The 72,089-nt window shown below is 37.9% G+C and overlaps 1 non-coding gene and 1 pseudogene across 1 annotated transcript; both read right to left on the bottom strand.

Moving 5' to 3' along the window:
- Positions 1 to 28,075: 28,075 nt before the first annotated feature.
- On the bottom strand, positions 28,076 to 42,207 carry LOC117978574 (putative ankyrin repeat domain-containing protein 30B-like; annotated as a pseudogene).
- LOC129393752 (U6 spliceosomal RNA) lies at positions 32,658 to 32,764 on the bottom strand. Its single transcript, XR_010110186.1, has one exon. It is a non-coding gene; the product is annotated as a U6 spliceosomal RNA (small nuclear RNA).
- Positions 42,208 to 72,089: the final 29,882 nt, after the last annotated feature.

The raw sequence follows: 72,089 nt of genomic DNA, 5'->3' as shown, positions 1-72,089 counted from the left end.
TGAAATAAACCCCAGTCTCCCATAGTGCTCCCAGGCTTATTAGGAAGAGGAAATTCCTGCCTAATAAATTTTGGTTAGACCGGTTGCTCTCAAACCCTGTCTCCTGATAAGATGTTATCAATAACAATGGTGCCTGAAACTACATTAGCAATTATAATTTTGCCCTGGTCCTGTGGTCCTGTGATCTTGCCCTGTCTCCGTTTGCCTTGTGATATTCTATTACCTTGTGAAGTACGTGATCTTTGTGACCCACACCCTATTTGTACACTCCCTCCCCTTTTGAAAGTCCCTAATAAAAACTTGCTGGTTTTGTGTCTTGGGGGGCATCATGGAACCTACTGACATGTGATGTCTTCCCTGGATGCTCAGCTTTAAAATTTCTCTCTTTTGTACTCTCTCCCTTTATTTCTCAAACTGGCGGACACTTAGGGAAAATAGAAAACAACCTACTTGACTATCGGGGCAGGATCCCCCATATTTATTGGCATAATAGACTAAGGGTTTCTATATTGACTTTGGTAATTTTTACAAATGGTTTTTGCCTGGTACTGTTGAAGTTAGGCTGAATTTTGAACCAGTAGATTTGTTGTTTACCTTATGTGGTTTTGGGTTCATTTGTTCTATATGTATAATGCGTATCCTTTTGGGGGTAATTTGGCTTTATTTGTGCTTTCTTATTTTTACATCTGGGACTGGAGAAATTGCTAGAATTTCAATAAGGTTGATTTGAAATCAGGCAACAGAAAATCCCAGAAAACACTGAAGGTTGTATGTACTGGATAATGCCTTTAGGTGAGGCTTATACATAAAACACAATTCAGTAAAATTTATATAATCATTACAAGTTTGTTAAATTTGATAACAAAATGCCTATGACATATTAGGCACTTGTCTTAGTTTGTCTTTGACATCCCTATCTTGGAGAAGCTGATATTACATGAAAGGATATTACTAATATAATATAATAAGAAGTGGAACAAATACTTATGTGCTAGAAACATTCCCCTTAATAACCCTTAAATACATTTTATTCTGGCTCAATTCTTTTTTTTTTTAATTGATGGAGTTTCTCTCTTGTTGCCCAGGCTTGAGTGCAATGGCATGACCTCGGCTCACTTCAACCTTCACCTCTTGGGTTGAAACTATTCTCCTGCCTCAGCCTCCCAAGTAGCTGGGATTACAGCACCTGCCACCATGCCTGGCTAATTTTTTGTATTTTTAGTAGAGATGGGGCTTCACTATATTGGCCAGGCTGTTCTTGAACTCCTGATCTCAGGTGATCTGCCCACCTTGGCCTCCCAAACTCCTGGGATTACAGGCGTGAGCTACCACACCCAGCTGGCTCAATTCTTTTGGCACAACTATTTTTTGTCCCACAGGCTTCTTCCCACCAAATTTAAGCCATGGTGTTTTCAAGTTTGTATTTTTAGTTTTATTTGCTTGTTTTGTTTTTTACTTTTTTGGAAAGGGGAGTGTGGGCTTACCTCTGTGAAATGAGATCAGCCTATTTGTAGTTTTACCTAGTAAGCTTCATAGTTGACATCATTATATTGAGTTTCCCTAGGCCACCCTGAGCTTCAGAGCTGACCATCCTACCTCATTCCTCTTGGTTTTTCAGGCTCTGATGTTAAGTCCCTCTGACTTCAAATTTGAGCTTTCATAATGCCTCAGTTCGAAAGAAGCAGAAGAAAGTGTTGCCTTATTTATCTGGGTGAGGATCAAGACTTTACATCCATCATTCATAGTAAAAAGCAACACTTTTAATAATGTGGACATGTTTCACTCAAATTAAATATAAGCAGTTTTAGCAACATGCCAGTATAGTCAAAATAAATAACTATCAAGTTAAACAAAATGTTCTGCTTTAGATTTTCCCAGCACAAAGATCAATATGTATGCATTGGTGGATGTTAGGGTTTTTTTGGTGTAGGTTTTTGTTTGTTTCTTTGTTTTTATTTTTTACAGATTTTCATCCTACTTTACACTGATGTAAATCTAACTACCCAAGGCTTACCAGAAGCTTTATTTTACATTATTTCTACCAAAAATTCATATCCTCACATATTAAAAGTGGCATTCTGTATTACCATTTTTCAAGTAATGTAGTCTGCATTTATTAGTACATTTCAATATATGTTTTTAACATGGGGTAAGGTTATAAAAATGCCATGCAGTTGATTTTCTAGGTAACAACAGAATCTGTTTTCTCAAACAGTAGCATGAGAATTCTTGATATACCACCTTCAGAGGTACTGAAAACAACTATATAATTTTGCTGAAATTTGGATTTTTTCATAATTTCTTCAGAGGCTGAGTCATGGCAACATATGACAGCTGAATTTATTCTTCTTGTCTAAATGTTGTGGAGCCACATCCACTTGTGTAAATAACACTAACTGGGTAAAATATTTTTTATACTAAGCCAGAAATCATTATACCTGGTGGTTTTATTTTAAATATATGAACAGTATTCTATAACATTCAAATAAGTAATAGAAATTTAATTCTATATATATGGAAAGAAAATTTATACAGGCACACTGAGAATAAATTGGAATCTGGAACTGAATGCTGATTAGCATGGCCTATAAAATCATAAGCAAGTTAATTACTTCTAAGATACAATGAGGGTACAGGCATTGGATGAGGATGCTCCTATTCCAAATAGGAGAACTGGACAAAACAAAGGGGCTAAAGGCCCCATGCAAGTCCAGAATCCAGCAGGGTAGTCATTGAATTTTAAAGCTCCAAAATAATCTCCTTTGACTCTATGTCTCACATTCAGGTCACACTGGTGCAAGAAGTAGGCTCCCATGTTCTTGGGCAGTTCTGCCCCTGTGCCTTTGCAGGGTACAGCCCCATTCCAAGCTGCTTTCATGGGCTGGCATTGAATGTCTGCAGCTTTTCCAGATGTACAGTGCAAGCTGTTGGTTAATCTACCATTCTGGGATCTGGAGAACAGTGGCTCTCTTCTCACAGCTCCACTAGGCAGTGCCCCATTGGGTACTGTGTGTGAAGGCTCTGACCTCACATTTCTTTTCTGCACTGCCCTAACAGAGGTTCTCCATGAGGGCTCCACCCCTGCAGCAAACTTCTGCCTGTATATCCAGGCTTTTCCTTCTGAAATCTAGGTGGAGGTTCCCAAACCCCAATTCTTGACTTCTGTGCACTCACAGGCTCAAGGCCTGGACCCTGCACACAAAGCCATTTTTTCCTCTTAGGCCTCCTGGTCTGTGATGGGAAAGGCTTCTGTGAAGGTCTCTGACATGCCCTGGAGACATTTTCCCCATTGTCTTGGGATTAACATTAGGCTTCCTGTCGCTTATGCAAATTTTTGCAGCTGGCTTGAATTTTTCCCCAAATAATGGGTTTATCTTTTCTATAGCATTATCAGGCTGCAAATTTTTCCAAACTTTTATGCTCTGCTTCGCTTTTAAATGTAAGTTTCAATTTCAGATCATCTAAATTCAAAGTTCCACAGCTCTTTAGGGCAGGGTGAAAATGCTGCCAGTCTCTGCTTAAGCATAGCAAGAGTGACCTTTGCTCTAGTTCCTAATAGGTTTCTCATCTCCATCTCCAGACCCAAAGTCGCTTTTACATTGCTGGGTATCTTTATAGCAGTACCCAACTCTACCAGTATGAATTTACTGTATTAGTCCATTCTCACACTGCAATAAAAATCTTCCCAAGACTGGGTAATTTATAAAGCAAAAAGGTTAAATTGACTCACAGTTACTCATAGCCTGGGAGGCCTCAGGAAACTTACAATCATGGCAAAAGGCAAAGGAGAAGCAAACTGGACCTTCTTACATGACAGCAGGAGAAAGAACATGTGTGTGTGTGCAGAAAAAACTACCATTTATAAAACCATCAGAATTCATGAGAATTTACTCAGTATCACAAGAACAGCATGGGGGAAACCACCCCCCATGATCCAGTCACTTCCCACCAGATGTCTCCCTTAACACCTGGGGATTACAATTCAAGATGAGATGGGGGTACACAAAGCCTAACCATATCTATCATAAAGACATAGTCCCAATTCCCTGATATCCCTGCTTCCTGACCCCTGTGTGAGACAGGCTATGTGTGTCCCAGAATGGCCTGTTTCTCTTGATTTGGGGGGCAGTGTATTAAGCACGCTTCAGCAGAATTCACCTTCTCTTTATGAATTAAGTCCTAGGCACCATTCACAATGCCAGCTCTCAATAAATTTGTTACTGTAATTTTTTTCCAGAAATGATATCGGAGCGGAAACACAAAGCAAAAGAAACCTAAAGATAGGTAATGCTGAATGGTTGGAAAGTATATTTATGAAAGAGCTATGCTTCACAAAAGCATCTTTGCTATGATTCAAGGGAGAAATCGTTAAACACCAACCCCATCATATCCACATAAATCCAGCAATCTAGAGACTGTTGGTCTTTTTTCTTTTCTGCATTATGTTTCTGCTCTCAGTACAGCAAGGTTTTAATTGTAATATTGAAGCATTGGAAATTTAACACTAAGATACTTTCAAAACTTAGTGCTTTTTTTGTTTTGTTTTTGTTTTTGTTTTTTTTGACAGAGTCTCACTCTGTCACCCAGGCTAGAGTGCAGTGGCGTGATCTCGGCTCGCTGCAATCTCTGCCTCCCAGGTTCATGCCATTCTCCTGCCTCAGCCTCCTGAATAGCTGGGACTACAGGCGACTGCCACCACACCTGGCTAATTTTTTTTTTTTTTTGTATTTTTAGTAGAGAAGGGGTTTCACCATGTTAGCCAGGATGGTCTCAACCTCCTGGCCCCGTGATCTGCCAGGTTTGGCCTCCCACAGTGCTGGGATTACAGACGTGAGCCACCGCGCCTGGCCAAAACTAAGTTTTACTTATAGTAGGGAAACTAATGCAAGGCCAGAAATTATTGACTTTGTTCACAGAATGCTAATTTTCCCCACACAAAATATGCAGAGCTATGTTTCATTAATATGCAGAGCTATGTTTTATTACCAAAACACACTATTCCAAATGCTCAAAAGGAAAAAAGATATCTGTACTCTGTGCTAAAACAGATTCATCTGTGGTATTTAAATGACAAAACTGGAATTGTTTCAACCTGGAAATCATTGGTTAAAATTTCCGTGGTTAAAGGTTTGCTCAAGCAAATCTTAAAACACAGGTATGTATTTCAGAAGATCAACCAAATTCAAGAGTTTGGATCCCATTTTGGGTACCTTATAAGTAGAAATTTCAAAATCTTCCTCAAAAACATCTGCATCTGTCTTCCAGATTCTTGCAACCCAAAACAAAACTTCACAGAAACTCTCCACAAGAGTTGGTAGACAGCTAAACCTTCTCCAAATTGAGTTATGGACAATAAGGTCTTGATTATAGCAGAACTGGAAGGTCTATTTACAAGCCTGCACACAGTGCTATGTAAGTTGGCTGCTGGGGCACATAGATTGGCAGGGAAAGGCCAGGGAGGCAGTTGAATTCCTGGCATTTTTCAAAGCTTTGTTTCCTAGTTTCATTATTCCTAGAATTTTGAAGCTTATTAAGACATTCCCTATCCTATGTCATACTCTAGAGCACTCTAGTCAGAATCCTGATAGAATAAACTCTTTTTTTAGTTTTTTAAAGTGTACATTTCAATGACTTTTAATAATTTTTTTATACTTTAGGTTCTAGGGTACATGGGCACAACGTGCATGTTTGTTACATATGTATACATAGGCCATGTTGGTGTGCTGGACCCGTTAACTCGTCATTTACATTAGGTATATCTCCTATTGCTATCCCTCCCCCCTTCCGCCACCCCACAACAGGGCCTGGTATGTGATGTTCCCCTTCCTGTGTCCAAGTGTTCTCATTGTTCAATTCCCACCTATGAGTGAGAACATATGGTGTTTGGTGTTTTATTCTTGCGATAGTTTGCTGAGAATGATGGTTTCCAGCTTCATCTGTGTCCCTACAAAGGACATGAACTCATCATTTTTCATGGCTGCATAGCATTCCATTGTGTATATGTGCCACATTTTCTTAATCCAGTTTATCATTGATGGACATTTTTGTTGGTTCCAAGTCTTTGCTATTGTGTAATAGTGCCCCAGTAAACATACATGTGCATGTGCCTTTATAGCATCATGATTTGTAATCCTTTGGGTATATACCCAGTAATGGGATGGCTGGATCAAATGGTATTTCTAGTTCTAGATCCTTGAGGAATCACTGCACTCTCTTCCACAATGGTTGAACTAGTTTACAGTCCCACCAACAGTGTAAGTGTTCCTATTTCTCCACATCCTCTCCAGCACCTGCTGTTTCCTGACTTTTTAATGACCGCCATTCTAACTGGTGTGAGATGGTATCTCATTGTGGTTTTGACTCGCATTTCTCTGATGACCAGTGATGATGAGCACTTTTTCATGTGTCTGTTGGCTGCATAAATGTCTTCTTTTGAAAAGCGTCTGTTCATATTGTTCACCCACTTTGTGATGGGGTTGTTTGTTTTTTTCTTGTAAATTTGTTTGAGTCATTTGTAGATTCTGGATATTAGCCTTTTGTCAGATGAGTGGATTGCAAAAATCTTCTCCCATTCTGTAGGTTGCCTGCTCACTCTGATGGTAGTTTCTTTTGCTGTGCAGAAGCTCCTTAGTTTAATTAGATCCCATTTGTCAATTTTGGCTTTTAATGCCATTGCTTTTGGTATTTTAGACATGAAGTCCTCGCCCATGCCTATATCCTGAATGGTACTGCCTAAGTTTTCTTCTAGGGTTTTTATGGTTTTAGGTCTAACATTTAAGTCTTTAATCCATCTTGAATTAATTTTTGTATAAGGTGTAAGAAAGTGATTCAGTTTCAGCTTTCTACATATGGCTAGCCAGTTTTCCCAGCACCATTTATTAAATAGGGAATCCTTTCCCCATTGCTTGTTGTTGTCAGGTTTTTCAAAGATCAGATGGTTGTAGGTGTGTGTTATTATTTCTGAGGGCTCTGTTCTGTTCCATTGGTCTATATCTCTGTTTTGGTACCAGTACCATGCTCTTTCGGTTACTGTAGCCTTGTAGTATAGTTTGAAGTCAGGTAGCGTGATGCCTCCAGCTTTGTTCTTTTGGCTTAGGATTGTCTTGGAAATGTGGGCTCTTTTTTGTTTCCATATGAACTTTAAAGTAGTTTTCTCCCAATTCAGTGAAGAATGTCATTGGTAGCTTGATGGGGATGGCATTGAATCTATAAATTACCTTGGGCAGTATGGCCATTTTCATGATATTGATTCTTCCTATCCATGAGCATGGAATGTTCTTCCATTTGTTTGTATCCTCTTTTATTTCATTGAGCAGTGGTTTGTAGTTCTCCTTGAAGAGGTCCTTCACATCCCTTGTAGGTTGGATTCCTAGGTATTTTATTCTCTTTGAAGCAATTGTGAATGGGAGTTCACTCATGATTTGGCTCTCTGTTTGTCTGTTATTGGTGTATAAGAATGCTTGTGATTTTTACACATTGATTTTGTCTCCTGAGACTTTGCTGAAGTTGCTTATCAGCTTAAGAAGATTTTGGGCTGAGACGATGGGGTTTTTTAAATATACAATCATGTCATCTTCAAACAGGGACAATTTGACTTCCTCTTTTCCTAATTGAATAATTTTTATTTCTTTCTCCTGCCTGATTGCCCTGGCCAGAACTTCCAACACTATGTTGAATAGGAGTGGTGAGAGAGGGCATCCCTGTCTTGTGCCAGATTTCAAAGGGAATGCTTCCGGTTTTTGCCCATTCAGTATGATATTGGCTGTTGTTTGTCATAAATAGCTCTTATTATTTTGAGATACGTCCCATCAATACCTAATTTATTGAGGTTTTTAGCATGAAGCGTTGTTGAATTTTGTCAAAGGCCTTTTCTGCATCTATTGAGATAATCATGTGGTTTTTATCATTGGTTCTGTTTATATGCTGGATTACATTTATTGATTTGCGTATGTTGAACCAGACTTGGATCCCAGGGATGAAGCCCACTTGATCATTGTGGATAAGCTTTTTGAGGTGCTGCTGGATTCTGTTTGCCAGTATTTTATTGAGGATTTTTGCATCGATGTTCATCAGGGATATTGGTCTAAAAATCTTTTTTTGTTGTTGTTGTGTCTCTGCCAGGCTTTGGTATCAGGATGATGCTGGCCTCATAAAATGAGTTAGGGAGGATTCCCTCTTTTTCTATTGATTGGAATAGTTTCAGAAGGAATGGTACCAGCTCTTCTTTGTACTTCTGGTAGAATTCGGCTGTGAATCCGTCTGGTCCTGGACTTTTTTTGGTTTATGTCCAATCAAAAATTTTTATCCAGAATATATGAAAATTTGTAGGAGATTTTTATATATTCTGGATATAAATTTTTGATTGGACATAAACATTGCAGATATCTTCTCCCACTTTAACTTGTCTTTTCTTTCTCTTAATGGTGAATTCGTTAATACCAATTTCTTAATTTTAATGTAGTTCAAGTTATCAGACTATTTTTGTGTAGTTAATGCTTATGTAGTCTTGCTTAAGAAATTTTTGTCTACCCCATTGTCATAAAGGCATTCTTCTATGTTACAGAAGCTTTTCTTTTTGAATTTTTAAGGTTTCAGATTGAGCTTTATAACCCACCTACGATTGACTTTTGTTTGTGAAGTAAGATAAGGGCTAAATTCTTTTATTCCCCAATTTTGATATCCAAATTATCTACCACCATTTATTGAGATTATTATTTCCTCACTGCACTGCAGTTTCACCTTTGTCATAAATCAGGTGATGGTATAAGTATGAGTTTGTTTTTGGTTTCTCTATTTGTATGTCCTGCTAATACCATCTTATTTTAATTGTAATAAAGTTGGAAACATCTGATGGTATACATTCTTGAGCTCTGTTCTTCTTCAGAACTTTCTTGGTTCTTCTTGTCCTTTTAAATTTTCAAAAAAGTTTTAAATTAGCTTGCAATTTTCAAATTACCTGATAGGATTTTGAGTAGGATTGCATTCAACCATAATTTAATGAGTAGAAATTACTTATTCACAATATAAAATCTTTCTATTCATAAACATTGTGTGTCTTTTTTATGTATACAATATTTATATCTGTTTTAAAAATTTTACTTTAAGTTCTGGGATACATGTGCAGAATGTACAGGTTTGTTACATAGGTATACATGTGCTGTGGTGGTTCACTCCATCTATCAACCTGTAATCTAAGTTTTAAGCCCCACATGCATGAGGTATTTGTCCTAATGCTCTCCCTCCTCTTCCCCTCCAACCCCTGACAGGTCTCTGTGTGTGAGGTTCCCCTTCATTTGTCCATGTGTTCTCATTATTCAACTCCCATTTATGAGTGAGAACATGCACTGTTTCGTTTTCTGCTGCTGTGTTAGTTTGCTGAGAATGATGGCTTCTAGTTTCATCCATGTCCCTGCAAAGAACATGAACTCATGCTTTTTTTATGGCTGCATAATATTCCATGGTGTACTCTAATTTGTACATGTACAAATTAGAACTCAGGATTAAGAAACTCACTCAAAACCACACAATTACATGGAAATTGAACAACCTGCCCCTGAATGACTACTGGGTAAGTAATGAAATTAAGGCAGAAATAAAAGTTGTTTGAAACCAGTGAGAACAAAGAGACAACGTACCAGAATCTCTGAGACGCAGCTGAAGTAGTGTTAAGAGGGAAATTTGTAGCACTAAATGCCCACAACAGAAAGCTGGAAAGATCTAAAATCGACCCCCTAATATCACAATTAAAAAACCTAGAGAAGAGTAAACAAATTCAGAAGCTACCAGAAGACAAGCAATAACTAAGATCAGAGTAGAACTGAAAGAGATAGAGACATGAAAAACCCTTTGAAATATCAGTGAATCCAGGAGATTAATAAAATAAATGGACCACTAGCTAGACTAACAGAGGAAAAAGAGAAGAATCAAGTAGACATAATAAAAAATAATAAAGGGGGCTGGGTGCAGTGGCTCATGCCTGTAATCCCAGCACTTTGGGAGGCTGAGGCAGGTGGATCACGAGGTCAGGAGTTCGAAACCAGCCTGGCCAATATGGTGAAACCCCATCTCTAGTAAAAATACAAAAATTTGCTGCGTGTGGTGGTGTGTGCCTACTGTCCCAGCTACTGGGGAGGCTGAGGCAGAAGAATTGCTTGAACCCCAGAGGTGGAGGTTGCAGTGAGCCAAGATTACACCACTGCACTCCAGCTTGGGTGACAGAGTGAGACTCCATCTCAAAAAAAAAAAAAAAAAAAGAATGATAAAGGAGGTATCACTATTGATCCCACAGAAATACAAATTACCCTCAGAGAATACTATAAATGCCTCTCTGCAAATAAACTTGAAAATCTAGAAAATATGGATACATTCCTGGCACATACCCCCTCCTGCAACAAAATCAGGAAGAAGTAGAATCCCTGAATAGACCCATAACAAGTTCTGAAATTGAAGCAGTAATTAATAGCCTACCAACCAAAAAAAGCCCGGGACCAGATGGATTCATAGCTGAATTATACTGGAGATATAAAGAAGAGCTGGTACCATTCCTTCTGAAACTATTCCAAACAATGGTAAAAGAGGGACTCCTCCCTAACTCATTTTATGAGGCCAGCATCATCCTGATACCAAAACCTGGCAGAGACTCAACAAATACAGAAAATTTCAGGCCAATATCCCTTATGAACATTGATGTGAAAATCCTCAATAAAAGACTGGCAAAGTGAATCCAGCAGCACATACAAAAGCTTATCCACCATGTGCAAAACTTTTTTTAAAGGCATGCTTCAATAAAGAAACACTTCCATTTAGTCAGGAGACTATCTCTTTGATTCTAACATAGATTACAGCCTTAAGATGAATAAGATTCTTCTTTTATGTACTCAATAAATGTTTACTTACAGCCTATTTTATGCTGGGTAGTATTATGGGAACTGGAGAGAGAAGGTCTGTCTTTATGGAGCTTGCAGTACAGTGACAGAGATAGAACATAAATGCATAAACAGTTGCACACTAAAGTGATGGATGTACTAAGTGCTATGAAGAAATACATTAGCCAAGTGTGGTGGTGCTCACCTGTGGTCCCAGCTACTTGGGAGGCTGAGACAGGAGGTCTGCTTGAGCCCCAGAGTTTGAGGCTGCAGTGATCCATGATTGTGCCACTGCACCCCAGCCTTGGTGACAGATTGTGGCCCTGTCTAAATAAAAAGTATAATAATACAAAGAAAATAAGGTAGGGTAATCACATTCATGGTGTCAGCCACTGCTACTTTAGATAGGGAGCTCTTGAACAATCTTTTTGAGGAGATGACATTTGAGCAGGTCAGAATGGTATGACGGAGTAAGTTAAGCAAATGTCTAGAGGGTAGAGGGAAGAGACACTGTGCAGAGTCTGAATACAGACAGCACTTGATGAGCTCAAAGATCACTACAAAGTCCAGTCAGGCTGCAGGCACCGGGAGGAGGAAAGGAGAATGCACATTCTGAGGAGCAGATAAACACAGACCATAGTAAAGAGCTTGGATTTCTTTGTTAATTGTGATAGGTAGCCACTGGAGGATTCAGAGCTGGGAATGAAATGGTATAAGGTATGTTCTTACAGGAATAGTCCAGCTTTGTGGGAGAATAGATTACAGATTACCATAAATAGAATAATAATAAATGTAAAGGCAGCTTAGGAATGGTTATATCTGTCCAGGGGTTGATACTGGTGGTGTTAGAACTGTGAGGTCCAGTATGATAGCCACCAGCTGCTTTTAGTTTTTTACACTTAAATTAATTAAAATACCATAAAATTTATTCCTACCAGTGACTTGGGAGGAAAGGGAGAATGAGGAGTTGTTGCTTAATGAGTACAGAGTTTCAGTTTGGGGTGAAAATTTTTTTTGGAAATACATAGTTTTGATGATTGCACAACATTCTGAATGTAATTAATGCCTCTGACTTTTATGTTTAAAATGGCAAAGCTTATTATATGTGTTTTACCACAATAAAACATTATAAAATTAATCACAGAACCAAAACTCTAAAACCATTTTTTAAAATTGTATAAATTTAAGGATTGAAAGTGCAATTTTGTTACATGGGTATATGGGGTAGGAGTGAAGTCTGAGCTTTTAGTGTGTTTATCACTGGAACAATGTACACTGTATCCACTAAGTAATTTCTCATCACCCTTACCCCTCCCACCCTCTCACCCTTCTGAGTCTACAGTGTCTTATCATTTTACACTCTTTGTTCATGTGTACACATTATTTATTTCCCATTTTTAAGTAAGAACATGCAGTATTTGATTTTATGTTTCTGAATTGCAAAACTATAAAACTCTTAGAATAAAAAATAACAATAAATCTTTATGGCCTTTGATTTGGCAGTAGTTTCTTAGATATGGCACCAAAAGCACAGTGATAAAAGAAAATGTACTGGGCTTCATCAAAATTAGAAACATTTGTGTTTCAAAGGACGTAACAAAGAAAATAAAACGACAACCAGAAAAGTGGATAAAATGTTTGCAACTTATATATTTGATTAGAAATCTGTATCCAAAATGCACAAATAACTTTTACAACTCAACAACAAAAAGAAAAAATACATAAAAATAGACAAAATATTTAAATAGACATTTTTGTGAAGAAGATATAAGAGCATCCAATAAGGGCTTGAAGAAAAGCCTAACATCACAAGCCATCAAGAAAATGCAAATTCAAAACCATAAGCAGATATCACTTAACACCCACTAGCGTACCCACAATAAAAAATGACAAATGGTTGGGCACAGTGGCTCACGCCTGTAATCCCAGCACTTTGGGAGGCTGAGGTGGGCGGATCACAAGGTCAGGAGATCAAGACCATCCTGGCTAACATGGTGAAACCCCATCTCTACTAAAAAATACAAAAAATTAGCCGGGCGTGGTGGCAGGCGCCCGTAGTCCCAGCTTCTCGGGAGGCTGAGGCAGGAGGATGGCGTGAACCCGGGAGGTGGAGCTTGCAGTGAGCTGAGAGTGCGCCACTGCACTCCACCCTGGTGAGGCCGTAGAGAAATTAGATCTTTCATACATCGCTGGTGGGAAAGTAAAATAGTGCACATATTGGAAAACTGTGAGGTGATTGCTGAAAAGGTTATGCATAGGTACCTTATGACCCAGCAATTCCACTCCTAGGTACATACCCGAAAGAAATGAAAACTTATGAATGAAATATACAAAAGTTTGTACCTAAATATTATAGCGGCATTATCATAATTCTGAATAATACATACTAAATCGAAGGGATATTAAAAGTAATATTGATGAAATAAAGTTAGAAATATAAAATTTTTACCAGTGATTGATTGAGCTGATTCAAATTACTTCTTACAGTCTTCAATTCCATATTTTGTATATTCGGAGAGTGAGTTCAAGTTGCTTCACTTTTAACTTTTTCTTTTGTTGCTCTTCGATTTTTCCTAATTCTTCCCTAATTTTTTCATTTAATATATTGGCATTTCTTCTCTTCTCTTCTTCTTGGTTTAAAGTCAATCTGCCATTAAATATACTTATCTTAAAATTCATTTTGTTAGAAAATAGAATTCACTTTGAGATCTACTTCTTCGTATATTGGTTTATTATTCCAATAAAATTTCTATATTCTTGAATATGTTTTTTCTTTCTAGTTCTGAGGTATTTAATTTATTACTGAACTCTCTTCCAAATGATGCACATACTTGAAAAATAATGAGAAAGAACATCTTCTAGTTAGAAAGATTCTGTTACTAGTAACTTCAACAACAGTTATGGAAAAGAATACTGGAAGTTATTCAGTAAAATTATAAGTTGAAAATTATTATTTTAAAAATATAACAGTCAAAATTACTCCTCAATAAAGACAGATCATTTAGAGTTAACTAATTAAAATGACGTTACTTTTTATAAACAAGTTTACATATTCATTAGACATAAATTTTCATCTTTATAAAATAAGGCAAGTATCCTTAAAAATAATTATAATATTAAAATCTGAGACTAGGCTGAAAAATCTAATATCTGTTATCCCATATATGTTTTGTTTCTTTTTTTAGTAATACTTTAAATGTATCTTGTTGATTATTATACATTTTATCAACAAATTTTAAATCTCTTTTAGAATAACACAGAATATATTTAATTAAAATATAAAAATAATAAGTGTAACCCTGAATTAATTTTATTTATGTAGGAGAGAGAGAGATGTTGAATATACTAGTCATAAATTAATCTATATTTTTCTTTATACTCCATGCATATTAAGATTACAAGTGTATAATTAAAGGAAAATGATTATTGGGGGTAGAGGAACCTATAATTTAAGCAAATATTTTTATAGTGAAGAATTTATTCCAAGTCAATAATTAGAATGATAGAAAAAGATTTACATGCAGTTATGCCTTGCAGCACTTATTATAACACAAAAAATTAAAAATAAAAAAATTAATTTGTTAAGTAATAATGGGGTTTCCAAATAATGGCCTTCTATGAAGCCATTAAAATTGTGATTTAAATAAATATGCATTTAATTATCAGGAGATGTATTCACAGTTAAGAAATTGTATTATTTAAATGAATTTGACACTCTACAAGACAGAGATTTCTTTCTCCAGTTAAACCTCAGAAGGTATGTCAGCTAGTACAAAAAGTATCCTATATACTAGTATGTCATACCTCACACTGCAGAGCTCTTGTTCTCTTTTAAGTTTTTGATTCTCTATGATTTTATTTCTTTTGCTTCTGTTAGTTCCTTTTGTAGTACACGAAGCTTATTTTTCATTTGTTTCATTTTTGCTGTAAGTTGTTCACAGGGATTTTTTTTTCCTTTTTTTTTTTTTTGACGGAGTCTCGCTCTGTTGCCTAGGCTGGAGTGCAGTGGTGCGATCTCCACTCACTGCAAGCTCTGCCTCCCGGGTTCATGCCATTCTCCTGCCTCAGCCTCCCGAGTAGCTGGGACTACAGTCACCTGCCACCACGCCCGGCTAATTTTTTTTTTGTATTTTTAGTAGAGACGGGGTTTCACTGTGTTAGCCAGGATGGTCTTGATCTCCTGATCTCATGATCTGCCCGCCTTGGCCTCCCAAAGTGATGAGATTACAGGCGTGAGCCATGGCGCCTGGCCTACAGGGATATTTTTTAAGTTCCCTTGCTCTTTCACAAGAAAGAACTGCATCCAAGATTTTTGATAGGCTAGTTGAATCTGTCTCAAGGAGGAGATAGAAATAAAATGTATTAGTACTTTTGGGATGTAGAGAACTGCATATTTTAACAATCACTAATTCATACACTGATCAAATATATATTGAATGCCTGCCACGTGGAAGGCATTATACTAAGCTCTGCAGATTAAACAGAAAAAAACAAAAACCTCTGCATTTGTTTAACTTAAAATGTGCTAAAAGACAAAGCCCCAGAAAAGTGACAGTTATAAATTCAGATAAATACTGTTAAGAAAACAGATTGCTAAGATTTAAATCTATACTAGGCTCATGGAAAATTCCCCCGAGGGATGTATAGCTACACTGAGGAATGAAGAATGAAAAGGAAGCAGTTGAGCAAACAGGGAAGGAAAGCATTTTAGCCAGTCTGTGGCATGTGCTGAAACTCTAGTGTAGTCTTCCTCTAGCCAAGGGAGAGCAACAGGTATGATTTTTCTTCTTAGCTAAAATAACTAAAATCAAAACACACAAAATACATTAAACAATTTTTCAGATACTGGACATTAGGCAAAGAAGATAATAATCCCTGAAAAACAGAAAATAAAAAAACAAAAGAAAGCAAACCTTATGAATGTTTCAGCTTCCTGTCTTGGCAGAGATTCCGAGACATGACACAGGAAGAAAAAACTGAGGTGGGATCTACCAGACTCTCTTGGTTACACTGATGAAGCTTAGAGTCTGGTAAAACCAAAGCAGGCAGATATTACAGAACAAACACTGAGGAGGAGAGAGAGATACAGAAGCAACGGCAAGAAACCCCCTGTCAGTATTTAGCAAAATTTTGAAAATTGCATGTGAGATAGAAAACTACCTAAGAACAAACCGGGTGGGGGTGGGGGTTGGCTTATAAAATTAGAGGAAATCACACCTGGTGCTCATACAGTGCCAAGAAGAGTGTCTGTTTTTATAGATTTGCCTGGGAAAACTCAGACTTCACAGGAAAATGAATACTCAGAAAGGCCTTGTCTCAGGTATGGGGAGTTAGCTCACACCATAAAAAGAAAAATGAAAAGGATCAAGCTGTTTATAAGTAACTCAACTCTATTCTACTATAAAAATCAAGAAGATAAATAAAGCAATAGAAGATACTTTTAAAAACCAAATTGCACTTTTAGAGATACAAATTACAATGCTGGAGATGAAAGCTACACTGAGTAGATATGAGCATAGATTAATTCGCCATCATGAAAGAAAAGATTCACAAATTTGAGACACTAGTGAACTATGAGCAAACTTCCAGCAGGTAGTATATAAGTCCCCAAAGAGGTAGGAGGAGAGGCAGAATCAAAAATTTGAGGAAAAATTGGCTAAATATGTTCTAAACTTAACGAAAGCCATAATCCCACAGATCTAGGCTGGGATCTGGTTGATAGAAAAGAAATGAAAATATGATTGTAATTTCTTATACCATCTATGATATGATATAATATTACTTGAAGGTGGATTGTGATGAGGTAAATTCATACATTATAAATCCTAAAGCAACTACTAAGACAGCAAATAGTTATACCTAATACCAAATAAACTTATACCAAAAAAGATATGACTAAATTGTAAAGAAATGTAAAACTAGATTAATAACTAAAAAGTTATGCATATACAGATATGTAACTAAATCATAAAAATTACTAAACTAGTCTGAAGGAAGCAGAAAAGGAAAAAAGCAAAGCAAAGAAGATCTGAGACTAATAGAAATCAAACAGTGTGATGACAGACAACTCTAATCATATCAATAATTACATTATAAATTAAACTGGTCTAAAAACCTCTGCTCAAAGGCAGATTATCAGAATGGATAAAAGAGCAAGTCTTATCTGTATAATGAGTATAAGAAGTAAACTTTAAATATAAAGACAAAAATTGGTTAAAAGATGAAACAAGGTATATCACACTAACACTACAAAAGAAGGCTGAGGAAGAGTGGTTGTATTAATACCAAAGTACATTTCACAGCAAAAATATTACCAGCAATAAACAAGGTCATTTCATAGTGACAAATGGTTCAATTAATCAAGAAAACATAACAGTCCTAAATATTTATGTATATAATAACATAAATGCTTCAAAATATGATACAAAAATTGATAGAACTGCAAAAGAAATAGACAAATTCCCAAGTATAGCCTAAAATTTCTAAACACCTTACTCAAGTGGTATAATAAGGAGGCAGAAAATTCTGGAAAAATGTTGGCATGTGTACTCACCAGTCTAGACATTTTCCCACTACCTGTGTATGTATGCCGCTTTACTTACAAAAAGTTAGGTAGGATCTTGGGAGATTTCTTCTTGGATACCAGAATTATCAACCACATCAACAGTATACCTAACAACTAAAATAATTCTTTTGAACAGATTACCACTGAAGAACTTGTAAGTTAAATCCAGTAGCCTTTTGAGTAATTTTACTGCTTGAAATTCTCACATTTAAAAGAAATTTGCAACATCACTTTTTCAGACTCCTCTCCTACATTTGTTTAACCACTGCTCAGTCTCCTTTACCAAGTCCTTTGACTCTTGTGAAATGTTGATATTCCCAGGGTTTTGTCAATGGCTTTCTTTTTATTCTACATCTTCTGCCTCATGGATAAGCCCATTGAGATCTATGGCTTTGCCTAATAATTATAATAAAGGTATTCTAAGCCTGCATCTTCAACCAGAGTTCTATCTCCAGCTAGAAATGCATATAATCCAATTACCTACTGAAAGTATCCCTCATGAATGTTTCATTGAACTCAATATGTAAAGAAAACTGTTGGTCTGTCCCATGACTGTTTGCACTTCCCTGTTAACCTGACAAATTCCTACTCCTTCCCCATGAGCATTGTAAATGCTTGTGCACAATCTGAAAACTTATGAATGACCTGAGATTTTATCTGTCCCCTAGCTTTTTAAACTCAATTATCACTAAGCCATATTAACTGCACCTCTTTTCTGCCTTTGCTTTATCTTTCCAGTGCCACTGAAAATACAAACTTATTTATTTTATATTTATATTTCCTTGTTAAACGTGGCCCCTTAACTGATGGCTTTCACAGGGAAAAAGAAACCTTACAAATTACTCTTCTTATTTTTTAAGTTAAAAAAAATTAATCAAAATAAAATAATGCCAAAGAAGGACCTACATGTTTAAATGTGTAAATTGAGCTTCTGAACTTTATTCATTTTACCCTTGATGGATCAAACTTTCAAAATAGATTGATACTAGGCCACAGATTGGTTACAAAAAAAAAAAAAGACTATCACATGAACTACTACAAAAGCTTAATCTTTCAATCTTTTTACGTGATTATCCTCCATCTATCTTCTATATGAAGGGCCAGAAACTATAGGCCACAGGCCAAATTCAGCTTTCTAAATGGTTTTTTATACAAACTTTTATTGGAGTACAATCATGCCTCTTTGCCCATACATTATCTATGACTCCTTTCACTCTAAATGGCAGAGTTGAATAGCTGTAATAGAGACCACATGGCCCAACATATTCGCTATCTGGCACTTTACAGGAAAAGTTTGCCAATCTCTGCTTTATACCATGACCAGAATGCCCTGATACTCAAATCTAATCTTGTGACTCCCCTGCTCAAACTTTTCCACTGAATTCCTGCAGAAAACATTGCTGGCTTCCTATGCATAGTCATTATTTATTCTTTATTGCTGCAGAAACACATGCTCATTTAGATATTTATTATTCCATTACCCCCATCCCATCTTAAAAGAAAAATCATTATTGTAAGCTAATCACAGTAATTACATTTGCTTTCCTAGTGATTGGTATAGAAATAAGCATGTGGTATAATCCAGCCAATAAAATGTTACAGGAAGATTACTGAAAGCTTCCAAGTTTTCTTCCTATTTAAAAAAAAAGTGAACAAAAGCAGCCCTCCCAGCCTTCAGATATTGTCTTGAGATAGCATGATGATTGGAGCTGTTGCTAATTAGCCAACCAAGAAAGGAGACATGAACAAAACACTGCCAATAGCACAATAAATAATGGGGGGTGGGAGTGAGATCCTATAACATCCCTGTACCACCAAAACAACTTTGGTTTCTATGGTTTTAGCAATTGTTAGTTAGTTCATCTATTATTTACAGCCAGAACTATTTTGGGAATTTTTCCAGGGCCTACAGAATAAGATCTACTCATTTCTACACTATTAAAATGTGTTGCCTAAGCTTGCATTATCTAGACATTCAAGCCATTCCCGACTACTCCCATACCACACTATTTCCATTAGGGAACCCAAAGTGCCAATAAACTCTACAAAGTTCACTCAAGCATCTTACCATTTGTACTTGCTTTTGTAGCTGTTTTTTTGTAGGATATCTTAGATCTTGATGATCATCTTAGATGTTCCTTCTTCCAAAACTTCAATTTTATTAGATGTTACTCCTGCCACTCATTCAGTCTTTACAGATGTTTCTTTTTCCTCCCGTGTGGTCTTTGAAGGTCTTTCTTGTGGCCATGCAAATTTCTCAGATGTTTCTTTCACAGGCCTTGTAATTTTCCTAGGTGTTTCTCCTGCTGACTGTTCAATCTTTCCAGATATTGCTTTCCCCAAACATTGAACTTCGTCAGATGTTCCCTCCACCAAGGGTGCAGCTTCATGTTGGAAATAACTTTTTGGTGACACAAAGAAGAGTTAGCACTCCAGCAACAAGTTAACACTCCAGCAAGGCAAATTTACTTCTATAGAAGGGTGAGTCTTGCGGATGGAGCAATGGCAAGAGCACACTGGATAAGAGAGGGGAAAGGGTTCTTATTCCTAATGCAGCTAGTCCCTACTTTTGTGTCTCTCCCCTATTGGCTAGGGTTGGACCGCACACTCTAAGCTAATTTTGACTGGCTACTTCAAAGAGGACAGGGGTGCAAGCCAGAGTGGCGGGGTGGGTAGTTTCTGCAGGAAGGATGGTTACAGAGTGGGCGACTAAGGATGACTAAGGACAGAGCAGGTGACTAAGAATGACTAAGGACAGAGTAGGTGATAGGGACTAGGAGGGGGTCGTTTACTGAAACTAGGGGCAAGGAGGCATAAATAATGAGGAAGTTAAACTTTAAAATGGAGAACAAAGAATAGAGAAGCTGAACATATTGACATATTTGTTCTTTGAAGAGGAACTCAGAACTCACTGTACTTAACAATCTTCCCTCTCTTGAATTTTAAAGGACATTAACAGGCTAAAACCTTTGAAGAGGAATTCACTGTATTCTACAATTCCCTCTTTCAATTTTTATAGCCCTTCCTCTTCACACCTTTTTAACATGTCTTGGCTTTTTCTTTTTCAACTTGATCCTCTAAAAAGAAAAGCCTATCTGAATAAGGTGGAGGACAGCTAAGGGAGGTTTTAGAAAGTGTTTCTATAAGCCTTTGCACTAGCCCATGGATACATGGTATGACACAGCACCCAACAAGAATGAGTACAGCCGTTACTTCTGTAAGAGAAGTAAGAATTGAGGCTATGATTTCTTTCCATTTACTGAAACACCTTTCTAGCCATCTGGAGAAAGGGTTATTGACCCCAGAATTTTTTGCTAATTCATTGGATAAAGTGGTAAATCCTTGTAGGGCCCTTGTTATGCTCCCATTGGGGGCAGTGTTGTTTGCCCCCAATGGATAAAGGTGTATCACTGAGTTTTAATCATAACACAAACACCACCTTTTTCAGCTAATATCATATCCAGGGCCATTCTGTTTTCCCAGGCCATCCAGCTAGTTGTCCTCAATTGTTCTGCTATTCCTTTGACAACACCCCTAGTGGAATTAATAAACCACTGTTGATTATTATAGATGTAATTCATCAAATCTACATTTTTATTGTCACCCACCAAAATATTGATTCAAATCCTGTAGCTATTTGATCTTAGGCTTAAATATATCTGGTACTCCTCATGGGATTCTGATAGCATCTAAATAAATGTGGGAGTCAAAAGACCCGTAAGGGACTTCCCTTGCTTTACAATGTTGTGTTTTCCCTTTTTCTGGTTGATGAAATGCCAGAGTGAAAAGTATAGCCAACAGGACTAGAGCACAAGGGCTGCTCCAGTTACTTGGCAGAGTGTCCAGTAAAGGTCCACCACAATACCACCATACATCTGCTCAGGGGTGTATAAGGGATGACTGATTGGTAAGCTCTTGGAAAGTCTTAAGCTTATTGCATCCTTTTAGGCCTCCAAACAATGCTAAGTTTCCTCCTTGTTGTGAGAGACATGAAGTGAACTTAGTGTCGGGAGACGGAAGCTGGATGGCCCTTGGAGGCTGACCTGCAGGGTGTTGAACTTTGGGATATAGCAGAGGGAGAGATTGACATGACTTGTTACCCCAGGCTGTGGAACCCTGGAAAAGAGCTACCATACAGACCATGCCTGGTCGACTGAAGGACCATCCTAGTGGAAAGGGGACAATCTGGGCCTCTGGTGTGCTATGTGCACAAGCGTAACAATTGCTTTTGTTCAAAGTGCGAACGGAGTATTTGATGCATTCCAACCAGGCATTCACATCTTGTTATCCTGTCTCAGTTGCCAAAGTTTGTTTTAGGTCTTTAACTTCTACAATAGCTACCTTGGTCTTCTCATTAGATGGAGGAGGAACAACAGTTTCATTGTGAGAGTTTTTGGAAGAAGACTTAGGGGAAGCTGTAGGCAATAGGGGAGCAATGAAGCATATTCCAAAAGATCCAATAGGGTCCGTTTCTGAAAACTCAGCCCCCATATCATAAAACCAGCTTAAAGAAGGGAATTGGCTTAGAGAAGGGGAAGAACTTTGAGGGTTTGAAATAACCTGTATTGGGTTGCACTAGTTTACCTGAAAGTTAGGGGGAGCTATATCTTTAGTAAAATGAATGTATGATTTTAGGAATTACAACTACTGGTTGGGGCAGTCCATCCTTGCTCTCACTTGCACATAGTTGGACCAACTATGTCATAAAATCTCTGTGTCAGGGGGCAAGACTCCCAGTTGACACTGGGGTCTTCATTGAAACTTTCGCAGACTAAATGATCCAAATTCACTAATGTCCAGTCTGAGGAGAGCCAGGAAGTACAGAGGTACTTTTCTGAAGTGGAGAGCTGTCTTCAACTTGACAAGTCTCCACAAGGTATAAAAAGGCAAGGATCAAATGTAATAGTTTCAGGCAAAATGGGTTCCATTGTCTGAGTCAATGTTTTCTATTAGCCTAAACCTGGGCACTATATTTTCAATTAAGGCCTTAACTACATCATTGGCCATCACATTTGAAAAGGGAATAGCTTTGACCCAGTGAGTAAGGTGATCTACTGTCACTAGTAAATATTTTAGACGACCTATTGGAGGCATCTCTGTGTAATCAATCAGGATACTTTAAGTCTGGACTCCTTCTCCCAAGGGGTAATTTTTTATAGTTTGTTTATTAGTTTTCTTACATACTAAGCAAATGTCTGTAACCTGTTTGGCCAGAGTGTAAATTCCTATACACCCAAAAACTTTCAGAACTGTGTCACACATAGCTTGGGACCCCCAGTGGGTTCCTTGATGCAGTTGGGACAAGTTTTCCCTCATAAAGGATTTGAACAACATTTCCCTCTGGTCTGACAATATTCATTTTTATTCTGAATTCTATTTAGCACCTATTTTTATTAGTTTCTCTTTTCAGTGGAAGAGAAAATGGAGATTATGGTAGGAGGAGGAAGGTAAAGAGTTCAGTGAAAAATAGATGTTTTAAAAGAAATGGCAGCCTGTTTGCCTATTTAATCTGCTAGGCTATTTCCTGGACTGTCAAAAGAAAGACTTTTCTGGTGTCTGGGGACATGGACAATCACTATTTCTTCTGGCAACTAAAAGTTATTCAATACTTAAGTGATTAGATCCTTATGAACAAGATCTTGATGTTTACTATTAATGAGACCTCGTTCAGTCTAAATTTTTCCAAATGTATGAGCCACTCCAAAGGCGTACTTAGAATTGGTATAGATGGCTACTTCCTGGTTCTGCAAGTACTTTAAGGCTCAGCTGAGTGCAAACAGCTCACAAGTTTGGGCAGACCAATTCTTAGGCAATTTTCCTGCCTCAATTTCTTCAAGTTTCCCTATCAATTACTGAATACCCATTGCATCTTTTTGCCTCAATCACCTGGGAGCAACCATCTATAAATAATCTATAAATAAGTGTCATCCCATCCTGAAGGGAGTTGCTCCTAGGTCTGGTCAGACATTTGTATGGTAATCAGTTAAATCTAAACATGTGTGCTATCTCTTTAGATTTGGATCCCCTATTAGGAAAACTGCTGGGTTAAGGGAATTATCAGTGGCTAATGTTAAATCATCTTTTTCTAACAGAATAGTCTCATACTTTAAGATTCTTGAGTCAGTAAGCCACCTCCCTGCTTTCTGGTTTAAGATAGTTCTAACTTGATGGGGCGTTATTACTGTCAATTTTCCTCCAAAGGTTAACTTCCTGCTTTCTTTGACCATTAGTGCTGTAGCCACAATGGATTGGATGTATTGAGGCCACTCACAAGTAACTGGATCTAAGACTTTTGACAGGAAGGCCACCATGGGCTGCCGATGGCCTCCGTGTTCTTAAGTGAGCACTCCTAAAGCTACCCCATTATCCACGTTGACAAAAAGGTGGAATGGCTTTTCTAGGGAAGGTAAGGCTAAGACAGGGGCTGTTATAAGCCTTTTTTTTCAGCTCTTCAACCTGATCGACTTCCTCAGAAGTCCACAGGAAATGGTCAGTCTTCCCCTGGGCAAGTTTTGGATATAGAATTTTACTGTTTAGTGCATGTGAGTTAATCCATAAGCAGCAGTATCCAAATAACCCTAAAAATTTCCTGAGTTCTTGTTTAAGTTTGAGGCAAGGGTAGGGACACGATTCCCTCAACTCGTTCAGGCCCTATTCTTCACTTCTCTGCACTTATCAAGTGGTCTAAATATTTAATTTCAGGTTCTACATACTGAAGCTTTCCCTTTGAGACTCATAACCACTCGAACTGCAGATGGTTGAGAATATGTGTAGAGAAGCTAGCTACCTTCTCTATATCTTCACCAGATATAAGAATATCATCAACGTATTGGAGCAGGTATATTTGTTTGGGATGATAACTTTTTCTAATACTTGTTCTAAAATTTGACTGAAAAGGTTAGGGGAGTTTGTGAACACTTGGGGTAAGACTATCCATCGATATTGTTGTTTCTACCCTGAATGGGGATCCTCCCACTCAAAAGCAAATATATCTGGCCTATCTTCAGCCAGGAGACATACCCAAAAAGCATCCTTCAAATCTATTACAGTAAACCATTGATTATTATATGGAATCTTGCTGAGAATGTTGTAAGGATCGAGGACAATGGGGTGGGTAGTTTGGACTATTTGGTTAATAGCCCTAAGGTCCTGTACCAGCCGATATGACCCATCTAATTTCTTCGCTGGCAATATTGGGCTGTTATAAGGGGACATAGAGGGCCCAAGAAGCCCATCTTTAATAAGACCTTCAATTATAGGTTTCAACCGTATCCTGCCCTCTAGGGGAATGGGGTATTGTTTCCTCCTTACTACTTCCCTGGGGTTTTTTACCTTGATGTGCTTGGAGGGACTCAGAGTTTCCCTCAGTTTCCTTCTTTGGATAAGACATTAGAATTAATATATTTTTCATCTGCAGTGGTGAGTAGCTTTAATAAGGTGAGGAATCCTCTTGGGCTGAGTTGCAGGCCTATGCCTAACTTCAACATTAAATCCCTGTCTAGTAAATTAGTCCCTGCTTTAGGGATTAACAAAAACTGAATATGAGCTGATTGAGCCTGGTATCTGACTTCTGTGTTTTCTAAAATTTTTGCTTTAAATCCTTCTCCCTTTACCCCACAAACCAAAAGTTCCTCTGAAGAGCAGGCAATATTAGATGAGGGGGAAACAAACAGAGGATCGAGCCACTCCTGAATTGACTAAAAAGGTTATAAACTCATGCTTAGGTCCCACTTCTAGACTTATCAAGGGCTCCTGGTGGGACTCAAGATAAAAGAGACAGATATGTCTCTTTTATCCCCTGACACCATTATTCTTCCTCAAAAGCCATGAGTGGAAGGGCTTCTTTTTCCTTTTCTAATTTGGGACATTCTCTCTTGAAGTGGCCTGTTCTTCCACATTTTTAGTGCCTACCTTGCCCTTCCCCACTCTCAGTTCTGGGATTCTTTGATTTTACTCCCCTATACTATTTAGATGGCCTGGTAGACGAGAGCCTTGATCCTCCCAATGGAGGCTTGGGTCCTTTAAAGGAGGGTTTGGAACCTTTATAGTTTCTGGCCCACTGGAAGCTTTGTTTAGGGGTACATGGGTTTGGAGCCATCTGCTGGAAGGTGAATAACATAAGTTTTGTCTTTTGTTTTTGCTTTTCTTCGTCTCTCTTCACAGATACTTTTTGAGTCTCTCTGAGGTTCACTAGAGGTCACTTCACTTGAGGTTCACTTCTCATTGAAGTTCAGTTGAAGTCAGTTTTCCCAATCTTCTAATTTTTGTAACTTTTTTGAAATATCTGGACAACGTTGTCCAGGCGCAGTGGCTCATGCCTGTAATCCCAGCACTTTGAGAGGCCGAGGTGGGTGGATCACGAGGTGAGGAGATTGAGACCATCCTGGTTAACACGGAGAAACCCCGTCTCTACTAAAAATACAAAAAATTTGCTGGGCGTGGTGGTGGGCGCCTGTAGTTCCAGCTACTCGGGAGGCTAAGGCAGGAGAATGGAGTGAACCTGGGAGGCGGAGCTTGCAGTGAATCAAGATCGCACCATTGCACTCCAGCCTGTGTGACAGAGAGAGACTCCATCTCAAAAAAATAAAAAGAGACATCTGGACAACTTTTAGTGACAAAAATGGAGATTTAACATTCCCTGTCCCAGGGGATTTTCCAAATTTAGGCCTGCATATTTTCTCATTTGCTCCTTTAGTCTGTCTAAGAATTTCATAGTCCACTCATCTCTCTCCTGTTGTATATCAAATGCTTTGGAGAGATTTTGAGTTTGGGGTACTGATTCCCTAGTTTCTTTCATTATCATTTCCCTTATGTCTTGCATGTTTTCTTGGTGAGCTGCGTTATTATTATCCCACCGGGGATCTTGGGCAGGGAATTTTTGGTCCATGGTAGGAACGTTTTGACAAGGAGTGTGTTCATATTCCCAAATTGCCATAGCAGCCCTACGGATCAGATCATGCTTCTTTCCTCCTCCGAAAAGAGGATGCCTAGGATGGACATAAACTCGACCAAAGTGTATAACTGAGGTCCCAAGAATTGATCAGCCTCATCTGCCACCTCATAAGGGTCGTCTAACAATGGCTTAATTTCCTTTTTCAAACTTCAGACTTCTGAACTGGTCAAGGGAGCATTCACAAATACAATGGCTCCTCCTCCTTGTGGCATGTCTTTTAAGGGGAAGAGAGTTGGGGCTGACTCTTTAGGTGTGGAGGGAAAAGAGAAGTTCTGAACGTCCTTTTTACATTGCTGTACCTCATGCTGGAGTCCCTTTAGGGAGAGGTATTTAAGCTGACAGGGGACAGGCTCATGGGATGATAACTCCCAAGAATTAGAGTTGTAAGGAGGAGTAACAGCTTGAGCAGGAGAAGGATCTGGGGTGGGATATGGGGTGGCAGCAGCTGCCCAAGGGGAAGGGTCAGAGGCACTGAGCAGGGCAAAATGGTATAGGGGATCCCATGTGCTGGCTTTAGGTGTGGGAGTCAGCTCATCTGACTTTTCAATTTGAGATACTGGATCGGGTTCTTCCCTAGTTGTCTTTACGGGAATAAAGACAGGTCCCTGTCTCCAACAAAGAGCATAGTCTAGTTCTTGAGAAACCAGATTTTTATCATTAACATATTGAATTAGAAGTTGACATATTACATTCTCAATCGACCCAAACTTTGGCCAGAAGATGGAGTGTTTGAAAATGGGACCTTGGGTCCAAATGAAACAGCAATATTTTATCCTCTAATGCTTTTTCTTATGTTTAGTCCTCTCATTATCCTTCCAATATTTTAACATGAGACCCAGGGGACTATCAGGGGCATGTCTTTGTTACTATCCTCTTCTTTTTTGCTCCCTATCTTACTTGGGGCTTTTCCCATATTAGGTCCTGGTTAGGCTCAATCCCGCATGCTAGAGATTTCTTCCCTATCCTTTATCCCCACCTGCTGGAGGCTCCTCGCACCCTTCTTTCACTTCATCCACTCTGGCTGCTTCCCTCCCAGGAATTTTAGGTCCCTCTTAGCATTGGCATCATGGTATAAACCCCACAGCAAGATCTGCCCTGAGCCCTATGAGGATACAGTGAATTCCTCTTCAAAGGTTTTTTATTCAAATAAAAAACCACAGATAGGACCCACTCACTCCTCACAGCAATAATGCTTAGTATCATCCACACAAACAGCACCACAAGCAGTAGTGCTTGTGATCATTCACACACACTTTCAACCTCCAGAATATCCCGACCACCAAGGAAATACTTTGTCACCCCTGCGACATTTCTTACCTTGGTCTGTGCACAGTTACCTGGTCGCCACGGTATGTGAAGATCCTTTCCCCAAAGTTGCTGGCCTGTTTCTTTCCACGTTGCTGAGAGCCCAGGTTTATTAATCGCACCAGTTGAGTCTTGATTCCTTACCTTTATGGCCACTGCAATGAGGCAGCGGGGTGCGCCTCCTCAAGGGAGAGGACTGGACCCTCCCCCAGAGGAGAATGGGAATGCTGGGTGGGCCCTCAAATTTGTGGAAAATAATTTTTGGTGCCACAAAGAACCGTCAGCACTCCAGCAACAAGTTTTTACAGCAAGGCAAATTTACTTCTATGGAAGAGTGGTCTTGCAGATGGAGCAAAGGCAAGATCACATTGGACAAGGGAAGGGAAAGTGTTCTTATTTCTAACGCAGCTAGTCCCTACTGTTGTGTCTTTTCCCTATTGGATAGGGTTGGACTGCACACTCTAAGCCAATTCAGATTGGCTATTTCAAAGAGGGCAGGGGTATGAGCTGGAGTGGCAGGGTGAGTAGTTTCAGCGGGAAAGACAGTTACAGAGCAGATGTCTAAGGATGACTAAGGACAGAGCAGGTTACTAAGAATGACTAAAGACAAAGCAGGTGTTAGAGGCTAGAAGGGGGTTGTTTAATGAAACTAGGGGCAAGGAGGCATAACGAACGAGGAAGTTAAACTTTAAAACGGAGAACAAAGAACAGAGAAGCTGAACATACTGATATATTTGTTCTTTGATGAGGAACTCAGAACTCATTGTACTTAATCTTCCCCCTCTTGAATTTTAAAGGATGTTTACAGGCTAAAATCTTTGAAGAAGAATTCACTGTATCCTATTCGTCAGGTATTCTTTCCACCAAGCTTTCAGCCGTGTCAGGTGTTCTTTCCGCCAAGGGTGCAGCCTCATCAGGTGTTCCTTCACATGTTCCTTCTGCCAAACACACAGTCTGGTTAAATTTTCCTTCTGCTAAATATCATCCTTCTGACTCTTTACCTGGAAAACTTCTACTCATTCAGCTTGCTTTCCTTAAATACTACCAAACTTTTGTTTTCTCCTTTTTTTTTTTTTGAGACAAGAGCCTCACTCTGTTGCCCAGGATGGAGTGCAGTGGCACGATCTCAGCAGCTCACTGCAACCTCCGCCTCCTGGGTTCATGAAATTCTCCTACCTCAGCCTCCCATGTAGCTGGTATTACATATGCATGCCACCCAGGCCCAGCTAATTTTTTGTATTTAGTAGAGATGGGATTTCACCATGTTAGTCAGGGTGGTCCCAAACTCCTGTGCTGAAGCAATCCGCCCGCTTTGGCCTTCCAAAGTGCTAAGATTACAGGAGTGAGTCACCGCTCCTGGACACTACCAAACTTTTTAAAGCTTTAATTCTTCACGTTGGATATAAAATGTCTGACACATACTGAATATGGTAATGACATAAGTGATAATTATAAGCTCCCAAAGGGGTTCTGGCACAGAGTAAGCACTAAATAAAGTAGTAAATAATAAAAAAGATGATAATAACAAGAAAAATGCTTAGTACCTTAATAAAGTAGTAAATAATAAAAAATGACAATGATAATAACAAGAAAGATGCTTAGTACCTTAAAGATACCTGACAGTTATTTGTTAAGTGGACAAGTGGATAAACAAATAGAAAACATAGTTAGGAAATTCTGTTGGAAAAATGAAGAAATTCAATAGAGACAGCTCTATTGTATTATGAGCACCTTAAAGACCCAGACTATGTGTATTCCATGTTGGTCTCCTGCAACTTGCAAAATCTAACTTATAGAAGTCCTTTGATAAATATGTAATAAATTAAAGATGTGTTCATACAGTTCATATTGTACAATGTATTGTGTCATATTTAGGTATCACAGTAGCACTTTTGTTATTGTGAAAATTTTTTCCACTTTTATTATAATTCGTTGAGCCTAGAGTTGAGCTAGTTGTATATTTATAATGATAATATTTTGGCTAGTAGGAACAGAGTAACTTGTTGTAACAAAATTACTATTAACACACTAATTATCCAGCAGATAGAACAACACATCTTGTTCTAATGAAGTAAATATATCTTATTTGGTTTCAACTTAGAGGGAATGAAGTTGATAATAGTGAGACCTTGTTGGTACAAGACTATGTAACATAACCTGTGCTTCTCAACAAAGAATTGCTTTTCTGACTTCTGCACTCAGTAGGTATCTTTGAAAAATAATCTCCTATTGGTACTGATGCACCCTTGCTAAGTTATGTTAATTCTTATTGACATTCATTTATGGTGCAAGAAAAGTATTATTGAGTTCCAAATTCTAAAGATAGTTACTTTTTTAGTGACGCAAGTCACTATGCCACACAGTTGATCTTTGAATAAGGGTTCTCACTCTAGGAGCCCACTAATAGACAGATTTTTCTTTTCCTTTGCCACTGCAAGATACTAAGACAAATCTCGCCTCTGCCTCCTCCTTATCAGCCTACTCAACATAAAGGCAATGAGAATGAAGTCCTTTATGTATAATAATTCACTTCCATCTAATAAATAGTGAATATATTTCTTCCTCTTTATAACAGTTTCTTTTCTCCAGCTCACTTTATTCTAAGAATACAGTATATAGTACATATAAAATAGAAACTATGGGTTAATTGACTGCTTATGCTTTCACCTTTTTTCAGGCTCCAGGTCAACAGTAGAATGTTGTAGAGTTTTGGAAGAGTCAAAAGAAACAGATTTTCCTATAAAGCAGATTTTCAGCTGCATGGGGGGATCAGCACCCTCACTCTCATGTTGCTCAATACTCAACTGTAATTAATTCTAATTTTCTAAATGCAAATCATTTATTGTAAAAATTAAATAAAGCCCAGAAGTTCAAGACCAGCCTGGGCAACATAAGGAGACCATGTCTCTACAATAAAGAAACAAACAAATAAACATTTTATATGTTTATGTTTAATAAACAAATAAATTATTTGTTTATTTAACAAATAAACATTTTATATGTTTGTTTATGTTTAATAAACAAATATTTATTTAACAGTTTATTTAATTGTGTTCCTTTATAGGTTATAATATTCAAATGTTGCAGTTTTCTGTTATTAATTCCTACTTTTCATTATTAGAAGTTCTATTATTTGTGGCTTGTAATTCAAGGCACCTAAGCTATTTTATAATTTGTAATAAAATTTATTTATAAATATATTAATTCATTAAATTGGATAAGCTGATAATCCCCTATTACTGAGCTCATCAATCACACCAAGGATTATACATTTTATAACAAGCATAAATTTTTATGACAGTTGAGGAAACATACAATAGATAAGCTTAAAAATTGTTTTACTTATTTATACAAAAGTATTATATAGGATATTAGGGACCACAATTAAACAAATATTTTTTCAGATAATATTTTTGAGATTATAAACTACCTACAACTAAATTCTTAATGAATTCTGAATTATAAACTAAAAAATTAAATCAAAGCTTTGTATATAAAAAAACACTTACATATAGGTCTATATGTAGACATATGCTACTTACACATTGCTTTTCTAATAGCTCTTTTGTGATTAACACTCCTATAATCTTATGGTAGCACCACCAAGAGTAGTTTACTATCAGAGGTCTTACCTGGATTACTATTTCGAGAATTTTTAGATATCTTTTGTTTATATTCCAAAAGTTGTTGATGAATGCCATGTATAAAAATGAAATAAATAAAATCACTATTTTAACATTGATATAAAAAAACATTTACCAAATTTATTACATTCTTAGAGTATTTCAGACAATATTAGAGCTAACATCAGAACATTACTTTTTCCATAGACTTAAGTTTGTAAGCTCTATGAACTTTTTAAGCTTCTAATTAAAGAAGAAAGTAAGATAAAACACTCATGGAGTGAGGGCAGTATAACTCAGTAAATTAACTAAAGTTAGCTTGACATATGGAAAATGTCCTTAACTCGGAATAAGTCCTAGCACGGCTACCAACAGGTATTTTTTCTTGAACAAGTTGCTTCTCTTAGAGTCAATGTCTTCTAAAAATGAGGATTTTAGGGCCTTATTTCACTAGGTTATTATAAAGATTTAACAAGATAACATTTTTAAAATGCTTAAAATAAAAAATGAAGCAAAAAAATTATTTGTTCTTGAGCCTTATTGCTGAAACAATTTTAAATTCCAAATAAAACCCAATATATTGGCCTGGTGCAGTGGCTCATGCTTGTGAGGCAAGCACTTTTGGATGCTGAGACAGGAGGATTGCTTAAATCCAGAAGTTCAAGACCAGCCTGGGCAACATAGGGAGACCATGTGTCAACAAAAATTAAATTACAAAAAAAACAAAAACAAAAAAAATGTTTTTCTTCATAGGTTATAATATTCAAATATTGCAATTTTCTGTTATTAATTCCTACTTTTGGATATTAGATGTTCTATTCTTTGTGGCTTGTAATTCAGAGCATCTAAGCTATTTTATATTTTGTAATGAAATTTATTTATAAATAGATTAAATCATTAAATCAGATAACCTAATTATACTCTATTACTGAGCTCATCAGTCACACCAAGGGTAGAAAACTAATAGATGTCAGCATGTGGCTTGGACTACTACTACTCTTTATCTACCTCCTTAAACTCTGAACCAACAAATCTTTGTTAGAATGATGCTTAGTCACTATGTTCATTTCCAGCTGCTGTGGAAGACAAAACCCTACCTTTATTTTTTGTAAGTTCCACAAAGAAGATGCAAGTTGGTATTTTCTCATTTCTGAGATCCCTACTAACAAAATATTGCACACAAGATCCTATGTGTTACCACATCTCATTTCATAGATCACCTTACGTAAATAATTTTTTGTATGAAAATCACAATTGCAATACTGGGTGTCACCCATTTTGCTTTGACTCACACCATTTCCCTGGAGCTAGTTAGAAAGTAGTAAAGTGTCCTTTTGGGGACTGCAAGAAATATGCAACACCTTACAGATTTCTATGTCATCCTTGTGCGGGGACCATGCTGATCTTCTCAACGTTGTCTTAATTTTACTATATGTACCACTGAAGCCAGCACAAATCCTTACTTTTATACGTGAAGACTGATCAGTGATGGATGAGGCTTAGCTCTGTTAAATCTAACCAACTTACTTGAGATTTAGTGAAGTCTATTGAATGCCTTCATGGTGATGCAGCATTTGAAAATATTTTAGAAACTCGAGGTGGAGATGTAAGTAGCATGGGAGATTTTTACTTTTAGGAAAAAAGAATCACTTGAGGGGACAACCACAAGTTGGAACCCACTACAACTTGGGAAAGATGACATGGGATTTTATAGAATAAGATGAGACCTTCCACTACCTACAAAATGGTGCTACACAGGATATAAAGGGCCAGGGATATAGATCTGGTAACAAAGACAAAATGGATCTCCAATTTCTTCCTGTAACATTATTTCAACCTGACTTACAGTTTCAGACTACCACGACTAATATTGGCTAGAGAAAATAGAAAAAAGCCACTCAAAGGATAACTTACCATGAAGGTCTAGGACATGTCCAGGCTAAGATGTGGGTTTCATATCAGGTTTTGAGTGTGAGGAGAAGGGTCAATTTGCTCACTATGTGTGTGGCTAAAGCTAAAAGTTCTAGCTGCCAGAGTGGGGTGCTGGTACTTTGGAAACAATGGCTGACAATATGTACGTGAACTTTAAAAACATGTCATAACTTGGAAGTCTATACCATGAAGACTGAGGAATCTGTGTTAGTAAGGGCATCCTGGTCACAAAGGTCAATCATTACCAGACTGCAGGAGCAGTTTCAATGGCAACGATGCAGCAACAGAATCAATGGAAACAGCAAAATGAAGAGAATGGCCATTTCCCACCCCCCAATCCTTCTGACTTGTACAAAAGGAATGTCTTCCTTGGACTTAGGTTCAGATTCCTTTAAAAAATTCAAGAATGAAGGTATGGAAGACAGCCCCCTGGGGACACTATCAGGTTTTCTGCTTAAAGTGGACATTTTGAGACCCAAATAACTAATTAGAAAAACCAAAATTGTGACATTATATTTATCCCATGCATAGGGGTTATACTTCAAATCAAGTAGACAACATTAGCGTCCCTAAAGCCCTAAAATAAAGAATCCTGGAGCCATTAATCTTTCTAACTAGTCTAGCTTTTTGCCTAGTTTCTGGCTGATGAAGTGAACTAACTCACTGTCACTCAAAAACTACCTGAAACAAACTATAAAATCTCACCTAGCCTTTAAATGTAAACACTTAGAGATTAAATCCACAAGCAACAGCATAAAGTTCTGCAATCATTCCACATGTAGCTTCAGCACAGATGTCAACATTTTGCTGAAGAACCATGCCAACTATCTCTGATGATCCATGACATATGGCAAGCATGAGGGCTGTGCTAAAATAACAGAGATAACTTCATTATTAGGAACGAACCAATTTAATATGTGCCTGTCAGTATAGAATTAACCATTTACATGTATTAACAAATGTTAAGTATCTTGAGTGCTCAAGTGTTTATCCTTGTAAATCATGACGAAGGCTAAAAGGGGTGAAAAGACTCATGTCTCACTGGGATATGGCATAGTAGAATTGGCTAACATAAAGTCCACTGAGGGGCAAGAAAATATGTTCTGTTCACTAATCTAAAATAGGCAAAGTTTTAAGTGAATAATTATCTATTTCCTCCTTAGTCTGATATAATATTTTGTACTTCAAAATTAGCTAGAAGTTGGACAAGTGAGAGCAATCTGAAGACTTAAAACAATATTAGGAATAATATTGTCCTGAGTACCTGGGACTACAGGCTTGTGCCACCATGGTTGGCTAATTTTTATATTTTTCATTGAGATGGGGTTTTACCATGTTGGCTAGGCTGGTCTCAAACTCCTGGACTCAGGTGATCTACCCACTTGGCCTCCCAAAGTGCTGGGATAACAGACAACAGCTACCATGCCCAGCAAATATTGCATTTTTTAAAAGTGTATGAAAAACAGAAGTTAGAAAAATACTATAAAGGTGTTAATCATTCAATATTGAATTATAAAGTAAGTTAAAAATTCATACTTCTTAAAACTAATACGGAACCTCTTTAGCTAATAGAAGATAATGCAACCAAAAACATCAGATTACAAATAAGAATCAGTCAATATAATAAAAGAAGAAAATCCTACTGTATACTGTTCTTTGTGTTGACCAGTCCAAATAATTGCTTTTCTTCTTAACTGATAATTTGTGTTGGTATTTTTCTGTATAATCTAATAATTTTAAGTAAATGTTATTAATTTAATATTTCTGACTTGAGTGTTATTACTCTAGCACACTACTCAAGTGTTTTTTAATAAAAAAACTACTATACCATTTAAACTTATCAACTGCATTTGCATTTGCATTTTTTGTCAGTAAAAATTCCACAATTTGCTCACTTCTTTTCCTTATGGCCAATAAAAGTGGTGTGTGGCCAGCCTGTAAAACAGCAAAAACAATTTATAATTCATGAAATTACATATTTCTCAGCTGAATTGAATACCTTATATAATATCCTATGAACTTAAACAATGGAAAGTAAATCAATAGCAATCCCTTCTTTCTCACTTTTCTGTGCTTTCCCATGCACTGCACCTTCTCTTGTAAACATTCAGCCTCTGCATCACCACATTAACTCTGGTTATCTCCAAAGATCATTACATTGTAATGATTTTATTGTTTCCCATGTAAACCAAGAGCTTCTTGAGGGCAGGGGCTGTATCTTTTACCTCTATATCCTTAAACCCTAAGACATAGTAGTAAATACTTTATTTTTTACTAAATTAGTAATCTAAATTATTACCTCTAGAACAGTGTTTCTTCAACTTTATTCCAAAGAATAATTACCTTACCAGAAGCACTGTACCCCGACAGATTCCACCATTATCTATGTTCAAGAAATGTTATAAAACTGTGAATTAAATGTTCATTATTCAAGAAATGAATTGAACTTTACCTAATCCTTATTTGACAGTATATTTTTGTGGCAAACATTAACATTTGACAAATTAGAATTTCAGGGATGCAGTTTTGGAAGCTTCCCCCCAAAAATGGAGGTTTCCTCTGGGTGATACAAACTCACTTGATTATCTTCTATCAATGATCCCAAGATTCCAAATGCCAATGTCAGGCACTCCTGCTCTAAATGGGTCACTAAGGAAGTGGCTCTAAATTAAAAGAGATTGGCTTCAAATAAACTTTGATTGCTTATTCTTAAATGGTCCATGGGGTTTATCCTATTACCAGACAATAGGATTTTATCTCAGCTATTAGAAATTCAGTATAAAAGGCCAGGCAAAGTGGTTCATGCCTGTAATCCCAGCACTTTGAGAGGCCAAGGTGGGCAGATCACAAGGTCAGGAGATCGAGACCATCGTGGTCAACATGGTGAAACCCCATCTCTGCTAAAAATACAAAAAATTTAGCTGGGCGTGGTGGCACATGCCTGCCTCCCAGCTACTCAGGAGGCTGAGGCAGGAGAATAGCTTGAACCAGGGAGGTAAAGATTGCAGTGAGCCGAGATCACACCACTGCACTCCAGCCTGGTGACAGAGCAAGGCTCTGTCTCAAAAAAAAAAAAAAAAGAAAAAAGAAAAAGAAAAAAAGAAAAGAAATTTAGTATAAAAGTTTATTCTCTATTATAATTATACTCCTAGGATCCGAATGCATATCTACTTCTTAAAATGCAATAATCCATTTTTATTCTGGTTTCTATTGTAACTGATACTATTTTTTGGCAAAATATCAGAAGTATGAATAAAATGGCTTATTAATGAAAGTTCTAACTCATGTATGTGGCTTAGCAAAATAGAAGCCACTAAATCACTTGAATTTTAAGGGATAATTCTGTGGAGAAAGATATAATATTTTTTTCTGCAATATGCATAACCTATTCAAATATAACCATGATTAATCTAAAAAGGCTTAAAGGCCTTCTAATAGAAGATGATTATTTATGGTTTATATGAAGAAAAATCATCATTTAAAAAATATTCTAAATTCTAGAAGACAACCCCATTATTAATGAATTAATGTAAAATATAAACTATATATTATAAACACCTATAAACTGTCTTCAATAACTTGAAATCTTTACCAAAATGTACTATGAGAGAGGAATTGATAACTGAAATATTTACAGAGGCAAAATAGGTAAGTTGAATAAGTGATGTAACTAGGTGGGCACAGTAGCAAACTGGAAACATATGCTTTATGTAAAACTAGAATGTCTTCATAGCATACCAAACAGTCATACGGGCTCAAGAGACACAAGATTCAATCCTTTAAGAGGAAATCCAGATTTCTGCATGTCTCCTAAATTTTACATGTTGACTCAATTTATGCAGGCAAATTTTACTTTCTTGTAGTTTTACACTAACTGGAAAGAAAAAAAAAACTTGGGTGGGAAAGAATATTTGAAAATGTTTTACCTTTAACAAATTTAAATATTTATCATAATGCACAGAAAAACCATACTAACAGTTCTTGTAAAAATATTAATATTTAAAGCAAAATCCTAGACAATTAAGTTTTGTCAAACTATTTTCATACAAAAATAGGAATGTTTGAGCTTCCAAATATAAAACAATTTACATATGTTAATGTTAAAACAAATGGATTTCAAATATTTTGAAAATAACATTGGTTAATGTCTACCTTGTTCTTCACTTCAATGTCTGCACCACAGGACAGCAATTTTGCCACCACTGACAAATTCTCACTGTTAACAGCATAATGGACAGCTGTGTTGCCATACACATCTACAATATTTGGATCAGCACCAGAATCTATGAGAATATTTGCACAAGCCTCCCTCTGGCATTGCAGAGCCTGTCAGTATTAAAGCAAGAAGTAAATTATAAATTATAGGAAATATAAATAAATATTCCACAGGTTTCACAAACTAGTTATATTTCAATGAGATAAATTCATTTTTATTCTATGTATTTAAACCAAATCCATCTCCTGCTGAAAGAACTGGCTACCATTTACCTTCGTCAGAGTTGTCCTGTTTTCACCATCAAGGACGTCAAGCTGGCACTTTCTATCTACCAGAAGTGTTACTACTTCTGCATGGCCATTGGCACAGGCCCAGTGTAGAGCAGTCCTACAAGAGTGAGATGCCTTTTAAGGAAAGTTTAGTCCACTGTCTCAAAACATAGAATGATTTATGTAATTGTCAACATTAAATACCATGCTCTTTCTCTGCCTTCAAAACAAATATTTAATATTCTCCTGAAGAAACTACAACATTCATTCACTGTTATTACTCACTACATTAATGAAAGAGTGGCCTATTTGAATAGAAAGAGCTTGGCCTTTGGATTCAGTTCAACTTGGGCTTGAATATTACTTTAAAGTCTTTCACCTTCTAGCTATCACTTAACCTTTCTGTGCCTCAATTTTCTCATCAATAAAGTGAAGATGAATACAGCAGTTATCTCACAGGACATCACTGTGATGCCTCATGAGAATCTGTGCGATGTATTTCGAAGAATTCCTAGCACATGTAACAGCTCAGTAATTGATAGATATTGTAATTATTTCTACTACTTAACAAAGAAAACATTTTAAGTAAAATGGTACAATTATGCCTACTTTGTGGTATGTTTTAAAGGTTAGAGATAAAACTATTTTAATAATTCTAAGATACTCTATTTCTCATATTTTAACATCTCTGACATTGAAATGCCACTTATAAGTCATTATTTGTTACAAGTATATTTTGCAGAAATTTAAATGATCTTTTATTGTTACATAAATAAGGAGGCATCACACCATTCACCGTGCCTTCCATGAAGTGTAATATGGTATATACAACAGGCTGATGGCAGTCCTAGTCATAGGATTAACACTTAAAGAAATTTTAGCTTTAAGAGTGCTATACAAAAGGAGAGTTGAAATAAAAACAAACTGTTAAAACAAAGTACTTCTTTAATATTTTTAAAACTTCAAGCCAAAGAAAACTTGGGATTCAAGTAGGTATGGCTCATTTTATTCCATGTTTAGATTTACAGAATGTATGTAAATTCATATTTAAGTTTATAGAATGCATGCAAATTAGGTATTTCCAATGATTAATATTACTATTTAAAGCTGTTATAAATTTCCAAAATCGTGGTTGGTAGTTATCTTTTACTAGTTTCTTACTTCAGAAGTGTTTTTATTTTAAAGATGAGAGGAAAAGCTTCAATTGAGATTCATTCCTAGTACTCCAACTTTAAATCTCTCACTTTGCTAAGGCTGAGCAGGTAAATGTGAAATTTTTAAGGATGAAAGGATCTTGAGAGTTAATGTATCTTCTACATAATAGGCATTCAGCTTACATGTGATAAATTGATTAAAAGGATAAATACAGTTGAGAAGTTCAATACCTTAAAAAAACTGCTATAAATAAAGCATTTATATTTTCTATTTTATTTTCTTAATAATAAAACTACACTAATTAATCTATAATTATTGACATATATGTAAGAAATCTATATATAATAAAAATATGTGCCTAATAAGATGTATATGTAAATCAACAAGCACAGGTAAAAAGATTGTCTTTTGAAGATGCTAAAAGTTCACAGAATATACTAATCCACAAAAAATAATAATTAAAATACGGAAAGTGAGAAATTATTTTTATTGGTGCAAAATTATATTCCTGCTCTTCCCAAAAATTATTTCATTAATAATAAACTTTTTCTAATAGCATTGTACATGCTCAATGTGGAAATCAAAGATAATAAAAAGGAAAAACATTTTATATTAAGACAAATGCCCTCAAATAACAAACTTTATCATATTTCATACACAACTTCAGATAACGCAAGATTGTAGTCTGTGTGTATGTATAATCAAACTGAACTTTACCCTCACTGGATACACCAAAATACATTTTCAAATGTCACCTAGTTCTCTACATATTTCTACCTTCAGTGGTCACATATTACCCCATGCTGTAAATTCACTGAAATATATTTATAAAAGTCATTATATGGATTCTTCTTAATAATATGGTACTTACCACCAAATTGTCTATTTGAAAAGTTATCTGCAACTTAAACTTTAAACAGCAGTATAAATATCACTGCTCTTTATCCTCACAAACTTTGTAGATAGAAAGCAGTATTTGATTCCTCTTTTAACTTAAATGCCTTCTGTAACCAGGAACACTAAATATTGTTTTCTGTGTGCATAGGTCACTTACAGATCTTAAGAAAATACTTTCCAAATTTTAAATTAGAAGCAAAGTACTATTTTTAGTCTGCAATTTAGATCTCTAATTTAAATTGCTCAATTTTAAATTAGAGGGTTTTTTGTTGATTTAAGTGAATTATCTATAAAATGATGATTTAAAAATCTAATATGTATACACACATGCACATACATGTGTAGTAAATATTTTACAAGTATGCTGCCTTTTATTTTTCTCATTACAGTTTAATTTTGTTTTGCTTAATTATCCTTCAGACTGCTTGCTTCTGAGCTTCTTAGAAAGGTGTTGTCAACACAAAAATGTACCTCTGTAAATAGGCATTTATGTTTTCTTCTGGTGCTTTTATCATTTTGTATATTAAAAAAATTAATCTATATTCCGTCAGAAATTTACTTTGTGGCATAAAAATCTAGTTTTCTCCAAAAAGCAGGCATTTCACTTATGAAACTAATTCTTTCCTTACTAGTATAAAGTGTGAGCATTATCAAATTCTGAATTCTTAGATATTTGAGTGTTTCTGGATTTTCTACTGTGTTGTATTCATTTACCTGTCTTTTCAGCTGTTATCAAATAATTTGTGATTTATTTATTTATTTTTGAGACAGAGTCTCACTGTCGCCCAGGCTGGAGTGCAGTGATGGGATCTCAGCTCACTGCAACCTCCGCCTCCCAGTTTCAAGCGACTCTCCCTCCTTAGCCTCCCGAGCAGATGGGCTTACAGGCTCCCGACATCGTGCCTGGCTAATGTTTGTATTTTTGTAGAGTTGGGGTTTCACTATATTGGCCAGGCTAGTCTTAAACTCCTGACCTCAGGTGATCCACCCGCCTCGGCCACCCAAAGTGCTGGGACTACAGGCATGAGCCACCACGTCTGGCCCTTTTTTTTTTCAAATTTTATTCATTTATTTATTATTATTATTTTGAGACGGAGTCTCGCTCTGTCACCCAGGCTGGAGTGTAGTGGTGCAATCTCGGCTCACTCCAAGCTCTGCCTTCCAGGTTCACACCATTTCTCCTGACTCAGCCTCCCAAGTAGCTGGGACTACAGGCGCCCACCACCACGCCCGGCTAATTTTTTGTATTTTTAGTAGAAACCGTGTTAGCCAGGATGGTCTCGATCTCCTGACCTCGTGATCCACCCACCTCGGCCTCCCAAAGTGCTGGGATTACAGGCATGATCCACTGCGCCTGGCCATGGCCCATTTTGTGCAAATTAATAGCACATTTTGAAATCTAGAAGGGCAAGACTTTTCTACTCCGTTACAAAATTTGTTAAATGTCATCACAATAGTAAAAGACAGCGTGTGTAATTTTAAAAATGTTAAAACGTTGATAACTTTATTTGGTTTATGTAAAAGTGATAAAGAACTTGCATCTTCAGAAAAAATGAGTCTTCTTAAATTCGAAAACATAAACCATCTTCCCACCTCAAAGTTACCTTCTAAGGTCCCTCAGCAAAGAATATATTTACATAGACATTCATTGATATTGAAATGGATACTGGACTTTATCCAAAAAATTTTTAGCCAATAAGTTAATATATTATGGGAATTATTTCATTATGCACCATTTCATAATGTATCTAACATTATCTTTTAAAACCTGTACATTAAAAGTAAAACCCTGTATGTACTTAATTTTCTAAGTTAAATCACTTTAAAATTCTCTACACAGTGCTCTGTGAGAGGAAGTGGGAGTGAAGGAGAAAGCAGCTAACTAAAGTTTGGGGTTGATTTTAAGGTGGCCTGGGCCCTCCGCCCTGCAGGGCGCCCCCATCCAAGGCCTGGGGGGCCTTCCCGGGAAGAAGATCAAGACCTCGGGGGCCAGGACGGCCGCCCCGCTGCCCGCCACTCCTCCACCTGCTCCCCTCGTCCCCAGGACCCCCAGCCCCCACTCTGAAGGGGCGATCCTCCCACAGCCGCCTCCTCCTCCTGCAGCCCCGGCTCAGGCAGGGCCTGGTACCTCTTCTTCGCATCTCTTATGTTCAGGTCCACTGTCGTCTTCTTCATCATCCTCTCCAGCTTCCAGGCTTGGCCCGGGAGGCAGCTTTGTGGATCTTCCTGAGATCCCCATGGTGAATCACGTCAGAGTCGTTGTTGGTGTAGACCAGCTTACTGAAGGGGCTTGGGCGCACTGGGCCCGTCTGGCCCTTGACAGCGGCGGCACAGAGCCTCTTCATGGCTGCAGCCACCTGCTAGAGAGAGCCCGTGCCTCCCGCTGCTCGCCCTTCCCCAGTCCCCGCCGCTCGCCCTTCCCCAGTCCCCGCCGCTCGCCCTCGCCCTTCTTCAGTCCCTGCACCCGCCCTGACACGACTAGAAATCTCAGTCGGCCAAGTTTTTGGGCACTTCAGCCTCTCCCGGGAGAAAATGGCTGCGCAAAACCGTCAGGCAGCTGAGCAGAACCGTTAGGCAGCTGAGCAGAACCATTAGGCAACAGCGCATGCGCAACTCAGCAGACCTGGGAGACACGCGAGGCAGGAAACCGCCCTGGCTGCGCTTCGCCCAGCACGGCGTGCAGGTGGCACCTGCCACTGAGGCGCTATCGGGCTGGCGGGGCTCCTTGCAGAGGAACGTGGGGGGCTCCCTGCCACATGGCCTGCTTGACAGAGCCGCCCCGGCCCCTCCTCAACCTGAGATCCAGGAGCTGGGCCCTGGCGCTGGGCATCGTGCAGCCTCCAGGGTGGCGCTGAGCGTCGGTTCCCGGCCTTCTGCAGCCAGGGACCCAACCCCTGACTTAGGCGCCCTGGAGGCTTCTGGCCCAAGTATCCGCGTGGCTGGTGGCGCTGGCAGGGTCAGGGTTGCAGCCTCTCCTGCCACGTGCCATGTTCAGGTGGCAGCTGCAGCTGAGCCCATGGTAGAGGCTACAGGGCTGGGCCCAGGCCGCTGAGCATCGCCGAGTACATCGCCCTTCCACCCGGGGCTCTGCTCTTCCTCGGCTCGCGCTGGCAGCGCAGGCTTGCGACCACTGGGCCCTGTACAGCTGCGGCGACGAGGCTTTGCGGCAGGTTCCCACGATCCTGCAACTGAGGTCCCACTGCCTGACTTAGGCGCAGTGGCGGTGTCCGACCCTGGGGTTCGCCTGCTGGTGGCGCGGACAGGTTCTGGGGTTGCCACCGCTGCTGCCACCTTCCAATGCCAGCTGCAGCTGAGCCCACGGTAGAGGCTGCAGGGCTGGGCCCGACGGCCTGAGGGTAGCCGTGTGGCACACGCCCTCCCACTCTAGGCCCTGCTCTTCCTTGGCTCGCGCCCTGAGTGCTGGTTTGCAGGCTCTGGGCACTGTGCAGTCGCCAGGATGTGGCTGAGCAGCAGGTTCAGCGCCGCCTGGGCCCAGAGGGGAAGAGGGGAGTTTGGGGTTGCTTGGCCATATTTGCCTGTGTGCCAAGTGCAGGTAGCGGCAACAGTTCTGACAGGCACGGATGGCGGGTCCCGTTTAGAGGGCTTCAAGGTTCCTGAGAGCGCCCGCTGCCAGGCCTCAGGATCCCTTCCTCGTTGACCAGCATCTGGAGTATGGCAGTGGCGCTGGGTCATCTGCAGCCATCCTGGATGGGACTGAGCTGCAGTTCTCACCCTTGGACTGAGAGGGAAACTCGGCTGAGTGGAGCAGATGGAGAAACAGTTAAATTGAACTTATCTATAAAGACTTCCAGGCTGGGTGCAGGACCTCATGCCTGTACTTACAGCCCTTTGGGAGACCGAGATAGGAGGATCACTTGATCTCAGGAGTTTGAGACCACCTTAGACAACACAGGGAAACTTTATCTCTATAAAAATAAAACCAATCAGCTAGGCATGGTGGTGCATGCCTGTGGCCCCAGCTACTTGGGAGATTGATTGTGGCAGGATCACTTGGGCCTGGGGGTTCGTGGGTACAGTAAACTGATTGTGCCACAAACAAGGAATGAGAGGTCCTGTTGCTCCCCATCCTTGACAGCATTTGACCTTTTCAGTCTTCTGGATTTTGGTTATTGTTTGATTGTTTGTGCCGCTGCACTCCAAGCCTGGGCAACAGAGACTCTCTCTCAAAATAAATAAATAAAAGACTTCTAGTCACTATATCTTATCTATGTCGAATTGTTTACACATCTAGCTTGAAGAGTTAAAACCCACAGCGCCCTCTGATTATGTGATAGGGACCATGTGATTAAAGTGGGTGACCGTGTTCTTGCCTCCAGGGGGCCCAAGTCAAGGGATGGGTCCCCAGCTGCAGGAGGGTGGGAATGGATGCTCAGCACCATCCCGGAGGCTACACAATGCCCAGCCCCAGGGCCCAACTCCTGGATCCCGGATCATGAACAAAAACCCAAGAATTGAAGACTTGAGTGTTAGATATGCTCATTTCTGCTGGGATATCATTGGTTCTAGACCGTCTTAGTTTACAGAGCAAAGAAATAAATGTGTGTATACTAAGCTGTGTATACACATAACTATAAATATTTCTAAATGTAATGTGTATAAGTGTTAGTTCATACTGATGTCTATGACTCAATTCTTTTATCACATGATCATTCTGGCCTTCTCCCCTTGCTTACATGTAACCTCCCACTTTAATAGTGAGAAACCAGGCTCCTGTCATTTGTCATCCATTTGCTTAACTGTCTAGTTCCAATATACATTTATTCTCTATCAATATCAGAATCGCTATCCCATTTCATGTAGGAAACAGCTATACCAACCAGATCACATGAGTTGTTTGCAGTTTCTCTTCCTTTCAGTCTTCATGCATTTTCTTTGTTTTTCTTTTTCTTTTTCTTTTTTAAGATGGAGTTTTGCTCTTCTTGCCCAGGCTGAGGCTGGAGTGCAGTGGCGTGACCTCGGCTCACTGCAACCTCTACTTCCCAGGTTCAAGCGATTTTCCTGCCTCAGCCTCCTGAGTAGCTGGGATTACAGGCACCCGCCATCACGCCCAGCTAATTTTTGTCTTTTTAGTAGAGATGGGGTTTCACCAATTTGGCCAGGCTGGTCTCAAACTCCCAGCCTCAGGTGATCCACCCACCTTGGCCTCCCAAAGTGCTGGGATTACAGGTGTGAGCCACCACAGAAGGCCCATCCATTTTCTAAGATGCTTATGTCAGCACGTTTTTCCCACTCCCTAGAGTGAAGTGGCTTTATACATTTGTAGTACTTTAGATTTTCTATCACATTCTGCATTCCATCCCAGGATCCCCAGAACACCTACTTTGTTGTTGTTTTTTTAAAATTTGCATATATTAAGTGACACTCTTTGTGCTGTGAGATTCTTTGTTTTTTAACAAATGCAGGCCGGGTGCAGTGGCTCACGCCTGTAATCCCAGCACTTTGGGAGGCTGAGGTGGGCAGATCAGAAGGTCAGGAGATGGAGACCATCCTGGCTACACGGTGAAACCCCGTCTCTACTAAAAATACAAAAACAAAATTAGCCGGGCCTGGTGGCAGGCACCTGTAGTCCCAGCTACTCGGGAGGCTGAGGCGTGAGAATGGCGTGAATCCGGGTTGCAGAGCTTGCAGTGAGCCGAGATCGTGCCACTGCACTCCAGCCTGGCCGACAGAGCAGACTCCGTCTCAAAAAAAAAAAAAAAAAAAAAAAAAAAAAAAAAAGAACGCAAATGCATACTATTGTGATTCCACAGTTGTGGTAACATGCAGAATACTTTGACTGGTCCAAATAATGCCCACGTTCTTCACCTATTAAACCTCCTCACTGAATCTTTTGCCAGATCATTTACTTTTTTTAGGAAGTAATATTCCCTTATATGACGTATCACAGTTTTTATTTTTTTTTCCATTCATCAATTATGAGACCTCTTGGTTTCTTCCAGTTTCGGGAATTATAAACAAAGCTGCTATATATATATTCATGCGTCAGTTTTAGTGTGGACTTAGTTTTCAAATAAGGTGGATAAACACCTAAAAACACATTTGCAGCCAGGCACGGTGGCTCACACCTGTAATCCTAGCACTTTGGGAGGCTGAGGCGGTCGCATTGCCTGAGCTCAGGAGTTGGACAACAGCCTGGGCCACATGGTAAAATTTCCCACATCAACAGGTTATACTGTCTCTAGTAAAATACAAAAAAAAAAAAAAAAATTAGCCGGGCATGGTGGTAGGTGCCTGTAGTCCCAGCTACTCTGGAGGCGAGGCAGGAGAATTGTTTGAACCCAGGAGGTGGAGGTTGCAGTATCATTCTATTGCACCACTGCACTCCAGCCTGGGTGACAGAGCAAGACTCTATCTCAAAACAAACAAACAAAAAAACACAATTGCTATATTATATGTAAGACTTTTTTTTTCCATATAGTATAGCAACTATGGGCATAAGAAATTGCCCATCTGTCTTCCAAAGTGGTGGTTTCATTTTGCAAGTGGTGAAAGAAAAAAAACAAAAAACAAAATTCTTCTTGCTCCTGGTTTTTGGGAAAAAGCATCCCATTTCTCATCATTAAGTATGATAGTTTTAGGGGTTTTGTAGATGTTCTTTGTCAAGTTATGAAAATTCACCTCAATTCCTAGTTTTCTGAGAGTTTCTCAAATTATAGATGGGTGATAGATTTTGCTTTTTCTACATCACTTGATACAGTCACATGATTTTTCTTCCTTAACCTGTTGATTTAGGAAATTCTGCAGATAATTTTCTAATATTGAATCAGTCTTGCATACTGTCTTACCTAAAATAAATACATAGTTAGATTCAGTTGTCTAGTATTTTGTGAAGGATTATTGAATCTTTGTTCATGAGAGATATTGATATATTGATTTTATTTAATTTTATGTCTATTGGATATGGTAAGAGGGTAATATTTACCTCATAGAATGAATTAGGAATTGTTCTCTCTAATTCCATTTTCTTGAAAAGTCTGTGGAAAATTGGTATAATTTCTCCATTAAATGCTTGATAGAATTCACCACTAAAGCCATTTGGGCCTGGAACCATTGGAGGGGTGGGTGGGTTATTAACTATTTATTCAATTCTTTTTATAGATATAAGAGTACTCATGTTATCTATTTTTTCTTTTGTGAGTATTGGCATATTGTGTCTTTCAAGTTATTTGTCCATTTTATATAGGTTATTGAACTTGTGAGTATAGAGTTTTTAATATAGTAAATATATCATCCTTTTAATGTCCACAAAATCAGTAGTCATAACCCATACCCCTGTTTCACTTCCAATATTTGTAAGTTGTGCATTCTCTCTTTTTTCTTTATTAGTTTGTCTAAATGTTAGCAAGCTTATAGATCTTTTCAAAGAAACAGCTTTCTGTTTCATTGATTTTCTCTATTGTTTTCCTGTTTTCTATTTTACTGATATCTGCTAAACTTTATATATTTTTCCCTTGTTATTTACTTTGGATTTTCTTTTTCTAGTTTCTTAAGGCAGAAGCTTAGGTTATTGATTTTATCTCTTTTTTCATAATAATATGCATTTAATGCTATAAATTTAGGTACTAGTTCTACTGTATCTCATATATTTTAATAAGTTGTGATTTCATTTTCATTTAATTCCAAACATTTTAATTACTGTTTAGTCTTCTTTTGGGATGCATTTAGATGTTTTGTTAAGTCTTCAAATATTTGAAAAATTTTTCAATTCTTCTTGCTATTTATTTCTACTTTAATTTTATTGTGGTCTGAGTGTGTACTTTGTATGAACTTTATTCTTTGAAAAATTTTAAGACATTTATGGCCCATAATGCAGTGTGTCTTGTACAAACTAGAGAAGAATGTGTATTCTACTTTTGTTGAAGTAGAATATAAACATTAATTATATTCATTTATTTTTATTTTATTTTATTTTATTTTATTTTATTTTATTTTATTTTGAGATAGAGCCTCACTCTGTCACCCAGGCTGGAATGCAGTGGTAGTCTTGGCACACTGCAACCTCCACATCTCAGGTTAAAGTGATCCTCCCACCTCAGCCCAGAGTAGCTGGGATTACAGATGTGTGCCACAACACCAGGCTAACTTTTGTATTTTTAATAGAGACGGTGTTTCATCATGTTGGTCGGGCTAGCCTCAGGTGGTCCACCCACCTTGGCATCCCAAAGTGCTGGAATTACTGGCAGGAGCCACTGTGCCTGGCCTGCCTTCTCTTATTTTAATTGAGCATCTTCTATGATTGCATTTTTGTCTCAGCTCTTGGTGTATCTCATCACCTCATAAGATGTGATCTCATCACTTCTTTTAAAAATTTGCAGTGGTTTTCTTAGGATTGATTATATGCATTTTTAGTCTATCTTTAAATTAATTAGAATTGATTATATACATTTTATGTCTATCTTCAAATAAAATTGTTACTTCACACGTAGTGTAGGTATCCCATAAAAATACTACCAGATTGTACCTCCTGTACCTTATGACATTGCTATTGTTAATTTCATCTGTCCACATTCTATAATTACCCATTTTTGTGACTAAACAGTTATCTTATGGATCAATAAGAATAAAAAAAGTTTTTAACTTTAATTTATTCTTTTTCATTTATTACTTCTTTATTGTGTATCTGAATTTCTCACTTGCATCATTTTCTCTCCACTTGAAGAACTTCCTTTAGTATTTCTTGCAAGACAGGTCAGCTGATGATGTATCACTAAAATTTTGTTTTTCTGAGAAAGTTTTCTATTTGCTTTCTTTGTTAAAGGAAATTTCAATATATAGAATTGCTTTATCCCCCTAAAGTCATATGTTGTTGAATATATTTTCAAATACTTATTTGCCATTTTTATATTTCCTTTGGTGACTTATCCATTTATATTGTTTCCCCATTTTTAACTGAATTGTTTGCTTTCTTGTGAAATTTGAAGGGTTTCTTGTGTATTTTGAATAATAGCCTTTATTACAGATTAGTGGATAAAGAAAATGTGGCATATACATACAATGGAATATTATTCATCCTTACAAAAGAAAGAAATCCTAAAATTTGTGATAGCATTGATGGACTGAGAGAACATAATGCTAAGTAAAATAAGCCAGACACAGAAAGACAAATATACTGCATAATCTCATTTATCTGTGAAATCTAAAAAAATTGAACTCATTAGATGCTAGGGATTAGAAGGTAGGAAAAATGGGAAGATGCTTTTAGTTAAAAGATGAATAAATTCTGGATACCTAACATATATAGCATAGTAGCTGCAGCTGATAAGAATGTATTGTATACTTGAATTTTGCTAACAGGGTAGGTCTTATGTATTTCCATACAAGCACACATAGACACACACAGAGAAAGTGTAACTTTGTAAGTTGATGAAAATGTTAATTGACTGCGGCTATTATTTCACAATGTATACATACATCACATCATATTATATAACTTAAATATGTACAATTTTTATTTATCAATCATACTTCAATGAAGCTAGAAAGAAAAATAAGAAAAAACATTTGTACAGCATAATTAATTATGAAACAGATACATTTTCTAACAATTATGATATCTTTTTCTATGCTTATTTTAGAATATTGTATTGTCATTGGGATTATTGCCACCATTTTCTTCTCTGTACCTGTATTCCTATCTTTATCACAGTGACTATATCTCCTCTGATAACACTTAATTTTTGCCCATCTGAAATTATATCTTAAATTCCAAAAAGTAAATATTTTCTGATTTTTAGGGAAAAATAAGAATTTTTTAGATTTCCTAGGTGACCTCTAGAAAAACTGTGACAATTTTTGCCTTATAAAATGGATGAGGCTAAAATAAATTGGGCTTCTTTGGTATGCCCCATATTTCTTCATTAGTTCCACACATCTGTGTGAGTTGCATGAGGTCAATTCTAAAAGACTCAGCCTTCTCAGCTCATTTTACATAACCTTACATATTAAGATGAATGGTGGTGGGGTGCGGTGGCCCACGCCTGTAATCCCAGCACTTTGGGAGGCTGAGGTGGGCACATGAGGAGGTCAAGAGATCGAGACCATCATGGCCACCATGGTGAAACCCCATCTCTACTAAAATACAAAAACTAGCTGGGCGTCATGGTGCATGCCTGTAGTCTCATCTATTCAGGAGGCTGAGGCAGGAGAATCACTTGAACCCAGGAGGCAGAGGTTGCAGTGAGCCAAGATCGCACCACTGCACTCCAGCCTGGTGACACAGGGATACTCTGTTCAAAAAAAAAAACAAAAACAAAAAAAACAGGTGAATTGTTTAGGAACTGTAGACATTTAACTCACAGATTAGAGACTATAATAGGAAATTGGAGAGGTATATGCCCCCAGGTGAAACATTGGTCAAGTCTTTATGAGATAGTATTGAACCTAATGCAGAATTTTATTCTTCTCCATTTTTATATTATTGTTTACTACATAAATATAAACAGCCATTTAGTTGCTTCTCTAGGTGGTTTTTGTTTTCCTCTGACACTTACTTGAATGTTCTCCTATAAAGTACTGAGCATAACAACTTACTTTTAAATCTCATTGTTTTAAGGATTTATTTTTTGCCTCATTGGTAGATAATTTTATGAAAGCAAAAAACTGACTCAACATCCAGTAGAAGGAGTATTAATTACACAGTTTCTTTTTCTAGCTCTGATCCTCAATTTTATATACTACAGCTTGTAAGTGAAATACATCCTTCAAACGCTGTCTAATTTCTATTTTTCTCTGAGAATTCAGAAAAATATATTTGTACTGACTCTCCATGCTTGTAAGACAACATATTATTATTGTAGGACTTTCTCCTTAGTTCAGCTAAAAGCTGCGTTCTTGTCACACAGCCATGAAATATTAGGCTCACTGACGCTTTGAAGGGTAAGAAAAATGGAATTTATTGGGCAAAAGGGAAAAAAGGAGAAACAGAGACTCTCAGTAAAGTGAATCCTGCTTCCCAGCTTCCTGCCTCATAGATTGAATCCCAGCCTCCGTCCTGGAACAGAAGAGGCCAGGCTCCTCCCCGCTGCAAACTTCCCGAGGCTCCACCTCAGTGTGCACTCCTGCCAGTGTGCAAGCTGGTCGGAGGTTCTGCTGGGGAGCCCTTTTTACTTGCTGTCTCATTATTTGCATAGTTTCATCAAGAATCTGTCCTTTTTTCCTGGGATTTAATTGGACATCCAAGGTCATACATGTGTTTATAAGGTATGAAAATACCTATTAAGGAAAAAGATTGTAGTTTAAATGTTGAGCCAATACCTACTAAGTCCTCCACCTGTTCTATGCTTCCAGCCTCACACTGGTAAGGGAGTGTTTTCAGAAGGCCATGAATCTTACATTTTAGAACCTGGTGGAGGGAAGACTTCACCTATGTGTTTAACTCCTCTTTCTGAAGCTACATAAATAATCAGGGTCGAATATAGTCAGATAAACTTTTTCTTTTTTTGATTAAGAATAACACTTGGAGGCCGAGCCGGTGGCTCACGCCTGTAATCCCAGCACTTTGGGAGGCTGAGGCGGGTAGATCACGTGGTGAGGAGATCGAGACCATCCTGGCTAACACGGTGAAACCCCGTCTCTACTAAAAATACAAAAAATTAGCCGGGCGTGGTGGCGGGCGCCTGTAGTCCCAGCTACTCCGGAGGCTGAGGCAGGAGAATGGCGTGAACCCGGAGGCGGAGCCTGCAGTGAGCCGAGATCATACCACTGTACTCCAGCCTGGGAGACAGAGCCAGACTCTGTCTCAAAAAAAAAAAAAAAAAAAAAAAAAGAATAACACTTGGAGATTATTGACATGAAAATAAGGAACTGAGTTAATTATGGATTAGCACTAACAGAGGACATATTTGTGATAGGGGACTGCTAAGGAAAAGTATCTAAAACTCTGACATAAAACATGAATTTTTAGTGTAATATTACATTATTAAAAGCTATCATCTCAAAGGCCAACCCAAAGATTACTTCATTTTCTTTTGACTTGGCCATGTATTAGTTGATTTGATCCTAGATGCTATGCGATTATGTGATAACTTCTAGGTTTCTCTCTAGTAGAAAAAGACAATGCCAGACCTTATGGATCTGTTTCCATGAAGGATATTAATCAGTTTTAATTCACAACTGATAGGAGTTCATCAAACGTCAGAAAAACTGCTCTTGAGTGCATTTACTGTACACATTTTTGTGAATTACTGCATTATATCACATTTCCAATTCTCTTTTTCTAATAAGTTTAATAAAGTTTAAATTTTGTGCTTAATAACAAAAAATACAGTGCAATTGGGAATACATATTTTTTCTTTTAATTTTCTTCTTTAAATTGTGGTAAAATACACATGCTGTAAAATTTATCACTTTAATGAATTTTAAATGAACAGTTCAGAGGACATTACATTCACCAAATTGCACAACCTTTACCACCGTCCATTTCCAGAACTCTTTAATCATCCCATATAGAAGCTCTGTACCCATTAAACAATAACTTCTCACCCACACTAGTCCCTGGTAATGATTATTCTGTCTCTATGATTTGCTTATTCTAAGTACTTCAAGCAATATTTATCCTTTTGCATCTGGCTTATTTCACTAAGCATAATGTTTTCAAAGTTTATGTATGTTGTAGTCATTGAAGTTCTGTAGTGTATATTAGAATTTCATTCCTTAATAAGGCTAAATAAGTTTCCATTATGTGAATATGGTGTATTTTGTTTATTCATTCATTTATTGATGAACCTTTGAGTTGCTTCCTGCTTTTGGTTACTGTAAATCATGGTACTGTGAACATTGGTGGTTAATATCTGTTGGAGTCTCTATTTGCAATTACTTTGGGCATGTATATAGGCATAGAATTGTTGGATCACATAGTAGTTCTATGTTTAACCTTTGAGGAGCCACCTAACTGTTGTCCACAGAAGCTACACCATTTTACATTCCCACCAGCAATGCACAAGGGTTCCCATTGACTCTGAATCCTCACTAACCCTTGTTATTTTCTGGAGTTTCTTTTTTGTAATCACCCTAATGGGTGTGAAATGATATCTCATCATTACTTTCATTTGTGTTTTTCTAATGCTAGTGATATTGAGCCTCTTTTCATGTGCTTGTTGGCCATTCGTATATCTTCTTTAGATAATTATCTATTCAAGTCCTTTGCCTATTTAACAAATTGAACCATTTATTATTGTTGAGTTGCTGGAGTTCTTTATTCTGTTATACATATTATATCCACATATACTGATGTCATATCACATATGTGATTTGCAGACATCTTCTCCCATTCTTTGAGTTGTTGTTCCACTTTCTTGAGGGTGACTTTTTTTTTTTGAGATGGAGTCTCCCTCTGTCACCCAGGCTGGAGTGCAGTGGCACAATCTCAGCTCACTGCAACCTCCACCTCCCAGGTTCAAGTGATTCTTTTGCCTCAGCCTCCCAAATAGCTGGGATTACAGGTGCACACCACCATGCCCAGCTAATTTTTGTATTTTTAGTGGAAATCGGGATTCACCATATTGGCCAGGCTGGTCTCAAATTCCTGACCTTGTGATCCACCTGCCTCAGCCTCCCAAAGTGCTGGGATTACAGGCGTGAGCCACCACACCTGGTCAATGGTGACTTTTAATGCACAGAACTTTTACTTTTGATGAAACTAATTTTTTTGTTTTTTTTAATTCCCTGTACCTTTGATATCATATCTAAGAAATCATTGTTAAATCTAACATAAAGAATATTTTCTCCTATGTTTTTTTTTCTAAGAGTTTAAGGGTTGTAGTTGTTACTTTTAAGTCTTTGATCTATTTTAGCTTATTTTTGTATATTATGTAAGTTAAGGGCCCAAACTTTATATTTTGCCTGTGGATTTCCAGTTTACCCAGTACTATTTGTTGTTATTAATCAATTTTGCTTCTTTTTTTTTTTTTCGAGGCGGAGTTTCACTCTGTCGCCCAGGCTGGAGCGCAGTGGCGCAATCTGGGATCACTGCAAGCTCCACCTCCTGGGTTCATGCCATTCTCCTACCTCAGCATCCTGAGTAGCTGGGACTACAGGCCACCATGCCTGGCTAATTTTGGTTTTGTATTTTTAGTAGAGACCGGATTTCACCATGTTAGTCAGGATGGTCTCGATTTTCTGACCTCCTGATCTGCCCGCCTTGGCCTCCCAAAGTGCTGGGATTACAGGTGTGAGCCAGCGCTCCCAGCCCAGTTTTGCTTCTAACATAGTTGTCTTATTCTAACATTTCTTGTTTTTGGGGAAAGAAAATCTGTAATTTTTTTTTTACTTGTTCTTGGAACCAGCTTTCCCACCTACTGATTTCCTCAGGAATAAGTGAAATAAATTTTGACACGGGTTTATTTTGTATTTGTATGTGAGTTTTATTATTAAGCTCATTATTAAGTTTTATTATTAAGCAGAGAAAATTATACTCTGGCCATGTAAATTTCCACAGTGTATTACTTTCAGAATGTCCTGATTTTTTCTCTTGCTATAAAGAAGACTCAGGGAATTTACAATAACACACCAGAGTGTTAGAGTCAGGCAGCCATTGTCAGTTGGTGGGTCAGAACTGTACATAGATTTTGAAACAAACAACAGCTACAATGACAATTTCTTATAGACAGAAAATGTAAACCCATGCTTTATTTACTTCTCTCCCAACAAACATAACTAGGCCTATTTTTTATTATGAGACTTCTCTAAAGGGGCCTTTCATTTGTTCTATGACAGATAACTTGATGGATCAAGTGGGTTAAAACTAAAATAATAGTGTGAAACACCCAGTTATGTCCTTGTAAGCATTATATGTTGACATTTGCATCTAGACATTTAAACATCTAGAGAACACTGATACCATCTTCACTTATTGACAATGGCATATTATCAATTCACTTTTCCAAAGAGATAGAAGTTACTTCTTTTGACTTAGATCTGACTTCTTAAACTGTCAAATGAAGTAGCTGAGTATAACTCAGCTACTGAGTTATAACTGAGTATAATCATGAAATGATTTAAGGCTTTGAGACCCTGGAACGAACTTAGAACCACTATATTAATAGTGGCTACAAACTAGTATTAGCCGGAAAGGTTTTGAAAGATTATGTTGATTTCTTAGATATATTTGTGTCAGAGAGGCAACTGCAAGTTAATCTCTACTCTCAGTGAAAGGCTTAATGTGGACACCTATAAAATCCCCAGTGGTCATAACTTGCAGGAATCTCTCCAGAGGGGCAGCATCATACCCAGTAGGGCGACATTAATTTCCTCAGGACAGATCAACAATTTAAAAAAATACAGAACTAGGCATGAGTCAAATTCTCCCTTAAAATTGTATTTCTCATCTAAATGAAAGCACATTTTTAAGAGAGAAAGATGTGTAAGATATAGAAATATTAAAGTAAGGGCTACAGTACATATAATACAAAGCAAATGAAGAGAGGAGGCTAAATATCAAAGTTGTAGGTGGTGAGTTATACTCAGCTACTTTATTCGACAGTTTAAGAAGTCAGATCTAAGTCAAAAGAAGTAATTTCTATCTCTTTGGAAAAGTGAATTGATAATATGCCATTGTCAGTAAGTGAAGATGGTATCAGTGTTCTCTAGATGTTTAAAATATTGTAAGACATTTGTTCATATGAAAATTGTTAATCATCTTGCTTGCTATGGGCTTTTTAAAAAGAATTAAGGGCTACTCTTTTTAGTAAACATGTAACTCTATACATTGAAAAAATCCAATTGTAAATTGACTTGCTATCCTTTCCTTCAATACAAACATTAGCCTCAAATGCAAAAGTGGCATAGATTCAGAGTAAATTAAGTGAAAATATGAAGGGGTGGCCAGCCCCTCCACACCTGTGGGTACTTCTAGTCAGGTGGGATGAGAGACTGAGAAAAGAAATAAGACACAGAGTCAAAGTATAGAGAAAGAAAAGTGGGTCCAGGGGACCAGCGCTCAGCATACCAAGCACCTGCACTGGCACCGGCCTCTGAGTTCCCTCAGTTTTTATTGATTATTATTTTCATTATCTCAGCAAGAGGAATGTGGTAGGAGAGCAGGGTGATAATAGGGAGAAGGTCAGCAAAAAAACATGTGAGCAGAAGAATCTGTGTCATAATTAAGTTCAAGGGGAGGTACTATGCCTGAATGTGCACGTAGGCTGGATTTATGTTTCTCTCTGTCCAAACATCTCAGTGGAGTAAAGAACAATAAAGCAGCATTGCTGCCAACGTGTCTTGCCTCCCACCATAGGGTGGTTTTTCTCCTATCTCAGAATTGAACAAAGGTAAAATAGGGTTTTATACTCAGACAGTCCATTCCCAGGAGCAGGCAGGAGACAGTGGCCTTCCTCTATCTCAACTGCAAGGGCTTTCCTCTTTTACTAATCCACCTCAGCACAGACTGTTTATGGGTGTTGGGCTGGGGGATGATCAGGTCTTTCTCATCCCATGAGGCATATTTCAGACTATCACATGGGGAGAAACCTTGGACAATACCCGGCTTTCCAGGGCAGAGGTCCCTGCCATTTTCCGCAGTGCATTGTGCCCTTGGTTTATCGAGACTAGAGAATGACAGTGTCTTTTACCAAGCATACTGCTTGTAAATATTTTGTTAACAAGGCACAGCCCTAGATCCCTTAAACCTTGATTCCATACAACACATGTTTTTGTGAGCTCAAGGTTGGGGCAAAGAGGTTGGGGCAAAGTCATTGGGGCAAAGTTACAGATTAACAGAATCTCAGGACAAAGCAATTGTTCAAGGTACAGGTCAAAATGGAATTTATTATGTCTTCCCTTTCTACATAGACACAGTAACAATCTGATCCCTCTTCCTTTTCCCTACAAAATAGAAATGATTGTTAGCAACAGAAGAAAACTAAAATGAATAACTTATTTTTTAAAAGTAACATATTGGCTAGGCATAGTGGCTCTTGTCTGTAATCCCAGCATTTTGGCAGGTGGAGGTGGGCAGATCACTTGAGGTCAGGAGTTCGAGATCAGCCTGGTCAACATGGTGAAACCTCACCTCTATTAAAAATACAAAAAATGGGCTGGGCATGGTGGCTCACGCCTATTATTCCAGCACTTTGGGAGGCTGAGGCAGGTGGATCAGGAGGTCTGGAGTTCGAGACCGGCCTGACCAACATGGTGAAACCCTGTCTCTACTAAAAATACAAAAATTAGCCAGGCATGGTGGCTCATGCTTGTAATCCCAGCTACTCAAGAGGCTGAGGCAGAAGAATCGCTTGAACCTGGGAGGCAGATAGCCGGGCATGGCGGCACGTGCCTGTAATCCCAACTACTCAGGAGGCTGAGGCAGGAGAATCGCTTGAACCTGGGAAGCGGAGGTTGCAGTGAGCCGAGGTTGTGCCACTGTATTCCAGCCTGGGTGACAGAGCAAGACTCTGTCTCCAAAAAAAGAAAAAACATAAAAACAAAAAGCAAGCTGGGTGTGACTGGTGTCTGCCTGTGATCCCAGATACTTGGGAGGCTGAGGCAGGAGAATAGCTTGAATCTAGGAGACTGGGGTTGCAGTGAGTCAAGATGGCACCACTGCACTTCAGTCTGGGGGACAGAGTTAGGATCTGTCAAAAAAAAAAATGCAGCCATGTATTATGCTTATGCTTAGGATTTTTAGGCTGAACTACCATTTAAAATGTATTGTATCCTTTCACTCTTCCATTCCTAAGATTCCACATAGATATTGTAGAGAAGTCCAAACTCAACACCATTTGTTTACATTACTAAGGTCTTTAAAATTTTAAATAGATTTAAGTATTTAACTTAACCAAAACTAAACGCCTAGAGACTTGTCTCCACAGAAAATGAGCTTAATTCATATTTTTCTCAAACACTTGCCAAAACCTTAAACTTGAACCCATTTTCAATGCAAGTAGTGGCTAACTATTTTGTGCATATCTTTTTGCCTTTTTGCCATTTCCTTAGCCAGGTGTGCCTATTTATCTTTTTATTTTTGAGATGGAATTTCGCTTGGTCACCCAGGCTGGAGTGCAATGGCACGTTCTCATCTCACTGCAACCTCAGCCTCCCAGGTTCAAGCGATTCTCCTGCCTCAGCCTCCTGAGTAGCTGGGACTACAAGTGTGCACCACCATGCCCAGCTAATTTTTGTATTTTTAGTAGAGACAGAGTTTCACCATGTTGGCCAGGATAGTCTCGATATCTAGACCTCGTTATCTGCCCACCTCAGCCTCCCAAACTGCTGAGATTACAGGACTGAGCCACTGTGCCCAGCTGTGCCTATATTTTTAAAAGATCAAACTTTTATCTGAAATAAAGAGAAACTACAGGATTTTGTTCTGAGATTCAGTCAAGACCTGGTAAGACAGATAATTTAGAGCAAGCTTTGATCTTATCAATGTTTATATCAGCTGAAAGAAACACTCTCACACTCAGAGTCTTTCCTAGTGATTAAAGAATTTAATTTTCATTCACAATTCACAGTAAGGAATTGTAAGAAAATACTGGATTTCAATATAGCATTTTCTCCTTTTTTTGTTGTTTTAATGGCATAATATGCTATGTGTGAGGTCAACATGAGGAGAGACAAAAAGAACAAGTTTATAAATGTGGTTATATTGTCCCCTAACCTAGGAAAAAATGACAATATTGACATTAAAATTTGCATTGTTTGCCTCTGGCTTTCATGGGAATTGTTTTGTTTGTTTGTTTTTGTTCGTTTTTTTGTTTTTGGTTTTTACAGTTGGTATGCCATTTTTTAATGTCACCTATAACTAGCATTAGAATTGTATGGGAGCTTTTGTTTCTTTTGTTTTGGAGGATGCGATTCTTAAAATGAAATTAATTTTTTAGAACATAAAATATATCAAGGGAAGGACATTTCTAAGAGTAATACTGGAAAAGAACAGTTAATCGGTGAATTCACCAGTAAGTTTAAGTCAATTTAAAATTAACTTAGAAAATTATATGTTCATAGCACTCTGTGGACCAGTAGGGAATACGAAAATGAAAAAATCCTGACACTGTTTTATCAGTGAAAAGAGACAGGTCATTAACTTACTAAAATGTACGGCAGAGTAATGTATGTGCTAAATTATGACATATACAATAAAGGCTGCGGGAACCAAAGGATATGTCAATGAGTTTCAATAAAGGTTCAGGGACATCTTCAGAGAGGACAGAACAGTGGAATTTTTTAATTTAAATTTTATGGGGGATGGTAGGAAATTCCAGGTGGCCAGATGGTTTGACTAAATGCATGGTAGTTAGAATGTGTTGGCTTTAATCATGAAACAATGAATTCCATATGTTTGGGACATTAGGTACTGATGTGAACATAGAAGAAAAGTGTAGGGGCAAAGGAGAAAAAGGATAAATGGGAATTTCTGTCTACATTATGCCAAGCATTATAATTTTACTTTCTAGACCAAGAAGATATTTTTATGTTTTTTGGGGGGCATACAAGTGACAAAGTGAGATATTTATGCTTTAGGAAGGTTAGTTGTACCAAAATGTAGAAAATATTTTAATAAATAAGAAATAAAGACTTTATGGAAAACTTTGAGATATTTTAAAAATAGGCTAAATTAAGAGCTTAAACTAGAAAAATGTTTTTCTAAGAGAAATAATGTGTTGGTACTATTAAACATGATAGGGGAAAATTGATGGGAATCGGTGACTAATTAAACATGAGATGTAAGGAAATGAAATAATTTGATAGAATTCTGAGGTTTTAAGCCTGGGTAACTGGGAGAATGGTGATGCATTTTGCAGAGGTAGGAAATGTTGAAGATACAACTGATTTTTGAAGACTAGTAATTTTACAGTCATGCACCATGTAAATACATTTCAGTAAATGGTGGACCACATATTGGTCCTGTAGGATTGTAATGGAGCTGAAAAATTCCTGTTTCCTAGTGATGTCATTGTCAATGTAATATCATTGCACAATTCATTACTCACATGTCTGTGCTGATGCTGGTGAAAACAGACCTATTGTGCTGCCAGGCTTCTAGCACATATAATTACTTACAGAACATAATACCTGATAATGATAATAAGTGACAATATTACTGGTTTATATATTTACTACTCTATTCTTTTTATCTTTTTTTTTTTTTTTGAGATGGAGTCTCCCTCTGTTGCCCAGGCTGGAGTCGCAATGGTGTGATATCGGCTCACTGCAACCTCCACCTCCCAGTTTCAAGTGATTTTTCTGCCTCAGCCTCCCAAGTAACTGGGACTACAGGTGCCCACCACTGAACTTGCCTAATTTTTGTATTTTTATAGAAACAGGGTTTCACCATGTTGGCCAGGCTGCTCTTGAACTGCTGCCTTCAAGTGATCCTCCCTCCTCAGCCTCCCAAATTGCTTGCATTGCAGGTATGAGCCACCATGCCTGGCCCTTTTTATCATGTTTTGAGAGGGTACTACTTATTAAATAAGAAAAAGAAAACTGAACAGTAGAGCAATTTCAGGCAGGTCCTTCAGGAGGTATCCAGAAGGAGGGATTGTTATCATAGGAGATGTCAGCTTCATGTATGTTATTGCCCCAAGGAACTTCCATTGAGACAGAATATGAAGGTGGAAGACAATGATGTTGATGATCCTGACCCTGTATAGGCCTAAACTAATGTGCATGTTTGTGTTTGTTTTTATAAAAGAGTTAAAAAGTAACACAAAAATTAAAAATTGGAAAAAGCTTATAGACTTAGATATAAAGAAAATAATTTTTTTTAAAGTTGTACAATATCTTTTAAGCTAAGAGTTGTGACAAAGGAGCCAAAAGGTTAAAAAATGTATATTAAATTAAAAAATTACAGTAAGCTAAAGCTAATTTATTATTGATAAAAGAAAACAATTTAAAAATAAATTTGGCATAGCTTAAGTGTACATCCAGTACTGCTAAAGTCTACAACAGTGCCCGTAATGTCCTAGGCCTTCATATTCACTCACCTCTCACTCACTTACCCAGAGCAACTTCCAGCTGTGCAAGCTCCATTCATGGTAAGTGCCCTCTACAAGTGTACCCCTTTTTTTTTTTTTTACTGCAGCTTTTCTATGATAAGATGCAAAATACCTACCACTGTGTTACAGTTGCCTGCAGTATTTAGTACAGTAACATGCTGTATAGATTTGTAGCCTAGGAGCAACAGGCTACATATACTCTATCATATACTCTAGCAGAGTAGTAGGCTATCCCATCTATGTTTGTGTAAGTACACTCTGAGATATTTCCACAATAACAAAACTGCCTAAAGACATATTTCTCCAAATTTATTCCATCATCAAGTGATTCATGCCTGTATGCACACATATGCAGGGGCATGCAGAGAGGGCAATTCCTGTGTCCCAGGCACTGCTTTATGCTTGATAAATCTGTTATTCACCCTCACTACAATCTTACCAAGAGACAGGCACCATTATTTTCCCCATTTCACAAATAAATAAACTGAACACAGGTAATTTATGTAACTTGCCTAAGATCACATAACTAGAAAAGAGAGAAAAGAAATTTAAGCTGATTATAGAGCTCTTTCTATTAATGATTATGATATACTTTGTAATGTTATTTCTAGCTTTGATCTTTTTATGAAGGAAAATAAAATAGATTAACAAAATTCAAAAATCTTTAACATAAAATTATAAAAGAACTTGATTAACGTTATAAAGTGAGGGATAGTCCAGGCGAGGTGGCTCATGCCTGTAATCCCAGCACTTTGGGAGGCTGACACAGGTGGATCATGAGGTCAGGAGACTGAGACCATCCTGGCTAACATGGTGAAACTCCATCTCTACTAAACATACAAAAAATTAGCTGGGCGTGGTGGTGGGCACCTGTAGTCCCAGCTACTTGGGAGGCTGAGGCAGGAGAATTGCTTGAACCTGAGAGGCCGAAGTTGCAGTGAGCCAAAATCCCACCACTGCACTCCAGCCTGGGTGACAGAGCAAGACTCCATCTCAAAAAAAGAAAAAAAAATTAAAAAAATATTAAAATGAGGGATAAATGGGGCCGGGCATGGTGGCTGATGCCTGTAATCTCAGCACTTTGGGAGGCCGACATGGGCAGATTGCCTGAGCTCAGGAGTTTGAGACCAGCCTGGGCAACATGGCGAAACCCCGTCTCCATTAAAAATACAAATTAGCTGGGCATTGTGGTGGGTGCCTGTAATCCCAGCTACCTGAGAGGCTGAGCATGAGAATCACTTGAACCCAGGAGGGAGAGGTCTTAGTGAGTCGAGATCACGCCACTGCACTGACAAAGGAAGACTCTGTTTCAAAAAAAAAAGAAAAAGAAAGAAAGTGAGGGATAAATGAAGAGAAAGAAAAACAATCATAGAGATTCCCCTTAACTTCTACCACTAAAAGCAGACACACACACACACACTCACTATAAGAAACAAGGTCAAAAGGAAAATGTCTTTACATATGAAGCCTTCCATTTACAGCTTAACTATCCCTGGAGGCCACATCTAAGGACAACCCTTTTAAAAAGCCATGGTGTGTAAATGAATATGTATTTTGTGTATATTCAGTATATTCAAGGTAAATAGTTGTTTTTATTAAAATAACAAGGGAAAAATAGTGGACCTTTATCTCTCATGAAGAACATGACAGGATGAACTGTTTAGGTCAAATTTTAAAAGACCAGGCTGGGTGCGGTGGCTCACACCTGTAATTCCAACACTTTGGGAGGCCAAGGCAGGCAGACCACCTGAGGTTGGGAGTTTGAGACCAGCCTGACCAACATGGAGAAACCCTGTCTCTACCAAAAATACAAAATTAGCCGGGTGTGGTGGTGCATGCCTGTAATCTCAGCTACTCTGGAGGCTGAGGTAGGAGAGTGGCTTTAACCCGGGAGGTGGAGGAGGTTGCTGTGAGCTGAGATTGCACCACTGCACTCTAGCCTGGGCAACAGAGCAAGACTCCATCTCAAAAAAATAAATAAATAAAAAATAAAAAATAAAAAAATAAGAATTAGGAAGACCAATTTAATAATAAGGTAAGTTACAAAGAAAATCTGTAGGCCGGGCGCGGTTGCTCAAGCCTGTATCCCAGGACTTTTGGAGGCTGAGGTGGGCAGATCACGAGGTCAGGAGATCCATACCATCCTGTCTAACGTGGTGAAACCCCGTCTCTACTAAAAACACAAAAAATTAGCCAGGTGTGGTGGTGGGTGCCTGTAGTCCCAGCTAATCAGGAGGCTGAGGCAGGAGAATGGCATGAACCCTGGAGGCAGAGCTTGCAGTGAGCCAAGACTGCACCACTGACTCCAGCCTGGGTGACAGAGCAAGATTCCAACTCAAAAAAAAAAAAAAAAAGAAAATTTGTGAATTTGTATGCAGTTCGGTTGCCTGACCCATAAATAAACATGAATGAGTAAAATGGAAGCTCAGCTTAATAATGAGCTATTGCACAATAGGAAGAAATAAATTAGGGATGGATACAAATTGAAAGAAGGATAAATGCATGCTAACTTCTTATCTTGATCTATAAGTCTAAAAACATCTTAAAAGACCAGATGATTAAAAAAATAGTAACTTTAATTGTTAAAAATGATCATTTATTTTTCCTCAGGTGGTGGCTCAGTGTTCACTCTGAAAAATGAAAAATTGCCCATTTTTGTGAAAAAGTTCTACTGATATGTGAAGTTACCACATTTATTCACTGAATTCTCTTCCTGAGTGAATGACATAGAACCCCGATAGATAAATTAATATGTTAAAATTAAAAGATTAATAAACAACTTTTCTCTTTTAATAAAATTGTATTTTGATATATTTGAAATATTTTTATTGTAGTGAAAAATATATATAAAATAAAAAATAATGATGTTGGATAATATCATAAATGATTTCTAAGGTAGAAGGTTCTATTGTTTAGAAAAACATCTTTGAGAGTCTTTTTTCATGAGGCACTAAATTCCTTGGTATAATAGGGTACCCTAGACAAAGTAGCTTGTTTTTTTTTTTCTTTTTTTTTGAGAGTCTTGTTCTGTCACCCAGGCTGGAGTGCAGTGGCACAAATCTCGGCTCTTTGTGACCTCTGCCTCCCAGGTTCAAGTGATTATCTTGCCTCAGCCTCTTGAGTAGCTGGGATTACAGACACACGCCATCATGCCCAGCTAATTTTTGTATTTGTAGTAGAAACAGGGTTTCACCATGTTGGTCAGGAGGTTTTGAACTCCTGACCTCGTGTTCCACCCGCTTTGGCCTCCAAAAGTGCTGAGATTACAGGCATGAATCACTGCACCCGGCCACTTTTAGAATATTTAATGCTTCATAAATATGATGTAAAAAAGGGTGAGCTGTAACATTAAGTAGTAACTAAGAGGAGTGCCAAGTTACCACCAGGCAGTTAGCAAGAGGGGGCAAGGCAGCCCCAGGTGTAGAATTAATAATGTGAGAGAGACTAGAAGTTCCAAGAAAATGGTAGGGTGGGGTGGAGAAATTCCTTCTGATGGGAAAAAATGAGGAGATTCAGGATAGTGGTGGCAATATATGCATGTATATATGTGTGTGTGTATATATGTGTATACGTGTATACATGTGTGCATGTATATATGCATATATATGTATATGTGTGTATATGTGCATATACATGCATATATGTGTATATATATGCATGTTTATGCATTTTGCTGCTCTTCGTGGGATGTAATTCTCCCTTATCTCCTCCACATAGTGGTCTTGAATTAATGGTGCTTGGTGGTAAGGTGGGGGTGAAAGTGGAATGAGTCTCCTCACTAGAGGGAACTGAGTAGAGAAAACATGATCTGCTCTGGAGCACAGAGGGCAGGCTCCAACAGTAAGTGAGGAGAGGACAAGCCCAACTAACCAAGAAACTCCCAGAAAATATGGAAGACTCTGAATGTTGTGAAGCACGGGGGATAAAGGAATCAAGATTTTTTTTTTTTTTTGAGATGAAGTCTCACTCTGTTGCCCAAGATGAGTGCAGTGATGTGATCTTGGCTCACTGCAACCTCCGCCTCCTGGGTTCAAGCTATTCTCCTTCCTTAGCCTCCTGAGTAGCTTGGATTACAGGCACCTGCCACCATGCCTGGCTAATTTTTTTGTGTCTGCGATAATATTTTGTCTTCAGCAAAATTCTATTATTGACCTTAATACATAGAACCTTATTTGTTTGCATGTCTGGTTTGTGAGCAGAGATTATTTTGAGTCCTCAAAACCTAGAGCAGTGCAGTTGTAAAAGGCTTTGACTGAAGTCTTAACAAATATTTGCTAAACTGAATTTTGTAGAAATGTTCCAGACTTTAGCATGGCATTTACAATTCACACATTCTTGTTATATTCAAATAATAAACTTTACTGAGTCAGCAGCATTTAATATTAACAAGAAAACAGTGAAATAATGTATGGATTAATTCTGAATTGCAAATTTAACTTTAATGTTAAAAGTTTCCATAAGTTATCTCCAAGCCTGGAAATAAATCCAAAATTGGTCTTAGTTATATATTTGTAAAATGCATATTCATATGAAGAATGAAACGCATCATCCTATATCTTCCTCTTTTTTTTTCTGATTTTGTGACTTGGATTTGTTTTTACCAAAATTCAGGGATTCCCCCCTAATCCCAATGAGAATAATGTCTTAAATAAATGGAATTAAGAAGCTTCAAAATTCTTTTTTTTTTTTTTTTGAGATGGAGTCTAACTCTGTCACCCAGGCTGGAGTGCAGTGGTGCAATCTCAGCTCATGCAATTTCCACCTCCCCAGATCAAGGGATTTTCTTGCCTCAGCCTCCTGAGTAGCTGGGATTACAGGTGTGTGCCACCATGCTCGGCTAAATTTTTGTATTTTTAGTAGAGTTGGGGTTTCACCGTGTTGGCCAGGATGGACTCGATCTCCTGACCTCGTGATCCACATGCCTCAGCCTCCCAAAGTGCTGGGATTACAGGCGTGAGTCACCGCACCTGGCCCAAAACTCTTTAAAGTACTCAACCTATCATAAGACTAGTAGGTGTTTCTCAACTCTCCTTCTCAAAACATGAGATCATGAGGTCTTAATGCTGAAGATTATTGATTATTTTATGTAGAGAACATGGAAGAAAGCTGGACTGTGCTCAGGCTCAATCAGCTCCACTTGCACACCTCTCAGCAATTCTCAATTCTCACCACCAGAGAGAAGAAGGCAGTCGCTACCTGACTATCTCCTGGCCAGGCTACCTTATCTGTCTAAACAGCACATTGCAGGAGCCCCTTTCCTTTCTGTGCTGTTTTATTTTTTCTCCCCCAGCACTATTTTTCTAATTAGAATAATTGAGGAGAAATACAAGATTTTCATGGAATGAAAGAAAAAGTCTTCCAAGTATGAGAAAAATAGAACAAAGGCTGTTTATATCCATATTGATTATAGTGGGAAGGTATTATTGTAATAAATGTGATGGTTATTAAAGCAAGTCTTGATTTTAAGGAAATGTTTTATCTTGGGACTGTGACAGGAGATTATGTGATGTTCATGAGATAATCATACTGTCTCTGTCCAGGTCTCTGTAACATGTAGAACACAACCACGGTAGAGGTTCAGTCCCATTTCATTTACAGAAACAGCTTGTTCCTCAGTAGTATTCTATATATAAAAAGTAAACACACTATAGTTCATAGAGAATACATTCACATGGATTACTAGGAAAGCTAAAGTATCCTTTAAAAATAATTTTAAAAGAGCCAGGTGCAGTAGCTCATGCCTGTAATCCCAGTACTTTAGGAGGCTGAGGAGGATGGATCACTTGAGGTCAGGAGTTCAAGACCAGCCTAGCCAACATGGTAAAACTCCATGTTTACTAAAAATACAAAAATTAGCCAGGTGTGGTGGCATGCTACTCTAATCCCACCTGCTCAGGAGGATGAAGCAGGAGAATCACCTGACCCTGGGAGGCAGAGTTTGCAGTGAGCCAACATCACACCAGTGCACTCCAGCCTGGGTGACAGAGCAAGATGTCTCAAAAAAAAAAAAAAAAAGAAATAAAAATAAAGATAATAAAAAAGGCATTCTTCTCAAAAAACTACCTTTCTATTAGATATTTTTTATCTCAAAACATAAAAGGTAAGTTTTGAAATAACTAATAGTTAATAAGAAAAACATGTAAATAGTATGTAACTAGAATTGTTAATTTCTTGAAACTTAAGGTTTGTTTTTATGTTATGTTAGCAGGATATGTAAATCTAATGGCATTCAAAAAACATAAAGTGAGAAAAAAAGAGGCTGGTATTGAACATGCATGTATTTACTATATTCTAATAATGGTCAAATTGTTTAATTTCTTCATGAATGTCTAGGCTTCATTATAAGTCTTCAGCTAAAATTTTGCCCATTTTGGTGAAGGAACTGTGTGTGTCACATAAGGAGAGCTTAATGTTAGTATTTACCACAGCCTTACTAATATAATCCTATAATATTATCCTCCATGTTCCCAAAATTAAAAAGTAGTCTAATTCTACATATGAACTCAAAATAAATGTATACTGTTATGTGTTATGTGGCATAACTCAAAATAATTAGAACTAAAAACAGCTCTTATTTTCTCACACATACTGAGTATGGAATTACTATTATTTTTGTTTCCTTGATCAGAGGTAGGTGAAACTTGTTAATATAGTCACTGACTGAAGGGCATTGTTTTGCCAAAGTTCGTTAAGTTAAAAAATATTTTGAATCAATAAATGTCTTTCATTAAAATATTCACCTACATAAAATAAGTATTCAGAATTGCATAGGACATATGAATGTCATCTTTCTTTTGCTGTTCATTTACCCAACATTTTTCTTCTTTTTATATATGCCAGGTTGAAAATTGTCATCCCATACTCTTTTCAGCTAAGAATATTTCTGTGTTGGGAATATCTTGAATTTCCCTCAAGGGTTGATGATATTGCCCACAAAGAATTTAGGCAATTTTGATGGCCAGAATGAAAACAGGCAGCTATTTATTTTTAAAAGAAAAGAATAGAAAACTTTGTAATTTAATCATGCATCGTAGGAAGTTTTTTGTTGTTTTTTTGTTTTGTTTTGTTTTGTTTTGTTTTTTTGAGAGACGGAGTCTTGTTCTGTAGAGCAGGCTGGAGTGGAGTGGCGTGATCTCGGCTTGCTGTAACTTCCGCCTCCCGGGATCAAGCGATTCTCTTGTCTCAGCCTCTGGGAGTAGCTAGGATTACAGACATGCGCCAACATGCCCAGCTAATTTTTGTAGTTTTAGTAGAGATGGGGTTTAGCCATGTTGGCCAGCCTTCCTCAAGCGATTCTCTTGCCTCAGACTCCCAAGTAGCTGGGACCACAGGCGCCCGCCACCATTCCTGGCTAATTTTTTGTATTTTTAGTAGAGGCGGGTTTTCACCGTGTTAGCCAGGATGGTCTCGATCTCTTAACCTCGTGATGAGCCCACCTCGGCCTCCCGAAGTGCTGGGATTACAGATGTGAGCCACACCCCACTCTGGAAGTAATTATTATTAATGTTGTTTCTCCTTCCAGTCCTTCAGTTTGTTAAGCGCAACTGTTGAAAACATTTATTTGTCCCAGGAGATTATAGGAAAAAATTAAGTGAATCTACTTAAACATAAAACTCCCAGTTTTAGAATGGATTCTTTTTTTTTTTTTTTGAGATGGAGTTTTGCTCTTCTCATACAGGCTGGAGTGCAATGGCACAATCTCAGCTCATTGCAACCTCCGCCTCCCTGGTTCAAGTGACTCTCCTGCCTCAGCCTCCCAAGTAGCTGGGATTACAGGTGCCTGCCACCATGCCCAGCTAATTTCTGTATTTTTTTGGCAGACCATGTTGGCCTGGCTGGTCTCGAACTAACCTCAGGTGATCCGCCTGCCTCGGCCCCCCAAAGTGCTGGGATTACAGGCGTGAGCCACCGTGCCCGGCCAGATTCAGATTTTTATTAGGGTTGTCATTTAGCTAATTTAATGTATTTCTATGCCATAGTTCATATTTTCTGTGCTGTAAGTATTTTCTGTATGTCTGATTTATGTTGGAGAATTGTATCTCTTTAGATGCAGGGGCATACTGTGAGCATCTACAGCATGGCAAATGGCTTTGCATTTTGCACTCTATACCATTGCCAAAAAAAGGTTTGATTATGCTACTAAAAATCCGACATGAATCAGTGAACACCAAAAGCCAATAATTTTAGAATCTCAAAATCGTGGAATGTTTAGAATTGTGATATTTTCAGCTTATTTTCTCCATCAATTTTCATTAGAAAGCGAGTAAGGAAAGTGGTAGAATTTAGGAGTTAAAAAATCAAATTAGCGGGTAGGGCGCAGTGGCTCACGCCTATAATGCCAGCACTTTGGGAGGCTGAGGCGGGCGGATCATGAGATCAGGAGATCTAGATCATCCTGGCTAACAGGGTGAAATCCTGTCTCCACTGAAAATACAAAAAATTAGCCGGGCATGGTGGCAGGTGCCTGTAATCCCAGCTACTCAGGAGGTTGAGGCAGGAGAATGGCGTGAACCCGGGAGGTGGAGCTTGTAGTGAGCCAAGATCATGCCACTGCACTCCAGCCTGGGCGATAGAGCGAGACTCTGTCTCAAACAACAACAACAACAACAACAACAACAAATTAACACCTTGCTTATTATAATAAAGAAATAAAGTAATCCAATACCTGTAACCTAGAGAATAAGGTTCACATCACTTAAAATGGCATTATAAATAAAAGAAAAGATTGGTTCTACTACATACATCAGGCTTATTAAGTCACACTAGACAACTGAGGTTGCCTAAGACGTCATTGTCCTGGACTTGCAAGGGCCTCCAACTCCAGTTAAGGTGATAAGAAAAAATGAAAACGAGCAGCCTAGCAATTTTCACAGGCCTCAGGAAACTGGGGCCACATCGAACCCAGTCACAGGTTATACCAATTTGATTTACAACAATGAAAGAACCATCTGCTTATACTTGAGTTACAGCACATCCCTTTGTAGACATCCATACAATAGAAAGCCCCAGCAGTTGATTCACAGTAGAACAAAGTGTTTGTGTCAAGCAAAGGAAATTCTGCACTTAGAAATTTTAACGGCACATTTAATTAAAAGATGGTGTAGGTAGGCATAAGTAAGAAAACCATAAGCAGACATAGTCAACATACTAGGTAAGTAAAACCAAATCCAGAAGGTTGTATTTAGTAATATTCATTTCAGATTTCCTTGGATAATTGTGGTTTGCCTTACATCTTTTGACTATGACAAAGATATTTTATTCACTTTTTAAAATATCTCCTAGAATGTAGCTTGAGTCAGTCAAACAGGAAAACATATTGCAGCATTCTCTCTTTCACCTCCCCCAAAGCACTGTAATATGGCTTTTGGAAATATTTCCTCATTGTCCTTTAGTTTTTGGAATGATGTCTGAGATACTGCTGTATGTAAATACAATGATATTCCATATTTCCTGTAAGTTTGCCTATTCAGAAAGCTGCATTTACATACATGCTGAAACACAATCACTGGTGATGTATCAGCCAGAAATTTTATGTGTGAGCCTAAAAGGAAGTGTTGAGTCTTTCTCTACTTAAATAATTAGAAATTAAAAGTACCCTTCTGCATTCTACAGTTTATGTAATATTAAAAGAAGGAATTTTGGCAAAGTAACTGAGGTTATCAGTTCAGTTCAATTTATAAATTTAGTGACATCAACTTTTCCCAGCAAAATAATCAGTACATACTCCATAATCACCACTGTTTCTGTTTTCAAGCGGAGAGAAAAAAAAATAAATTAATTGTATTATATGTTACAATCTTGGGTAAATTCTTTTCTAAATTGGTAGGTATAGCACAGCAAATCAAAGGTTGATAACATAAAATAGTGGACTAAACTTCAGCTCTAAAAAGTTAACAAATCTTGAAGTCTGCTTGCTCGGTTGTAAAATGGGGATAATATTCTCACCTTTGAGTATGTCACACAGTTGCTGTAGGATTTATTTGAGAAAAGATATGCGTAAAGATGCTTTGGACATTATAAAACTGCATCCTAATACAGAGTAAAATTATAAAATTTGATTTGAATGATACCAACTAGTTGGGGATAAAATATTTTACATAAGAACTCCCTGAAAAAGGCAATCATGTGTCATGTCATGTTTGTCATCAAGGATGACAAGGTTTCAATTTGCCTAGGTCAGAAATGCTGTGGTTCTATTCCCTCAACAACTAGTTACTTCTGCTTCGAGTACATGTTTTCCAAAAGCTAGAAAACACCCGTCCAAAGGCTGCTTTCCAAACATAAAAAACAGGTTTACTTCAACACATTATGTCTGTAGGAAGAGTCAAATGAAACAAAACTACTGAATCATTTCCAGGATAGAGTCATAGTATCCAAAATTTGGAACAGAATTGGATGATAGTTGTAGGTCAAGTCCCTTTGCAGGTATAAATCCCCCCTTTAAAGTGGAAAAGTATACAAATTGTGTAATATAGGTATACATTATAGACTCTACATGACTGGAATTTCAGAGGCATGTGTGCAATATGAGTTTAGCATGGAGAAATAGCCAACTGGGTAAACATAATTGATCCACGCTGCTATGAAAGATAATCAAAGCTAAAGCTGATTGCCAGTTACACATTTAGATCTTTTATGCAGCGAATTATGATAAGCAGATGCAGATTTTTTTGTTTCAGGCATTTCCCCTAAAAACTATCCTACATAAGGAAATTTCCTTTATGAATATGCCAGTTACTGTGTCTATTACAGGTCTCCCAAAACATACTATTGTAGGATTTGTGAATAAATATAATGGATGGAAGCAAATTAATGTTTTAGAATCTAATAAATTTTAAAAGTCAACTTAACTGAGGTTTACTTTCAATATAATAAAATACATCCAAATTAAGTACAAACATATAAAGTTATGTGGCTACCACCAATGAAGATATTGAAGCTGTCTATCACCTCAAAAGTTCTTTTGTACTCCTTACCAAAACCTCTGGCTCCAAGCAGCCATTTATCTGCAACCTACCACTATAAATTCGGTTTCTAGAATTTTGTAGTAATAAACTTTTATAATATGCCTACAGTTGTTTCATTCTCTCAATATATTTTAGGATCACCTATGTTGCAAAATCAGTGGTTCTTTCTATTTTATTCTATTGTATGGAAATACTACAATATGTTTAGCCTGTTGGTGAACCATTTACAAATGTTTCTATTCCTTGATTATTACAAGTAAAGCTGCTATGTTCATTTGTATGCACATGTTTTCATTTCTCTTGAGTAAGTAAGAATGGAATATTCTAGGTCAAATTGTAAGTGTATATTTAACTGCCAAACTGCAATCCAAACTGATTATCCACTTTATACTCC

This window comes from Pan paniscus, chromosome 17, assembly GCF_029289425.2.
Source record: "Pan paniscus chromosome 17, NHGRI_mPanPan1-v2.0_pri, whole genome shotgun sequence".
In the NCBI taxonomy this organism is placed as follows: domain Eukaryota; kingdom Metazoa; phylum Chordata; class Mammalia; order Primates; family Hominidae; genus Pan; species Pan paniscus.
Note: the sequence above shows the minus strand (reverse complement) of the source record. Positions and strands in the feature narration are given on the sequence as shown.